General features: G+C 36.6%; 4 protein-coding genes and 2 non-coding genes across 13 annotated transcripts; 3 read left to right on the top strand and 3 right to left on the bottom strand.

The window, feature by feature from the left end:
• The first annotated feature begins 2326 nt into the window (after window positions 1-2326).
• LOC112758694 (arachin Ahy-3) lies at window positions 2327-6177 on the top strand. Its single transcript, NM_001376213.1, has 4 exons — window positions 2327-2664; window positions 3315-3601; window positions 4110-4595; window positions 5495-6177. Exons 1-4 carry the CDS (start codon window positions 2376-2378, stop codon window positions 5885-5887), a joined length of 1455 nt encoding a protein of 484 aa, NP_001363142.1. The 5' UTR covers window positions 2327-2375; the 3' UTR covers window positions 5888-6177.
• Window positions 6178-7005: 828 nt separating this feature from the next.
• On the top strand, window positions 7006-14321 carry LOC112758692 (arachin Ahy-3-like). Of its 8 annotated transcripts, none has more exons than XR_011874122.1 (9): window positions 7006-7319; window positions 7641-7870; window positions 7950-8414; window positions 8500-8915; window positions 11649-11725; window positions 11808-12075; window positions 12203-12348; window positions 12621-12739; window positions 14071-14321. XR_011874122.1 is itself a non-coding variant. In XM_072220135.1 (5 exons), exons 1-4 carry the CDS (start codon window positions 7031-7033, stop codon window positions 8896-8898), a joined length of 1383 nt encoding a protein of 460 aa, XP_072076236.1. In that variant the 5' UTR covers window positions 7006-7030; the 3' UTR covers window positions 8899-8915; window positions 9511-9796. The 8 variants fall into 8 exon arrangements, 2 of the variants coding, with proteins under 2 accessions (XP_072076236.1, XP_025663195.1); XR_011874120.1 differs by having other exon boundaries at window positions 12203-12510; XR_011874119.1 differs by having other exon boundaries at window positions 12203-12739.
• A 3643-nt stretch (window positions 14322-17964) lies between these two features.
• LOC112758691 (arachin Ahy-3-like) lies at window positions 17965-20461 on the bottom strand. The gene is made up of 4 exons (XM_025807409.2): window positions 20131-20461; window positions 19497-19789; window positions 18771-19409; window positions 17965-18602 (listed from the first exon to the last, which is right to left on the bottom strand). Exons 1-4 carry the CDS (start codon window positions 20417-20419, stop codon window positions 18213-18215), a joined length of 1611 nt encoding a protein of 536 aa, XP_025663194.1. The 5' UTR covers window positions 20420-20461; the 3' UTR covers window positions 17965-18212.
• A 5235-nt stretch (window positions 20462-25696) lies between these two features.
• On the bottom strand, window positions 25697-25804 carry LOC112760292 (small nucleolar RNA R71). The gene has a single exon (XR_003180740.1). It is a non-coding gene; the product is annotated as a small nucleolar RNA R71 (small nucleolar RNA).
• A 19699-nt stretch (window positions 25805-45503) lies between these two features.
• On the top strand, window positions 45504-46817 carry LOC112756899 (uncharacterized). Its single transcript, XM_025805502.1, has one exon. The coding sequence runs from the start codon at window positions 45504-45506 to the stop codon at window positions 46815-46817; it is 1314 nt and encodes a 437-aa protein (XP_025661287.1).
• A 5173-nt stretch (window positions 46818-51990) lies between these two features.
• LOC112760873 (small nucleolar RNA R71) lies at window positions 51991-52098 on the bottom strand. The gene has a single exon (XR_003181290.1). It is a non-coding gene; the product is annotated as a small nucleolar RNA R71 (small nucleolar RNA).
• Between the last annotated feature and the right edge of the window lie 19991 nt (window positions 52099-72089).

The raw sequence follows: 72089 nt of genomic DNA, 5'->3' as shown, positions 1-72089 counted from the left end.
TTGGTATAATTTTTAAAATTAAATTAATGTCTGGTGTAATTTTTAAAATTAAATTGTAGCTTTTTAAAAGGTTATTTAGGAATTTATAGAAAAATTAAAAAAATAATTTTTTTCATAATATTATTATTTTTTATTATATTTTTATAAAATAAATATTTTTAAAATTAAAAATTTAAATATAAAATAATTTATTTATAAATTATTTTTAATATAACTATTTATTATTTAAATTATTTTTTTAAAAAAAGATTAATTAAACAGTCTATCCAAATTGGATGGATCTATTTTGGATCTATACATTTTTCTTATAAAAAGAAGAGAATAGCCTGTGAGAGGAAGGAGAGGAAAGGGATAAGTTAAAACCCACTGTCCACTAATTTTTGTGCTCTTGTCATATTTGTCGTGAAGAAAATGACTCTGACTTGAAAATTCAAGTTTAAGGGGCCTTAAATGGTTCTACCACATAAAAACTTCCAAGTTCTATGAAAGATTTAACCGGAAAGCTTAATGAAAAAACGCAAATGAACAGTGATACGTAACGTATACTTCGACAACCATAATAAACGAATATCTCAGCACAAAACAGATAAAGCTTGGAATCACAACTAACGAGTCAAACGCTATCTTTATGGATAACTTTGGCAAAGACGAAAAATTTCGAAACTATATAACTTTGGAGTAAGACAGGTCACATAACTCGTTCTGATTTATTATTACCACTTTTCTTACTTCATATTCTTATTTGAGTATGGGAATACTTTTTGTAAATGCTTCCGCCGCAGTGTTTCAAGCCCAGCCGTCATATAACTCTTCTATCTAGGCTTGGTCAACAGCAGAGGAAGTCGTCATACCTCAGCATACGCACGGAACAAACATTATCAAGGAATCAATGAATTGCGCAGAAGGCCAGAAGCTACGGATTGGTTTAACTATTTTCATTTACAATTAAAAATTTAAAACTGAAAATACATAGAACCATGTAGTCGTGCTGTATAATAGAAAACGTTTTCAATGAAAAGTAGAGTGTGATTGATTTGTCCATTTTTAATTTTTTTTTCACTTTTGGAAAAATGGAAAAGAAGTTTAAAAGTATGTTTGGTTGTCTATTATTGAAAATATTTTCTCTAAAAATGTTTTAAGGAAGACTAATGAAAATGAAAACAATGTTTTTACGTTTTCAGCATTTTCAGATTTTCCACGTTAAATTATTTGGAAATATTTTCAATTGAAAACAAAATACTTTATTGCTTTGTCCCAAAAGGTAATGAATTTTTTTTCATATTTAAATTACATAAATTTAATATTTATCAAAATATATGATTTATAGAGTGTTTACTAATTTAAATATGTGTTCACATATGAAATACTGAAGCACAAAAAATTAATTTGATGACTCAGTATCCGAGATATGCAACAGTATTTGAAAATAAATAAATCAATTTGTACTGGATATATACAAATTGCACATTTGTTCAAGAAATAGTAAGTATTAGTCAAATTTATTATTTTTATCATTATTTTTAATAATTTAATAATTTATTAACATATTTTTTTTGAAATAAAGAAGTTCAACACGATAAAAATAAAATAAAAAGTATAAAACAACCAATTCAAAAGAACAAGCACAAAAGAAACTTAAAAAGTCAAGATTAAAGCAATTGAATTTATAGTCATCTTCGAAATTGTATCTAACAATTATTAGAATTAACTCCAAGCCATTCTTTATAACTTATAAGTAATCGATTAATAACAACTGCAACACCTGATTCTTGACCCCGTGAATATTTTGTTATTCTTCTTCATTCACGTATTTTAGATGAAAACAAAAAAACCAATCAATCACCTCTTACGCTCTTCTTTCTTTATAGTCACTTCTATTTCACTCTCAAAATATTGTTTGATTGTCTTTGAAATAGCCCATAATCCATTATAGGTATACAACCACACACACCACATACACGTGCTAAGTAAACTCACAGTTAATAAACAATAATTAAATTCTATTCGCCCTGTGGCATTTCTCGGTTGTGATATAGAAGCAAAACGAAAGGAAGAAGGTAGCTAGGAAGAAAAACAGTGGAATACCATTGTGTGGTCCCTGGCTGTTTCCTCCATTATATTGCAATTAAAGATCAATGATTACTGCCTGCATGCAGAGACCAAAACCTTACCTCCATGCCCCAATAATCGTGCTTCATGAGGTGTAAGACAGGAAGGCTACCATAGCCATGCATGCTGAAGAGTGTCCCAAATGCTCAGGGTACCACACCCACCTTCTCCTACGTGTCCCTTCCTTCACCCTCCTCCTGCCCCTATAAATCACCTCGCTTCTCATTCTCCTCTTCACAACCACAACAATAACAATCATAGCAGCCATGGCTAAGCTTCTTGCGCTTTCTGTTTGCTTTTGCTTTCTAGTTCTGGGAGCTAGCAGCGTCACCTTCAGGCAGCAGGGGGAGGAGAATGAGTGCCAGTTCCAGCGCCTCAATGCCCAGAGACCCGACAACTGCATTGAGTCTGAAGGCGGTTACATTGAGACTTGGAACCCAAACAACCAGGAGTTCCAGTGCGCCGGCGTCGCCCTCTCTCGCTTCGTCCTCCGCCGCAACGCCCTTCGAAGGCCTTTCTACTCCAATGCTCCCCAGGAGATCTTCATCTACCAAGGTCCTTACTCTGTCATTTAAATTTAAACTATTTTCTTAAAAGTAATAACAAAAGAAAGTTATAGGTTCACTTTAAAATTATGCTTATGCAAATAACTTTTTAGTCTAATCTATATTAAAGTCTAGAGTTTAAATTTCACATCTTAGATTATAAAAAGTTTAGAGAACCAACTAGTCGCCTAGTCAATTAGAACCAATTAGTTAAAAAAATAGATTTATTACAAAATAATAATAATAATAATAATAATAATAATAATAATAATAATAATAATAATAATTTTTTACTATCTTAAATTTTTGAATTTTAAAATTAAAAATAAAAAAAGATTGATTAAGTTGGCTTATATTCTAGTTGGTTTCTATACTTTTTCATGTAGAATTTAAAAAATATGCATTTTAATAAATGATTTGTTGGATTAGGATAATATATAAAAAAAATATTTAGAAGATAATAAAAATCAGCTAAAATAGTTCAAAATTTTTTTATTCTGCACTTCTTAATTATTGTTAAAGTAAATAAGTAATATTAGATGTATAACAAATGTTACATTATGAATAAAATAGTTTTAGGTTTTTTTTTTCTAGTATTATTCAATGCATATCTAGTGTAGTGTATGTGTAAATTTTGTGTTGGTGTATTATGATAAACAGGGAGTGGTTATTTTGGGTTGATATTCCCTGGTTGTCCTGGCACATTTGAAGAGCCAATTCAGGGATCTGAACAATTCCAAAGACCATCAAGACATTTTCAAGGGCAGGACCAAAGCCAAAGGCCACTGGACACTCACCAAAAGGTTCACGGCTTCAGAGAGGGTGATCTCATCGCTGTTCCCCACGGTGTTGCTTTCTGGATCTACAACGACCAAGACACTGATGTTGTTGCCATTTCTGTTTTACACACCAACAGCCTCCACAACCAACTTGACCAGTTCCCCAGGGTATGTATTCAGATAAGTGACATGTCAAGATATTAGTTGAAAATTGATTTAACATGTTTAATTAAACTGCATGACATAATGCGTACTATTATTTCACACGAAGAAAACTTCATATAACTTAATGTGTATATAGCACAAGAAATCTTCATATATATATATATATATTCATGTATATATGCTATATTATCACCAAAAATACCGAATTGAACTCCAAACTAGACCTATGATTATAGCAGTGCTAGTCACAATTCTAATTATTGAATTTTTATTTGATAAACAAGTGGTATCACATTCTTTTAATATGTTCTACATCAATGGTATATAAAAAGCTTTTAAACTTATTATGACCACAAGTATACAGCGTTCAAGTTTGCTTTAATCATGTTCTGCAAATGTTGTGAATCCTGTTATCACTCTTTTTCTGTGATAAATCATACCATGATAACATTCATGCACGTTACTTTATAAATAGATATACTAATTCACAACAACTAACAATACATAACAGAGGTTCAATTTAGCTGGAAAGCAAGAGCAAGAATTCCTAAGATACCAGCAACGAAGTGGTCGTCAAAGCCCAAAAGGAGAAGAACAAGAACAAGAACAAGAAAACGAAGGCGGCAACGTCTTTAGCGGCTTCTCAACAGAATTCCTCTCACATGGCTTCCAAGTGAACGAGGACATAGTGAGGAACCTAAGAGGAGAAAACGAACGCGAGGAGCAAGGAGCCATTGTCACAGTAAAGGGAGGACTTAGCATCTTAGTTCCACCAGAGTGGAGGCAGAGCTACCAACAACCTGGAAGAGGCGACAAAGACTTCAACAACGGCATTGAAGAAACCATTTGCACTGCAACTGTTAAGATGAACATTGGCAAATCCACATCTGCTGATATCTACAACCCTCAAGCTGGTAGCGTCAGAACTGTAAACGAACTTGACCTCCCAATCCTCAATCGACTCGGACTCAGTGCCGAGTATGGATCCATTCATCGGGTACGTAGTATGTACTCTCTTTCTTCTAAGTTCTGCATTTTACTTCTGTCCTTCTAAGACAGAGACAAAAATATTATCTATATGTTAAAATTAATTATTATATATTTATGTAAAAATATATACACAGTTTAATTCATTTTTAATATAAAATAATTAATTTTGATATATATATATCTATTATGATTGAAAGATATAAGAAGAGATCTATTTTCATTTTTGAAGATTAGAGTATAGAAAAACTACAAATATTTATTTAATATATAGTTTACAAAAAACAAAGTTAATTTGATCCTTAAAATAATTATGCTAGTTGTATACTAAAATCATAAATTAAAATAAATCATTATGCTAGAATACACATTCAAATACAAAATAAAAATAAATTAAATTATATATATTTATAGAATTATATTAAGTGGATACTAAAATCAGTTACCAATAGTATAAAATATATGTTAAAATATAAATACATATTGAAAATAAATTAAACTACACATATATCTATACACAAATAATACATTAATGGCTGATTTTAGTAGCTGATTTTAGTATATAAATAACACTTTTAATATTTATACATAAATACACAATGATTAATTTTAGTGTACAACAAACATTTTTGTTGTCGAAAATGTTTTAAATTGAGCTGAGTTATGAATTATATAATCGTGAGTGAGATGAATCCTTTTGTAACACAGTCATCATTTAACAACTACCAATTGATTCAATTTATTGTTATATTTTGCACATGTATTTTTTTTAAGACCATTTTGATTATTAATCATACAAATATTTGTTTATCATATGCATTTTTAATTATATAAACATTCTTAAGATTAAAATGGTGTAAAATTGGAAATAATTAATTTTAATATTTTATTTATGTGTGGTGAACGCAGGATGCAATGTTTGTTCCTCACTACAACATGAACGCAAACAGCATGATATATGCATTGCACGGAGGAGCTCATGTCCAAGTGGTGGACTGCAATGGCAATAGAGTGTTCGACGAGGAGCTTCAAGAGGGTCAATCGCTGGTGGTGCCACAAAACTTCGCCGTGGCTGCAAAGTCACAGAGCGAGCACTTCTTGTACGTGGCATTCAAGACAAACTCAAGGGCCAGCATATCCAACCTTGCTGGCAAAAATTCCTACATGTGGAACTTGCCGGAAGATGTGGTTGCAAATTCATATGGCCTACAATATGAGCAAGCAAGGCAACTCAAGAACAATAACCCCTTCACGTTCTTGGTTCCACCTCAAGACTCTCAGATGATCAGGACTGTGGCTTAGGGTTGCTCTTCATGCATGCATCACATGCATGTATGTATGTATGTGTGTGTTATATGTCCACCCACTTTTTGCCACAACTGAATAAATAACGTAGTTTTGTAGTAATGAATAAGATATGAGAGAATATATATACACAAAGGGGCTTGGATGGCCTTTTTGTTTAACATGTGAAATTGAGATGTAACATAAAATGAGTAGTGCACCTTTTTTAATCCCGAGTTAACCTTGTGCAGCAAGTGCTTGAATAATAGAGAAGTTTTGGTGCAGTAATTTAAGATTCTCTTTCCAAATTTCAGTGTTGAATTTCTTTTACAGATAATTGTGTATATATATAGAAGACATCCTATATATATGTGGAAAATCATATTCTGGGCAATTTGTGAATAGGAATTGGAGAAATAGATTGAAAAGAAGAGAAGAGAAGAGTTGAGAATTTTTTTTATTAAATAACAGAGTGGTGAAATCTTACTAGTGAATAGTGTGGTTGAACTTTAATTTACATACTACCCTCGTAATTTATCTCAATCACCTGCTTAAATAACAAACTGCAACTAACTATCGCTCACTTCATGACATCTAACAACTTTCTCTAACCAACTCTCGGCTAACTTAATTGACTTGTGGTGTAAGTTAGCTATACTAAGTTGATGAATTATTAATCAACTAAATTACAAAGCCTGTTAATATTATACACAGCTAGAATCCAAGTTTAGCCACAACATATAACTAGAAGAATAAACACATAATTATTGGTCTCTAAAAGATTTTAAATTGAACACTTTAATAATAAATTTTTATCGATTTAGAAATCCTCTAAAATTTATTTTATGAAACGGATTTGTCTTTTTATTATTTTAAAAGGAATTAATTTATCTTATAAGAATATTTTTTAGGAGTTAATTTTTATCAAACGAGTAATATTAAGAAATCAACACTACAGTAATCAATTTCATCTAATATTATAATAGATTATCAAATATATCCAGTATAAAAGCCTACTAAAAATAAATTTTTGTTGATGAGGTGTAACACAGAAAGGCTTCCATAGCCATGCGAGGTCAAGAGTGTCCCTTACGTGTCCTTCCTCTCTCACCTATAAATTACTCATTCGTCATGCTCTCCTCTCCACAACTAACAACCACCATGGCTAAGCTTCTGGCTCTCTCTCTTTGCTTTTGCTTGCTGCTTCTGCGAGTTAGCAGCTCTGCTTTCAGGCAGCAGGCGGAGGAGAATGTGTGCCAGTTCCAACGCCTCAATGCTCTGAGACCTGACAACCGCATTGACTCGGAAGGCGGTTTCATTGAGACTTGGAACCCCAAGAGTCAGGAATTCCGGTGTGCCGGAGCCACCCTCTCTCGCTGCACTCTCCGCCGCAATGCCCTTCGCCGCCCTTACTACTCCAATGCTCCCCAGCAGATCTTCATCCAGCAAGGTCACTACTCTATCTATGCCTTTTTTTTCTTTCTTTCTCTATTTTAGTAAATAGTAAAGGTTTTTCATTTGGAAAAGTATATGGAACCAAAAGGTGATAAGCCAAAAAGTAAACAAAACCGTTTAATTAGAATCACTTTTTGAATAATATGTTTGAAAACTGCTCCTGGAATAACAGAGCACAAACCAAAACCTGTTTTTTCATGGAGTCCAAACACATTTTGACTGATTTTTGGCTGATATGCTTTTGGTTCCCTAGTTGTTCTCTTTTCATTTAAATAATAATGTTGCCTTTGTGCTTGCATTGTTATATATGTATCAGGAAGCGGGTACTTTGGGTTGATATTCCCCGGTTGTCCTGCGACATTTGAAGAGCCAAATCATCGGGGATCCCAAAGGCACCAAAAGGTGCAGCGCTTCAAAGAGGGTGATCTCATCGCGGTGCCCCATGGTGTTGCTTTCTGGATGTACAATGACCAAGACACCGATCTTGTTACCCTTTGTTTTATGCACACCGACAGCTTCCACAACCAACTTGACTACTTCCCCAGGGTATTTATATATATGTTGTGCTTGCAAAATTATGTACTAGTCATGATCTATCTATTAAACTAACAATAATACGTGACAGAAATTCAATTTGGCTGGGAAACAAGAGCAAGAATTCCTACAGTACCAACATCAACACGGTGGTCCCCGTAGCCAGGAATTTAGCCCACGTGACCACCACGAAGGCGAAGGTGGAAACATCTTCAGCGGCTTCACTCCGGAGTTCCTCTCACATGCCTTCCAAGTTGACAGGGAGATAGTGCAAAATCTAAGGGGGGAGAACGAACGCGAGGAACAGGGACCCATTGTGACAGTCAGGGGAGCCCTCAGAATCTTAAGCCCTGAAAGAGAGGAATTTGATGGAAGAGGAATGGGCAATGGGATTCAGGAGACTATTTGCACTGCAACTGTTAAGAAGAACCTTCAAGGATTGACAACCGAATTCAGCTACAATCCTCAAGCTGGTATCCTTAGAAATGTGAACGATCTCAGACTCCCAATCCTCAACTGGCTTGGACTCAGTGCTGAATATGGAAAGCTTTACAGAGTACGTGTTCGATAATTCATCACATATCACAAATATTCTTCATTTTAATTTATTTACACCTTTAATTTTGGATTTTTTAATGCAGAATGCAATGATTGTTCCTCACTACAATCTCAACGCAAACAGCATCATATATGGATTGAACGGACGGGCACACGTACAAGTAGTGGACTGCAATGGCAACAGAGTGTTCGACGAGGAGCTTCAAGAGGGTCACGTGCTGGTGCTGCCGCAGAACTTCGCAGTAGCTGTGAGGTCGCAGAGCGAGAATTTCGAATACGTGGCATTCAAGACAAACTCAAGGCCCAGCATGGCCAACCTCGCCGGTGAAAACTCCATCGTATGGAACTTGCCGGAGGAGGTGGTTGCGAATTCATATGGCCTCCCAAGGGAGCAAGCAAGGCAACTCAAGAACAATAACCCCTTCAAGTTCTTGGTTCCGCCTCAAGACTCTCACATGATGATCAAGACTGATGTGGCTTAGAAATAGCAACTGTGTAGGTGCGTACACTTCTTGCCACAATTGAGTAATTTAGTTTCCTAATAATTAATAAGGAATAAGAATACAAAATGGCATTCCTTTTAAAATAAAGAGAAATGCTATTTGTATATCAAAATTAATCATTAAAATTAATTATCAATGTATTTACGTATAAATATATGTGTGATTTAATTTATTTTCAATATGTATTTATATTACAGTATGTATTTTATATTTATGACTGATTTTGATGGTTAATTTTAGTATTCATTTAGCATAACTCTAACCCTAAAATAAAAAGGAAAAAGGTTTGGTGCCGTTTTGTTTAAAATGTACCATTTAGATGGAATGTGCAACGAGCAACAATGCACATTTCTTTCTGCCTGGAGTTTTAACCTTTCTATGGGAAGAGTTCGAATAAGGACAAAAAAGAGGTAAGTTTTGACGCACTAATTTGGTGAGCAATTCCACTATGTTACCAATAGGGTGTTGCCAACTTTTGCCCAATTTTCATTAGGCTCGATCCTAAAGTCTATTTCATCCAAAAAAAACTACATTCCCAATGTCTCTTATTTATTATTGTAAACCTAAATTATCCACACTTTTACCGTGCAGTTACATCCCTCCAACTCCTCCCTTTCAATACCGCGCAACCGTTCTTTCGAATAGTCTTTGACGGCCAAATGATACCCAAGCAAGAATGATACATATTTAGTTAGGGTGGCTATTCCAATGAAGATTTTATGATTGTCATCATATAAGATATTTCATTTTGACCAGATGATAGATTGTAGGGCTGGATTTTTATTTGAAGTAAAAGTGTTATCTTTATTCAAAGTGTTGCTAAACAAATAAGTTACACTTTTAAAACAAAGATCATCATGAGAAGATGTTTTTGGCATCTTCATAAGAGTAGTTGCCTTTAGTTTTAGTACATATTATGAGCTCATGTGTCGATTAGCACCCGTATTCTTGACATTTATTCGATCACAAGTCCACAATTTTTTCAATACGATTTTTCGTTTAATAAATGCGTAAATAATTATTAGCAGCTCTATTGAGGCGGTCTTTTTTTCTACTTGCAAAAAAATATATACTCTTGACAACCCGCTGTCAACCGTAATCAATGCCGTCGGAACGCCGGTCAGGACCCTCGTGAGTTGCTCCTCGCAACCACCCCAGTGCTGCCGCTTCTATTGCATGTCGCCATCAGCCCTCTTTTGAAGGCACATCCACCCGTTCGACGTCCCACTCGATGGCGCCTCCCATTACTCCACCTCAACACACGCCGCGACTGAAGTCTCCCTACGTCTCCGAGGAACTATCAAGCGCAATTGCTGCCAATCCTGTACAGCCCTTGCCAGCACCTCTCCCAGCCTCGTGTCCGAGACGAGATGCGTCGCGCAGCGTGTCTTTCCTCCGGTGCCAGCGCTGCGATAAGAGGTTAATGGTAATTCACGATTTTTATAAACATAGTTTGTTGCGCGGGTTTGTTTTGTGAGCACGTCATAGGATTTGACACATGCAAGATGGTTCTTTTAATTTGTGGATTCTCTTAATAAAATGGAGAATTAATTCGTATGTGTTTATATGTCCGAGTTGAAAATGATTTTGAATGTAGTCAACGTATAATTGGGTTTTGAAAATATCTAGTAGTTATCACTATAAATTTGGAGTGATGTTTTGTACTGCTGAATTAAAAGGCAAAGGAAAAGTTTTAGTTGTAATCGCAGCAATTGAATTTTACTTCAGATGTGTCTTCAGAGTGATGTGTTGCGGTGATTTGTACTGCCGAGTAAAAATTAATTTTTATTGGCCATTCCTTGGTTCACCTAATATGTATGATTTTCACTAATTGGTTTTTGTTTTGTTACGTCAGTTGTTTTTTGATGTGAATATGGTTAATGGATGTTGCTTTCAAATGACTGTATGTGAAAAATCAATTTATTCTTTGAATTTTTTTTAAGCTAAAACAAGTAATTGGATGTTGGAATTTGTTATTGTTTAGTTGTTTTTTCTTTGAATATCGAAGTTATTCTGATTTTTTTTTTATTTTTTCTCTTTGTGATGAATTTGTTCTCCACTCCAATATTGCTGTGTTGATAGAGGTTCCCTCTCTAACTATGACATTGAAGTTCTTGGGAAGGTGCTTGATGTAAAGTTTGATCAATACTAAATCAATCTTTTTTTGACCATGTGTTGTGTGATGATACTTTAAGTGCATAGTAAAATCCTTTTTTTAGAGACAGACATTTCGAACATCATAGAACGTGAAATTGATACTGTGTAAAAAGACTCACAAATGATTTGTATGTGTTGTAATATTCATTAAGTTTGGATTGAATAAATTATATATAGGGTTGAGCTAAACCTTTTTATATATGTAGGGATCCATCAGCCTATTGTTCTACAAGCAGCTTTCAAACTTTCTTTCCCAAAACTTTAGGGTGATTCCATAGGGGTTAAATTGCTTGGAACATATGATCAATTAAATATGCAATTTAATACAAACATATTTTACTTTCATCTAATAAATGCTAACTTGAAAAATGAGATTCGAAGCTGCTTTGTTGCATGATGTCCATGTCCATATTGTCGTTGATTTGATAAGTCATAATCATCTTATTAAAAAATGTTTACTTGGTTTACTTCAATGTTCTTTATTCTCCATTTCAATAATAGAGGTTGACAGGTTGATGTATAATGACTTTATTTCTTTCTATTCTTGTACCTCTGACTTAGTTGAGTTTCAGGAATAAAAGACAAGTTCGTACTTGGAATTAATTTTTGGTCTATTGTCGAAAACCACGTTGAAGACATGGAAAAGCCGGTATTACATCATTCACAAATTTGTGTTCTTCTTTTAGTTTGTCAGTTTATTTGCTTCTAATAGTCGTGTCGTATGTTGACAGAAATTATTGGAGACAAGGTGTTCACCATGCTACATTGCGGATATGTTCAAAGATTTGAAAACAAACCAAACCCAAGCAAAGCTAGAGGAGATAGAAGCAATGAGTTTTGGTTTCCTAAATCTAGTCCTGAGGCGTCCTGTGAAACAAGATATAATGGATTCGTTGGCTAAAGCCTACAACACTGAAACAAGCACGCTGCTTGTAGATCATGGAAACATCTGCATTAAACCCGAGCTATTTTAGCGTGTTTTCGGAATCCCGCCCGGTGGTGAGTATAACTTTCCGTGTTAAACAACATTTAATCGGCTAAAATGGTTTCGGTCTCCATGGTTTTTTCTTTGTTGTACCTATTCCACCGCTCATCTTACACTAACTAATAAACCTACATGTTGTAGTGGACGACTTCCCATCGATCGACTGCGGGAATGCTGCTCATGTTGCACTACAAAGAAGATTTCACCGGTTGAAAATCATTGCAACTTAGGCATTTTGTCGACCACTGTGCTATGGATACTGCAGACAACAGGATGGAGTTCAGAAGGTATTTCATCCTGCTCGTGCTGAAAATGTTCTTGGGTCCGACCGTGGCACATCGATACAATACTTGATGTTTCTGATCTGGGGAGATACCGTTGGCTTTTGTATATTTTTAACTGGTTAGAACAGACGATCAAGAAGTATCAACTTAAAAACAACAAGTCCTGTGAGAGTTGCATGTTTGCTTTGCCAGTAACCTTTTTAATTCAAAATGCTATTTTTAATCTGACTTACCCTTGCATCCCAACACTTAAATTGTGTCTGTGATTGCTCCAGGTATTGTACTTCCAGAAATTAAACCATGGTAAACTTGAGAATTGTCAAGAATCGGAGTCTGGCTTTCTACATGGACTGCGACGGAGCTTAGCACTATGGCATCAACTGTTTAATCAGAGGTATTCATTGAAGCGATGCTAAAGGTTTCCTGTAGCACATAGAATTCATTTGCTTTTTTAGGTTTTATTCCTGTGTGCTTATGAGATATTTATAACGCGACTGTTGATTTCTCTTGTAATTAGTTGCATGTGCCTTTCCATAGACCTGACATTTATGGTTGTGACATTTATGGTTGCACGTGCCCTTCCATAGACCTATCGATTCCTTCACCTTGGCTGCGTATGCGACCTTGAGTTCGTGCGCCCTTGCGTACGCGAGCATCCTTGCCGCGTATGCAAGCTGATGAAAACGTGCCTCATTAATGAGAACATGTGAGTCACAACTTCAGAGGGGTTTGGACCCCATTCCAAGCCCAGTTTGATGCCAATTGAAGGGAAAATGATAGGGGGTCAACCAAGAGACAACACACAACAATCATAATAGGGAATTAGATAGTTTTCGGCCTAGTTTTATTCTTTGTTTTCTAGAGAGAGAAAATCTCACTTCTTTCTAAGTTTTAGTTTCTTTTGATCATCTTTTATTTGAATTTCTGAATTCGAGCTTGTTACTTCTAGTTTTATTGTCTTAATTTTAGTTTCTTTAGCTCTAATTTTGCTTAATTCCTTTGTTAGTGTTGTGATCTTATCTTCTCCTTAGTTTTCTCTTATTTCTCATTTTGTGAACCTTGTTAATCTTGAATTCTCATTAATGCATTGATATTTTTCATGTTTTATGGTTTTACTTGAGTTGACATTATTGATAATTATTAGTTGGTAGCCTTAATTTCTAGTTAATTTTGTAATATAGCTATGTCTTTAACCATTATACACCAAGTGTTTGACAACATATTTTCACTAGTTATGGAGTAGTTTTCTATACTCTTGGCCTAGGTAAAAGAGATCGAGTGATCTTGAGTCATTGGGTCTAATTGGATTGATAAATTCTAGACCGACGATCACCCTCTGTCAAGTTTTTGGCGCTGTTGACGGGAAATGATTGCAATGTGTGTCTTAGTGTTGGTTATGTGAATATGTAGATAATGTACATAGTTTACTTGCTCTATTTTGATTTTATTTTAAGTCTTCATAATGCATGAGCTTAAGGTTTTCAAGTTGAATGACTCGGTCACAACTGGATCCTAGTTTAGATGAATTTGATTCTGAACTTGAAAGAACTTTACTATACATTCGGTAAGCTAGACGTCGGTTGAATTATACGGCTAATACATCGGCCTCTTTTGAGGAACCTTCCGAGACACTAGTTAAATCTGAGAACGATTTAGAATTCTCATTCAATGAAAAAATTTCTTACTCTTTCGTTGGAACTATTGACATACCTCTAAGTATTGCAGGTGATAATCATATGGCGGAACCTCAAAGGATCACCTTACATGAGCAAGAAGCACCGGATCTTGTTCTTCAACCACTACAAGCATAGTATTCGAATTTAGATGCTAATTTTGAATTGAAGAATAGCTTGATTAATTTGTTGCCTAAGTATCATGGATTGCCAGGCCAAGATCCTATTAGACACTTGAGGGATTTTCAAGTGGCTTGTTCTACTGTTAGGAGACATAGCTCTGATGAAGTTGTTGTTATGGTCTTTGATTTTCTCTTCTCTCTTGAGGGGCAAGCAAATGAGTGATTTTATTCTCAACCTAACGAAGTGGTAACCAATTGGGATTCATTGAGAAGGAATTTCTTGGACAAATTCTTCCCTCTGGAAAGAACCAATTACATTCGGAAGAAAATCACTGGTATTATGCAAAGGGACCAAGAGTCACTCCATGATTATTGGACTAGATTCAAGAGATTGTTGGAGTCTTGTCCTCATCATAAGATAGATGATCATTTGCTCATTAGCTACTTTTGTGAAGGCCTTTGTGCACAAGACAAGAGGCTCCTTGATGCATTTAGTGGTGGCTCTCTTGTTAAATACAAAACAGCGGATGAAGCATGGAGATTGATTAATGATGTTGCCAAAGCTACTCAACATGCTAGAGTAAGAAATAATCCTGCAAAGAGTGTGGCAAAAGTGTCTTCTTCCGATTCGACTTTGACCAAGGTACTTGGGGAGATGACTACTCTTCTTAAGAAAATTCATCAAGGACAAAAATCATCTGCATCCATTCAAGCAGTTCAAGCTCCACCTCAAATCCTACAAATTGAGGGACCTCCAAGGATGTGTGGTGTGTGTTCTTGCACTTCACACTACACCGATCAATGCACCATAATGAATATCTGTCATACATAATAAATGATAAAGAAAAATAAGAAGAATAAACATATATTTCAAATACTTATGCAGAACTCGTATATACATTAAGAAAGTACAGAAACGCTAGTCGTACACACGAAAAAAATATGTCAGACTTAGACTCATTTAATATTTTGCATTAGATATATATGCATAGTGCAGACTCTTATAAACATGCGACAACATGAATCCTGCCCCATCTAAAAAGCCGCTAGTCTGAAACCCAGGTTACAAAGACCTATCCCTCTAGGGGAGAGAGAGAGAGAGAGAGAGAGAGAGAGAGAGAGAGAGAGAGAGAGAGAGAGAGAGAGAGAGAGAGAGACACTCTAAGCTTCATAGCTTTATATAGCGTTGAATGTCTCAAAACATAAACACACTTCAAGTTTAGGACTTAATTAAAAGGACAGTGTCATCATCTCCCCAACAAGCATTGTCGTTCATTCTACCTGTAGGAACAGAGAAGGGAAGGGGGTAAGAGCCTACATTTCCCAGCAAGGTACTAACAAAGGAAAACAAATCATTTATCGGTCTTAGGGCAAAGCTAGTGTAGACATAATCGTACGCGTTATCTTTCTAGATCTAAGTTATACAATCTTAACTTTCCTTCATTCTGTGCCCAGATCAGTTTTTTTACCAGTTATGCCAATCTTAAATCCTGTTTCTTTAACTTATATAGTCTCTTATAATTTCTTAAAGTTTTTCCTTTATGTTTAGCATCTAGGGTTAACCTTTCAACCAGTCAGTATAAGCAAACAACCATAGATTAATCACAATCACAAATACAAACAAGTCACACAACACAATTAGCAAAGAATCAAGCACAATATAAAATCGCAAAGATTATGTTGCAGATAAGTATGATGCACGTCTAGTTCTAAGCAGGCTATGAGCTCATGTGTTAGTTGACTACCCGCAATCTGTCATTATTCGAGCTCAAGTCTCATATATAGCTTTCTAGATGTTCAATCTACATAAGTCTTATGGCTGAAGCCATTTAGTTCGACTTTCAGGTTGCATTAAGTCATTATGGCATAGCCATTCAATTTGACTTTTAATTTGCACTAAGTATGCTTACATATGAAAAATAATGTATCAGTTGGTGGGTATCCCACCGCACATTTGGCACTGGATAAATAGAATGAGAAACTCCAGCTGGCCAAGGCCAAACAAGTATTCAGTTCTCATTTACTATTCTTTTATCCTTCTCAATTCTCGGTTGTTGTAAGTTGCAAGGATCCTGTTTTCAGTAAACTAAATTTTTAGGCTATTTTGCAACTTATGCCACAAAACCAAGGACCACAATTTATTAAGGACCAGTGAAGTAGGTTCAATGGTTAAAAAACAAAAATAAATTGAAAAATAATAATTAATAGGACAAACTTGACTTTATGAAGGTAATTAATCTCTCCAAGTCAAATTTGACTAATAAAAAATAAATACTCACTTGCCATTGGTTTATTTTTTTCATTAGAGACTTTTTGAGTCAAGATTCACTTTTAGTGATGGTGTTACGCGTGCCAGAAAAAAGTTAGCACCCGAAAATCTCAGAGTCAGTGGTAAAAAGTAATTTTTGCCTTAGTAATTGTGTCCTAAGATTAATCTTATCCATTCATTCTTGATTTATTCCTTTAAGTTCTGTATAATTCAAAACTCTTCCTCTTTCTCCTCCTCATCTTCTGCTACTTCTTTTCTTTCATCATCATCACCATCTTTTTCTTTTTTTTTTCTTATTCATCTTTTTCTTTTTGTTTTACCTTCTCAAGTTTCTTCTTGTTTTGCTCTCTTAACAAGAATAAAAACAAAAAAAATAAACAAAGAAGAAGCACATAATACTACAAAATTACTTAGAAGAGAATGAACTTACATTCATTCAACTAAAAGAAATAAGAAAAAAAAGAAGAAAAAAATACAGCATTAAAAAAAATATTTTTTTGTAATTGCAGCAAATTTTGGTATAAAAGTAAGACATTTATGTGTATTGTTTATGAATTTTTGGTGTATTTGTACTGATAAGTTCTGCATAATTCAAAACTCTTCCTCTTTCTCCTCCTCATCTTCTGCTACTTCTTCTTCTTCTTCATCTTCTTATTTCATTTTCTCATAATTCTTTTCGATTCAGCTTTGAAACTTCTTTCACTTTTCGCGACAATTTTGAGATATTTTGATCCTTGTTTGAATTTTGAGCGTTGCGATTTTGATTGAGAGAAAAAAATCGTTTACGCAGTGCATGTTTACATGTAATCTAAACTGAGGGATATATGTTTTTGTTAGGTTTAAACCAACTTGTATGAACTTTTTGCTTGTATATATAATACTACTCATCAACTTCACACTTAAGAATGCTTTTTTGTCTTGAAATTGGACCATTGTATTCATTTTTCAGGCCATTAATGAATGGATTGGATATTTTTCTTTTTGAAGAGAGAAAGTACCAACATTGCAGCAAACATTAATATAAGAAAAAAAAAGATAAAAACTGTTAAAAATAAAAATATTTAAAATTTAATTAAAAGAATCTTTCAAATCAAATTCATAAAAAATTATTTTTATTAGATTTTATATTTGATTTATTTGACAACTTGTTATAATATTCGCGGAAGGTTGACCGTTTGATTCTTTAGGATTACTCTTTTAACCCAAAAAAAAAAAAAAAAAAAAAGACCCACCTGAAATCTTTTATTCAGGCGATGCGAGAATCGATCTCTACACCCAAAACTTGACATCTTAAATGTAAAAATTGGATTTATGTTGGTAAGTCATCAATGACCATAAGCAAGGCTATATGTACCATGCATGCATGTTAAAATTGAATTGTCGCGATTTTATAGTGCGTGCTTGACTAGAAATCCTAGCAAATGGACTTTCGGAGTTTCCTAAATGAAAATGTGAGCATATTGTGTTGTTGATATTCTTTTCAAGTTTGTTTTATCAAAAAAAGAAAAAAGAAAAAAGAAAAAAGAAAGAAGGAGGAAACAAAGACAAATCTGGCTGCGTTAAACCATCCCTTCTTTTATTCAAGTTTTTCCCGCAAAAGGTTTTCTCCAGATCGATGCTGCTCATTGCACATACATTACATTCCGATCTTATAGCTTAAACAAAAAGGCATCAATGCCCCTTTGTATTCTTATTCACACTACAAAAATAAAACTACATTATTCTCGTTATTATTATGTATTATTCAGTTGTGGCAAAAAGTATGTATGTAGTGGATAACACACATACATGTCACGCTTGTTTTTAAGCCACAGCCCTCAGAGACTGTTCAGACGGTGGAACGAAGAACTTGAAGGGGTTGTTGTTCTTAAGCTGCCTTGCCTGCTCCCTTGGGAGGCCATATGAATTTGCAACCACCTCCTCCGGCAAGTTATCTATGAAGGAGTTTTCACCGGCTAGGTTGGCTATGCTGGGCCTTGAGTCTGTCTTGAATGCCACGTATTCAAAGTTCTCGCTCTGGGACTTTCCAGCCACGGCGAAGTTCTGTGGCACCACAAGCACGTGACCTTCTTGAAGCTCCTCGTCGAACACTCTGTCGCCGTTGCTGTCCACCACTTGCACGTGAGCCCGTCCCCTCAATGCATATATGATGCTGTGTGCGTTCGTGTTGTAGTGAGGGACAAACAATGCATTCTGCAATCACATTTCAATATGTAAATAAATGTCTAATGTAATCCTTTTTATCGATATTAATCAACAGTAGTTAACATTTTATTCTTATAGCATTAGTATTTAAAATTTAATACTTAAAAATGATAGTATATATTGCTAAAAAAACATAGAAAAAGAGAAAGTACAAACCCTGTAGAGATTTCCATATTCAGCACTAAGTCCAAGCCACCTAAGGATTAGAAGGTTGAGCTCGTTGGCAGTTTTGAGTGAACCAGCTTGAGGGTTGTAGATGTCAGGGGATCTGTTTCTACCAATGTTCTTTTTAAAACTTGCGGTGCAGATGGTCTCCTCAATGCCATTGCCGCTGCCTCTGCTTCCCCTGCCACGCCTTCTATCTTGTTGCCTCTCCTCTTCATCATATTCATATTCATCTTCATCGTATTCCTCTTCTTCGTCGGGACGTTCATACTGCTGCCTTCTCTTTCTATCTGGGCTCAAGATTCTGAGGCCTCCCCTCACTGTCACAATGGCTCCCTGTTCGTCACTCTCGTTCTCGCCTCTTAGGTTTTGCAATATCTGTCTGTCGTCAACCTGGAAGGCTTGTGCCAGGAACTCCGGCGTGAAGCCGCTGAAGATGTTTCCACCTTCGTTTTCTTGTTCTTGTCCTGCTCGTTCTCTGCGGCCGTGCTGTCCTCGAGGGCTAAATTCACGGTCTTCTTGTTTAGGCTGAGTTTGCGGGCTGTATGGGCTATATGGTAAGCTTCTTCGTCTGCTTTGTTGCTGGTATCTTAAGAACTCTTGCTCGTGGTTCCCAGCCAAATTGAATCTCTGTTATGTATTATTAATTGTCACCATTCCTTCATGATATATATGCACATGCCAAAAATAACGAATGAGATTGAAACATATATATACCCTGGGGAACTGATCAAGCTGGTTGTCGTTGTTGTTGGTGTCAGTAAGAGAAACAGCAACAACATCAGTGTCATGGTCGTTGTACATCCAGAAAGCAACACCGGTGGGAACTGCAATGAGATCACCCTCATCGAAACGGTGCACCTTCTGGTGACTATCCTGTTGCTGTTGGCTTTGGTCTTGTCCTTGAAAACGTCTTGGTGGTCTTTGGGACTGATGTCGGCGTCCTTGTTGTGCAGGCTCTTCATATGTGCTAGGACAACCAGGGAATATCAAACCAAAGTATCCCCTTCCTGTATGTCATCATATATATTTTATATGTATAAATTAAATTCACCAAATTAGCTATAATATTATTTTTGTACGAATGCATGTGTTATTTAACATATTTTTGATATAATATTATTTTTATATCATATTATTTTTGTACAAATGCACGTGTTATTTTACTCATTTTCGATAATTTTGATATATAAAAATACATGACTTAACATAGTTGTTTTTTTCATGTCAAACGGAAATTCTTATAAAATCTTAGTAAGTTTAGTGAGTGTACAAATTAATAATTAAATTCAATCATTTGAGGGAGAATAAAGAATAATTGACAATAATAATACGAAAAAGTAGTAATAACCTTGCTGGATGAAGATCTCCTGGGGAGCATTGGAGTAGAAAGGCCTCCGAAGGGCGTTGCGGCGGAGGACTAAGCGCGAGAGGGCGACGCCGGCGCATTCGAACTCCTGGTTGTTTGGGTTCCAAGTCTCAATGTAACCGCCCTCCGATTCAATGCGGTTGTCAGGCCTTTGCGCATTGAGGCGCTGGAACTGGCACGCATTTTCCTCCGGCTGCTGCCTGAAGGAGATGCTGCTAGCTCCCAGGACTAGAAAGCAAAAGCAAACAGAAAGCGCAAGCAGCTTACCCATGGCTGCTATTATTGTTATTGCTGTGGTTGTGATGAAGAGAAGAATGAGAAGCAAGTGATTTATAGGGGCGAGAGGGGGTGAAGGAAGGGACACGTAGGAGAGCATTTGTGACACTCTTCAGCATGCATGGCTATGGCACCCTTCCTGCGTTACACCTCACAAAGCATCTCTATAAGATCATCATAAGCATGCATCTGAGGATTTCTGCACAAAGGGGACCACGCATGCACGGCTTCAGTTCTTTTCTTTTCTTGCTGATGCCTAATTTTCCGGTTAGATGCATTGTTTAATGCAATGGAATACTCTGTTTTTCTGCAGCACCTGATGGGGCGCGTTACTAATAGTTTGAGTAGAAAGAATGCAAATTGAATTTGGGAACACCACACAACGATATGAATCATTAGAGTACTAGAATAGTTGAGTAATTTAAACATGAATAATGTTAGATAATTAATTTTTTTAATTAATATTAATTAATTTTTTAAAATTATTTTATTTATTTTAGATTTTATAAATTTTTAATCTTATAAATATTAGAGACCTGCTACACATACAAGTTTTTTTGGCATACAAGTTTATATAAGTTAATTATAACTCAATAAAATTTACTTTTATAATGCAAGAAAGAAAAGAAAGAGTTTGAATTATACAAAATTTATTAATATATATACCAAAAATTTTTAAACAATACAATATAAATGACTTGTATGAACTTGTATATATAAATAACTTGTATGTGAAGAATAATTCTAAATATTAAATCTTAAAATTAATTAATGCTAGCTAGTTAATTAAAAAGTTAATTATTTATACTTTTTCTCAGTAGAATCACATAATTATTGTGCCTATCTATTTAGCTACCAATTCCACTATTATTAATTAGGTCTAGTGTTAAATAATGCTTCTGATTTTTCATTTATCTATTTTCTCTTATTTTATCATGTTTAATTGAATAAATAAACCATACACAAAATATGAGATATTTGGTATAAAAATGGATAAAAAATATTAAGTATGCACTAAAATTAGTTATTAAAATTAATTATATATATATATTATTTAATTTATTTTTAATATATATTTTATATTAATAATTTATTTTCATGTACATCTAATATATTAAAAAAAATTATCGTAAATTTAGTTAAAAGTGTTTATTATTGTAAATTTATAAATCTTGATAATTGATATTACTATTGAAAGATTAAATTTTGACCAAAACAGTAGATTTGAAAAGATCTTCATTCTTTCTTTTCAATAGTTGAAGTTTTTTTTTTTTAATGAATGGAGATTTGTTGTTGGACTGTCCTTCTGTCAGACTATAAGCCATTGTGTTTGAACCCATGTAGTTCGCCATCAGGATCTTTTTTTCTAAGCTGTTGATGAGCGGATAATTTATACATTTTTTGGCATTGTTTTTACATAGTTTTTAGTATGATTTAGTTAGTTTTTTGTATATTTTTATTAGTTTTTAAATAAAATTCACATTTCTGGACTTTACTATGAGTTTGTGTGTTTTTCTGTGATTTCAGGTATTTTATGGCTGAAATTGAGGGACTTGAGTAAAAATCAGATTCAGAGGTTGAAGAAGGACGGCAGATGCTGTTGGATTCTGACCCCCCTGCACTCAAAGTGGATTTTCTGGAGCTACAAAACTCCAAATGGCGCAATCTCAATTGCGTTGAAAAGTATACATCCAGGGCTTTCCAGCAATATATAATAGTCCATACTTTGATTAAGGACAGACGACGTAAACTGGCGTTCAACGCCAGCTCCATGCTGCATTCTGGAGTCAAACGCCAGAAACAGGTTACAAAGTGGAGTTAAACGCCAGAAACAGGTTACAAACTGGCGTTCAACTCCAAGAAAGACCTCTACACGTGTAAATCTCAATGCTCAGTCCAAGCACATACCAAGTGGGCCCCAGAAGTGGATTTCTGCATCATTTACTCATTTCTGTAAACCCAAGTAACTAGTTTAGTATAAATAGAACTTCTTACTATTGTATTGGGAGATCTTTGATCAGTTTTTATGCTATCTTAGACCTTTATGGGGGCTGGCCATTCGGCCATGCCTGAACCTTCATCACTTATGTATTTTCAACGGTAGAGTTTCTACACACCATAGATTAAGGTGTGGAGCTCTGCTTCTCCTCAAAGATTAATGCAAAGTACTACTGTTCTTCTATTCAATTCAACTTATTCAGCTTCTAAGATATTCATTCGCACTTCAATATGAAGGATGTGATGATCGTGACAGTCATCATCATTCTCAACTTATGAACGCGTGCCTGACAACCACTTCTGTTCTACCTTAGATTGAATGGATATCTCTTGGATATCTAATACATGGGACCGAGTCCGAGTTATTAATGTCTTCGTGGTATAAGTTAGAACCCATGGATGGCCATTCTTGAGGATCCGGAAAGTCTAAACCTTGTCTGTGGTATTCCGAGTAGGATTCAGGGATTGAATGAATGTGACGAGCTTTAAACTCGCGAGTGCTGGGCGTAGTGACAGACGCAAAAGGATCAATGGATCCTATTCCAGTATGATCGAGAACCGACAGTTGATTAGCCATGCAGTGACAGCGCATTGGACCATTTTCACTAAGAGGACAGGTGACCATTGACAACGGTGATGTCTAACATACAACTTGCCATGGAAAGGAGTAGGAATGATTGGATGAAGACAGCAGGAGAGCAGAGGTTCAGAGGGATGAAAGCATCTCCATACGCTTATCTGAAAATTCTCACCAATGAATTACATAAGTATCTCTATCTTCATTTTACATTTTATTTATCTTTTAATTATTAAATCACCATAACCATTTGAATCCGCCTGACTGAGATTTATAAGGTTACCATAGCTTGCTTCAAGCCGACAATCTCCGTGGGATCAACCCTTACTCACGTAAGGTTTATTACTTGGACGACCCAGTGCACTTGCTGGTTAGTTGTGCGAAGTTGTGAAGAAAGTGCTAAAGTTTATAAACGCGCGTACCAAGTTGAGCGCCATTGTTAGAGATTACAAATTCGTGCACCAAGTTTTTGGCGCCGTTGTCGGGGATTGTTCGAGTTTGGACAACTGACGGTTCATCTTGTTGCTCAGATTAGGTAACTTTATTTTAATTTTAACCTTTTTGTTTTTATTATTCTTATTTTCGAAAAAAAAAATATATTTTTTTATTCAAAATTTTTAAGAATGAATTCTAGAGTTTCATGAAGCACGTTGAAGCCTGGCTGGCTGTAAAGCCATGTCTAATTCATTTGGACCGAGGCTTCCACTTATCAGCATATGAAGTTGGATGAAGTATCAGCTGTTGTATGTCTAATTTGTATCTGCTGAAGCTTGGCTGGCCATTGGCCATGTCTAGTGTTTTGGACCAGAGCTTTCACTGGAAGCTTGGCTGGCTAGTAAGCCATGTCTAATTCTTGGACTGGAGCTTTAGACTAACATTGCAAGATTCCTGGAATTCCTATTAAAAATTTTGAAATCTTTATTTTCTTTTTCAAAATAATTTTCGAAAAATACCAAAAATTTTTTTAATAAGATCATAAAACCAAAAATAATTTTGTGTTTCTTATTTGAGTCTTGAGTCAAATTTTAAGTTTGGTGTCTTGCATGTGTTTCTTTTCTTAAAAATTTTCAAAAATAAGTTCTTGGTGTTCATCTTGACATTCAAAGTGTTCTTGGTGTTCATCTTGACATTCATAGTGTTCTTGCATACATCACATGTTTTGATCCAAAATTTTCATGCATTGAGTCTTTTTGATGTTTTTCTCTTTCATCATTAAAAATTCAAAAATAAAAAATATCTTTCCCTTTTCCATTCATAAAATTCGAAAATTTGAGTTGACCTTTTCAAAAATTTTTAAAATCTACTTGTTTCTTATGAGTCAAATCAAATTTTCAATTTCAAAAATTCTATTTTTTTCAAATCTTTTTCAAAAAAATTCAAATCTTTTTCATTTTTCTTTCATAATTCACGAAAATTTCAAATTGATTTTAAAAAATCTTTTTCTTATTTCTATTCCATATTTTCGAATTCAATGCTAACAATTAATGTGATTGATTCAAAAATTTTTAAGTTTGTTACTTGCCTAGTAAGAAAGGTTCAATCTTTAAACTCTAGAATCATATCTTTTTAATTTCTTGTTAGTCAAGTAATCAACTTTAATTTTAAAATCAAATCTTTTTAAATTTCTTTTTCAAATCTTTTTCAATTTAAGTTTCAATCACATCTTTTTCAAAATCAATTTCAAAATCTTTTCTAACTTCTTTTCTAACTTCTTATCTTTTCAAATTTGATTTTCAAATCTTTTTCAATCAATCTTATCTTTTTGTTTCAATCATATCTTTTTCAAAACTACCTAACTAACTCTCTCTTTCTAATTTTCGAAAATTCCTTCCCTCTTTTTCAAAATTTCTCTTTAATTAACTAATTGTTTTAAACTTTAATTTAATTTAATTTAATTTTTCTTTTTTTTAATTTTCGAATTTCAATTTTAATTTTAAATTAAAACCAAAACTATTTTTTTATTATTTTCGAATTCTTCTCCTTCATCTCCTTCTATTTATTTATTCATCTACTAACACTTCTCTTCCACCCAAAATTTGAACACCATCTTCCTCTATTTGTTCGAGTTTTTCTCTTCTCCTTCTTACATTCTTCTCTTCTTATATTCACATAAAGGAATCTCTATACTGTGACATAGAGGATTCCATATTTTCTTTTGTGTTCTCTTCTTTTTCATATGAGCAGAAACAAGGATAAGAACATTCTTGTTGAAGCTGATCCTGAACCCGAAAGGACTCTGAAGAGGAAGCTAAGGGAAGCTAAAGCACAACTCTCTGGAGAAAATCTGACAGAAATTTTCGAAAAAGAAGACAACATGGCCGAAAATAATAACAATGCAAGGAAGATGCTTGGTGACTTTATGCACCAAATTCCAATTTACATGGAAAAAGCATCTCAATTCCTGCCATTGGAGCAAACAACTTTGAGCTTAAACCCCAATTAGTTTCTCTGATGCAGCAGAATTGCAAGTTTTATGGACTTCCATTAGAAGATCCTTTTCAGTTCTTAACTGAATTCTTGCAAATCTGTGATACTGTTAAGACCAATGGGGTTGATCCTGAGGTCTACAGGCTTATGCTTTTCCCGTTTGCTGTAAGAGACAGAGCTAGAGTATGGTTGGACTCTCAACCTAAAGATAGCCTGAACTCTTGGGATAAGCTGGTCAAGGCTTTCTTAGCCAACTTCTTTCCTCCTCAAAAGCTTAGAGTGAATTTTCAAACCTTCAGACAGAAGGAAGGTGAATTCCTCTATGAAGCTTGGAAGAGATACAAGGAACTGACCAAAAAGTGTCCTTCTGACATGCTTTTAGAATGGACCATCCTGGATATATTCTATGATGGTCTGTCTGAGCTATCAAAGATGTCACTGGACCATTCTACAGGTGGATCTATTCACCTAAAGAAAATGCCTGCAGAAGCTCAAGAACTCATTGACATGGTTGCAAATAACCAGTTTATGTACACTTCTGAAAGGAATCCTGTGAATAATGGGACGCCTATGAGGAAAGGAGTTCTTGAAGTTGATACTCTGAATGCCATATTGGCTCAGAATAAAATATTGACTCAGCAAGTCAATATGATCTCTCAGAGTCTAAATGGATTGAAGGAATCATCCAACAGTACTAAAGAGGCATCTTCTGAAGAAGAAGCTTATGATCCTGAGAACCCTGCAATAGCAGAGGTGAATTACATGGGTGAACCCTATGGAAACACCTATAATCCCTCATGGAGAAATCATCCAAACTTCTCATGGAAGGATCAACAAAAGCCTCAACAAGGCTTTAATAATGGTGGAAGAAACAGGTTTAGCAATAGCGAGCCTTTTCCATCATCCACTCAGCAACAGACAGAGAATTCTGAGCAGAATCCATCTAGCTTAGCAAATATAGTCTCTGATCTATCTAAGGCCACTTTAAGTTTCATGAATGAAACAATATCCTCCATTAGAAATTTGGAGGCACAAGTGGGCCAACTGAGTAAAAGAGTCACTGAAATCCCTCCTAGTACTCTCCCAAGCAATACAGAAGAGAATCCAAAAAGAGAGTGCAAGGCCATTGATTTAACCATCATGGCCGAACCCAAAGAGGAGGGAGAGGACGTGAATCCCAGTGAGGAAGACCTCCTGGGACGTCCAGTGACCAATAAGGAGTTTCTCTCTGAGGAACCAAAGGAATCTGAGGCTCACCTAGAGACCATAGAGATTCCATTGAACCTCTTTATGCCCTTCATGAGCTCTGATGAGTATTCTTCTTCTGAAGAGAATGAGGATGTTACTGAAGAGCAAGTTGCCAAGTACCTTGGTGCAATCATGAAGCTGAATGCCAAATTAATTGGTAATGAGACTTGGGAAGATGAACCTCCCTTGCTCATCAATGAACTGAGTGATCTGGATCAACTGGCATTGCCTCAGAAGAAACAGGATCCTGGAAAGTTCTTAATACCTTGTACCATAGGCACCATGACCTTTGAGAAGGCTCTATGTGACCTTGGATCAGGAATAAACCTCATGCCACTCTCTGTAATGGAGAAACTGGGAATCTTTGAGGTGCAAACTGCTAAAATCTCATTAGAGATGGCAGACAACTCAAGAAAATAGGCTTATGGACAAGTAGAGGACATGCTAGTAAAGGTTGAAGGCCTTTACATCCCTGCTGATTTCATAATCCTGGATACTGGGAAGGATGAGGATGAATCCATCATCCTTGGAAGACCCTTCCTAGCCATAGCAAGAGCTGTGATTGATGTAGACAGAGGAGAACTGATCCTTCAACTGAATGAGGACAATCTTGTGTTTAAAACTCAAACTCAAGGATCTCCTTCTATAACCATGGAGAGGAAGCATGAAAAGCTTCTCTCACTGCAGAGTCAACCAAAGCCCCCACAGTCAAACTCTAAGTTTGGTGTTGGGAGGTTCCAACCTTGCTCTGATTATCTGTGAGGCTCTATGAGAGCTCACTGTCAAGCTATTGACATTAAAGAAGTGCTTGTTGGGAGGCAACCCAATGTTATTTAATTTTATTTTTATTATTATTTCGTGTTTTATTAGGTTGATGTTCATGTAAAGTCACAAAAACTACTGAAAAATAAAAAAAATAGAATAAAAAACAGCATTAAAAACAGCACACCCTGGAGGAAGGGCTTACTGGCGTTTAAACGCCAGTAAGGAGCATCTGGCTGGCGTTTAACGCCAGAACAGAGCATGAAACTGGCATTAAACACCAGAAACAAGCAGTAGTTTGACGTTTAAATGCCAGGATTTCACCCAGAGGAAAGCTGGCGTTAAACGCCAGAAACAAGCATCAAACTGGCGTTTAACGCCAGAAATATGCACCACACTGGCGTTCAACGCCAGAAACATGCTATAGACTGGCGTTGAACGCCCAAAACAAGCATGGAAGTGGCGTTTAACGCCAGAAATATGCTGCAGTCTGGCGTTAAATGCCAGAATTGCACAGCAAGGGCGTTTTACACGCCTAATTGGAGCAGGGACGTTAAGTCCTTGGCCCCACTGGATCTGTGGACCCCACAGGATCCCTACCACTTCTTCTCTTATCTTCACACCTTTTCATAACATTCTTCCTCAATTAACCTCCACCAATCACCTCCATTACTCCTCCAAAACCATCATACAACCCACCTACACCCACCTACTTAAATTCAAACCATCACTCCTTCATTTTCACACATCATAACCACCTAAACCCTCTTGACCGAACCATTCACACACCTCCATCTCCTCCATTTTCTTCTTTTTCTACTCACTTATTTCTTCTTTTGCTCGGGGACGAGCAAACCTTCTAAGTTTGGTGTGGTAAAAGCATTGCTTTTTGTTTTTCCATAACCATCTAGGGCACCTAAGGCCAGAGACATTCTCATTGAAGAGAACAAGCCCATCACTAAGAAAAGGATGGAGCAAAAAAGAGATCATGGACCTCAATAAGAGCATGAGGAAATCCCCCACCATGAAATCCCTGAGATGCCTCAAGGGATGCACTTTCCTCCACAAAACTATTGGGAGCAAATCAACATCTCCCTAGGAGAATTAAGTTCCAATATGGGACAATTAAGGGTGGAGCACCAAGAGCACTCCATAATCCTCCATGAAATTAGAGAAGATTAAAGAGCTATGAGGGAGGAACAAGAAAGACAAGGAAGAGACATAGAGGAGCTCAAGAGCACCATTGGTTCTTCAAGAAGAGGAATACACCACCCTCACTAAGGTGGACTCATTCCTTAATCTCCTTGTCTATTTATTTTACTATTTTTTGGTTTTTGAGCTTTATGTTTATTTATATTTGTGTCTTATTACATGATCATTAGTGTCTAAGTGTCTATGCCTTAAAGTTATGAATATGAATCCATCACCTCTCTTGAATGAAAAATGTTTTAATTACAAAAGAACAAGAAGTACATGGTTTTGAATTCATCCTTGAAACTAGTTTAATTATTTTGATGTGGTGACAATACTTTTTGTTTTCTGAATGAATGCTTGAACAGTGCATATGTCTTTTGAAGTTGTTGTTTATGAATGTTAAATATGTTGGCTCTTGAAAGAATGATGAAAAGGAGAAATGTTATCTGATAATCTGAAAAATCATAAAAATGATTCTTGAAGCAAAAAAAAGCAGTGAATACAAAAGCTTGCCAAAAAAAAAAAAAAGAAAAAAAATGCGAAAAAAAGAAAAAAAGAAAAAGAAAAAGCAAGCAGAAAAAGCCAAAAGCCCTTAAAACCAAAAGGCAAGGGTAAATAAAAAGGATCCAAGGCTTTGAGCATCAGTGGATAGGAGGGCCTAAAGGAATAAAATCCTGGCCTAAGCGGCTAAACCAAGCTGTCCCTAACCATGTGCTTGTGGCGTGAAGGTGTCAAGTGAAAACTTGAGACTGAGCGGTTAAAGTCAAGGTCCAAAGCAAAAACAGAGTGTGCTTAAGAACCCTGGACACCTCTAATTGGGGACTTTAGCAAAGCTGAGTCACAATCTGAAAAGGTTCACCCAGTTATGTGTCTGTGGCATTTATGTATCCGGTGGTAATATTGGAAAACAAAGTGCTTAGGGCCACGGTCAAGACTCATAAAGTAGCTGTGTTCAAGAATCAACATACTGAACTAGGAAAATCAATAACACTATCTGTACTCTGAGTTCCTATAGATGCCAATCATTCTGAACTTCAATGGATAAAGTGAGATGCCAAAACTATTCAAGAGGCAAAAAGCTACAAGTCCCGCTCATCTGATTGGAGCTAAGTTTCATTGATATTTTGGAATTTATAGTATATTCTCTTCTTTTTATCCTATTTGATTTTCAGTTGCTTGGGGACAAGCAACAATTTAAGTTTGGTGTTGTGATGAGCGGATAATTTATACGCTTTTTGGCATTGTTTTTACATAGTTTTTAGTATGATTTAGTTAGTTTTTAGTATATTTTTATTAGTTTTTAAATAAAATTCACATTTCTGGACTTTACTATGAGTTTGTGTGTTTTTCTGTGATTTCAGGTATTTTCTGGCTGAAATTGAGGGACTTGAGCAAAAATAAGATTCAGAGGTTGAAGAAGGACTACAGATGCTGTTGGATTCTGACCCCCCTGCACTCAAAGTGGATTTTCTGGAGCTACATAACTCCAAATGGCACGCTCTCAATTGCGTTGTAAAGTAGACATCCAGGGCTTTCCAGAAATATATAATAGTTCATACTTTGATTAAGTATAGATGACGTAAACTGGCGTTCAACGTCAGCTCCATGCTGCATTCTGGAGTCAAACGCCAGAAACAGGTTACAAAGTGGAGTTAAACGTTAGAAACAGGTTACAAACTGGCGTTCAACTCCAAGAAAGACCTCTACACATGTAAAGCTCAATGCTCAGTCCAAGCACACACCAAGTAGGCCTCAGAAGTGGATTTCTGCATCATTTACTCATTTCTGTAAACCCTAGTAACTAGTTTAGTATAAATAGAACTTCTTACTATTGTATTGGGAGATCTTTGATCAGTTTTTATGCTATCTTAGACCTTTATGGGGGCTGGCCATTCGGCCATGCCTGAACCTTCATCACTTATGTATTTTCAACGGTAGAGTTTCTACACACCATAGATTAAGGTGTGGAGCTCTGCTGCTCCTCAAAGATTAATGCAAACTACTACTATTCTTCTATTCAATTCAACTTATTCAGCTTCTAAGATATTCATTCGCACTTCAATATGAAGGATGTGATGATCGTGACAGTCATCATCATTCTCAACTTATGAACGCGTGCCTGACAACCACTTCCGTTCTACCTTAGATTGAATGGATATCTCTTGGATATCTAATATAGGGGACCGAGTCCGAGTTATTAATGTCTTCGTGGTATAAGTTAGAACCCATGGACGGCCATTCTTGAGGGTCCGGAAAGTCTAAACCTTGTATGTGGTATTCCGAGTAGGATTCAGGGATTGAATGACTGTGACGAGCTTCAAACTCGCGAGTGCTGGGCGTAGTGACAGACGCAAAAGGATCAATGGATCCTATTCCAATATGATCGAGAACCGACAGATGATTAGCCATGCAGTGACAGCGCATTGGACCATTTTCACTGAGAGGACAGGTGGCCATTGACAACGGAGATGCCTAACATACAGCTTTCCATGGAAAGGAGTAGGAATGATTGGATGAAGACAGCAGGAGAGCAGAGGTTCAGAGGGATGAAAGCATCTCCATACGCTTATCTGAAATTCTCACCAATGAATTACATAAGTATCTCTATCTTCATTTTACGTTTTATTTATCTTTTAATTATTAAATCACCATAACCATTTGAATCCGCTTGACTGATATTTACAAGGTGACCATAGCTTGCTTCAAGCTGACAATCTCTGTGGGATCGACCATTACTCACGTAAGGTTTATTACTTGGACGACCCAGTGCACTTGCTGGTTAGTTGTGCGAAGTTGTGAAGAAAGTGCTAAAGTTTATAACGCGCATACCAAGTTGAGTGCCATTGTTAGAGATCACAAATTCGTGCACCAGCTGTGAAGCTTGATCTCTTTAAGACCAAACTCTGATACCAATTGATGGTAATCAGTGGCTAAGAGAAAGGGGGGGTTGAATCTTAGCCCCTCTTTTTGCTGAATATTACTTTCTGCCTTTTAAGATAGCTTCAGGAGATATTTCTGCTTTTTGTCTCATAACAAGTCAAGAGATATTTTCTTTTTGTCTCGTAACCGGTTATGAGATATTTTTCAATTTTGTCTCCTACGCAACAGAATCAGAAATGGAGTAGATGAGAAAGAGAGAATCACACCCAGAAGTATCCTGGTTCAGCTGCTAAGTGCAATGCAGCCTACATCCAGTCTCCATCACAGACAGAATTTCACTATAATCAACAGATTACATACACCAATTCTTCGCTAGGAACTACCCATTCCTATCTGAGACAAGTCCAGAATCTATCCCCAAAACTAAACTTGACTCGTACAACTGCCAAGCTTTCAACCACAAAGTGCTAACCCAACTTGCAAGGGAACAAGTTCAAATTCTACCCCAACCTAAACTTGACTAGACCTCAATCTAGCTTTCAACCGCAAAGTGCTAACCCAACTTGCAAGAGAATCTCCTCAGGATCATGACAACAAAATAGAAATATATACAAAGAATTTCTGAGATAATAATGGCTTTTTCTTTAACTCTCTGCCTTTTTTCACTCGTTGGCTTTTTCTTACAAAATCTCATATTTTGCCTTTTACCAATGAAACACAGACAGACTCACTGAGAAAAAGAAATATTCAATGAAAGCCATGAAGGAGAAGAATAAACATCTCAAAGAGCTATGGAAACCCAAACGTGTGCTCTCACTCCTTATCTCAACCCTTAGCCGTTCTCCCTTATTATAGAAGGGGAAGCTTCCAAGGTTGAAACCGGTTCAACCAAGCCACCAGCATCTTCTCCATCACATAAGGCCGGTTCGGACAGAGAAAAGAGAGAGGAAAAACCGAAAGTAAATCAACATGCATGTGCCTATCTCTCATCCCTTCTTATCAAGCTACATCAATCTGAACCCTCCATCTTGACTTTGTCCCCAAGAAATAATTCTGACCCTTGATGAACTCTTGATCTTTGACAGCTCCATCTGTTTTATTTTCGCTTCTTCCTGCACGTAGCTATAGTAGCTACCTTCTGTGATGGATGAACAAAAGTGGAGACGAGCTTCACCTCAGAGATCTTCTTCTCTGACCGAAACGGATTGCTTCTACTTTAGGCATGGAGATCTTGAAGCTTCTTCTCCACATCTTGCCTTTAGTGGAAAAGATCTCAACCATGCCATGCTTCGGATCTTCTTTTTTCAAAAGCCATCACCCTAGCCTTTTCTTCTTCCGTTAGCCTTACTGTTGCTTTTCTCTGATAACTTGTATTTTCTTCTTCTTCCTCTGATGGATGTGACAGAATGCAAAGAGAGAGGAGAAAGAAGACACAAAGTTTTTCAAAGAACAATTAAATGAATTGAAATTCTATTCACATTACTCAAGGAGTGGAGTAACGTGTGGAACCATCAATGCAATTAACTCAATTTAATTTTCTTTTCAGTTACCAAGGCAAGTAATTAAATCAATTGAATTTTGAGTTTGGTTACCAATGCTTGCAATTAACCAAGTTGAATTTTAAGTTCCAGTAACAAGTGGAGTTGGTAACCGAAGCATGCCTTTAATGAAATTAAACTCAATTGGATTTTTACTTCCAGTAACCAAGAATGATAACTTTGACAATTTGAGTTCCCTTTGGTTTGTGACCACTGAACGGGTTCCTCTCTCAATCTTGGGTCAATTGTTTTATTTCATCATGGGCTTGTGATATGGGCCTCTTTGGATTCTTCTTTTAATATTCAGCCACTAGAAGTGGACAATTATTATTGGGCTGAAATATGTTTAGTAACAAAACTGGGCTTTTATCACTTGAGCCAAGAAACAATTTTATTTTTCACTTACACACTAAACCAAATCCATCATACAACCAATTGGAAGCAATTAACAAATTAATGATTTTTTAATTAATATTTTAATAATGTTTGATCATCATAATAATTCAAGTTTTCCAAATTCAACAATCTCCCCCTTGATGACAAACATTATTAAAACTGAATTGAAATGATTAGGATTAGATAACTTTCCTTTGAAGATTTGCCAAAATCTGCCCCTTTCTTTTGTTCAATGTGCTCCCCCTTAATGTGTGCCTGATTAACAAAATATTCAAGAAAGCCATCACCTGTATACAAGCTCTAAAGAGTTCCAAGAAGATAAAGATTTCAAAACATGGAACCTTTAAGACCGAACCATTATTTTCACAACATGATCCAGACAGCACATATATGTATACTTGAGCAAATAAATTTTTCAAAATATAATTAGAGCTCAAGTTGAAATTCTCTGACACAGAGTGCTCAAAATAATGAGCCAAAATAGAGCACAAATATGAAACAGAATGCTCATGTTCAAACAGAATGCTCATGTCGAAACAGGACAGCAAATAAACAGTTTCAATTTAGCAATTCAGCCCTTCTTTCATTTTTCTCCTCCTTTTGTCATCAAGGAGGGACACATCATATGTCAAAAGTTTGCAAAGATCTTATCAATTCATAAAAAATTATCAGCCAGCCTTGAAACAAGCATGAATCAGAGCTAAACCAAAAGTTAATTAAATACTATTTATTCACAAGCTCAGATGCTAAGCTATAAACAATATTCACAACCAAATCAAACTACAGATTTTTAAACACAAATTTAAATAATAAATAGCAGTAAATTAAAATTATAAACAGCAGGTTCAAGCATCATTATCATAGATCAAGATAAAAACAAACAACAGCCTTTCAATTCATTTTTCTTTCTCCACCTTTTCTCATTAAGGAGGGACACCTACATGGAAAAACAGTTCACCATATATGCAAAAAAAAATTAGAGCAGATAAAAGTGTAAAAGCCAAGCTACAATCACCAAATCAAAGTTCAACAACTAAAATCCAAAAATAGAGCAAAAATAATAATAAACCAATGTTTCAGAAATAGTTTTTCAGCAGCAACATCATGGAGCAGTCTTAAAAAAGAAGACTCAGATACCAAAACAAAACAAAAACTATAATAAGTATAAGCAATATTCACAATCAAACCAATATGCATACTCATAGCTGCGTGAAATAATAGTGTAAAACCAAGAAAATTGCAGCCAGTCTCAAGCATCATAAGTTCAACTGTTTCACTATAGCTGTTTAAATTTATTTTCACACAATACTTACTCCCCCTATTGTTATCAAGAATAATAAACCTGCACACAAAAACAGTTCAATATGTAATCCACAAGTGCAAAACAGGTATGAGTGTAAGTGTCAACAGAAGCTGTAAAATGTATCATAAAAAAATAGATTATAAGAAATCAGCTGCATTAAATTGGGCTAGACATCAGATCCCTCATCCTTGGTTGTAGGAGGATTTTCCTCTTCTTTCAAAATCGTGTCCTTGGCTGCCTTTGTGCCCTTTTTCTTAGATTTCTTTACAGCACCACTACCCTTAAGATATAAAATTCTGTCTTGGGTTTCATAACTCAGATTGACACCAAAATACTCAAAAAATGCAAGTTAAAAACATTCTATATGTAAGGAAAAATGGGAGTAGTGGAGAAGATGAGAAGTCATCATAATAACTGCTTTAAATGTTCCACAAACCAATTTAATAAAATGGGATTAAAATAATTTTGAATTTTAAAAATAATACGGGCAGTTTTAAACTAACAAATCAAATAAAAATTGAAAAGAATTTGAAACTTATTTGACTTGAAAAAAGATGAATGCAAATACTCTTTTTTTTTGTGTGTATGTGATCAAAATAAGCAATGAGATCCACTTCATAAAACAAAACAACTTTCTCTTGGTTTAGTGGTGGTTTTAAAGAAACACATTTGACCACCAAGGATTTAGTTCAGATCCAAATTCATTTAAAATTATCAACACATAGTCTGAACATCATGGAACCTAGAGGGAGTCATCATCTGCCCAGTTTTGTCTCCTTGTAACCTGTGAGACAAAAACAACCAGAAAAATCTTTGAGCATATTTAATTCAAAAAAAAAAAACTTAACAATCAAAAGTCCCTATAGTAGTTCTCAATTTCACAAATTAAATGTCATTTGTTCCCTTTTGCACATGTTCTTTTATGGAATGAAATCTTACTTCAGTGTGCTTAGTTCTTGAGTGTAAAATAGGATTTTGAAAAAAGATTTATTGCACTCAAGTTGTCACAAAACATAGGAATACTATTGACTTGCAATTTGTAATGTGTAAGTTGTGCTTTGAACCAAGTCAATTGAGAACAAGAGGAAGTTAAGATATATTCTGCCTCAGCTGTTGACAGAGGTAGCTTGCTTCTTGCTTGACCACACATGGATTGTCCAAGATAACAACAAATCTCTGAAATGCTGCTTCTATTCACACGATCTCAGCAAAATCTGCATCACAATATCTATCTTATTTTTTTTTTCAAATTGGACCAGCTCTTTCTCCATTGCTTTCACCCATGAGGGATCTTCAAGAGCTTGCTTCAAATTGAGAGGTTCTAATTGGGACAAGAAAGCAACATTATTTGCCTCCACTTGCTTCTTGCTTGAGGATCTAGTTGTCATGCCTTGTGAAGAGTCTCTAATGAGGAATTCATGAGGGTAATTCTTTAAGAACTTCCATTCACGTTACTTTTGAGTTGAGGCTTCAGCTTGACCTTGGCAAGGTTCTGATGAGTCCATTGTTCTGGATTTTCTGGCTTGGTCAGGAGACAAAATGAAAATGTCTCCTTTATTCACAGGAGCCATTTTTGGACTGACGATATCCACAGCTGGAACATATTTGGGATTCGCTTGGTTTACTTGAGGATTTGCTTCTGTTTTACTTTCTGCATCAATTTTCTAGGCAACACTTGAAATGGAGTTAGACTCACAAAAAATAATATGTATGGACTCCTCAATTTATTCTATGTTCCTTGATGTAAACTCTATAAGCTTTACTAGTGGTTGACTATTCAACAAAGATACCTTTATAAGATTTTGGATCAAATTTTCTAAGATTATCTTTAGTGTTTAACACAAAATATTTGCATCCAAAAGTATGAAAGTACTTAAGATTGGGTGGTATTCCTTTTCAAAGCTCATATGGTGTTTTCTTTAAAACTTTTCTAATGATGATTTGGTTCAAAATATAGCTTCAGTCCAAAAAAAATTTTGGAATTTCATTTTTACTAAAACATAGCCCTAGTTATTTCTTGAAGGCCTCTATTTCTCCTTTCAACAACTCTATTTTATTGAGGTATTCTAGAACATAAAAAATTATATGAAATACCAAATTCATCAAAGTGTTGTTTTCCAAACTCATTTCCATGATCACTTCTTAAGAAAAATAATTTTCAAAAAATTCATTTTGAATCTTTTTGTATAGAGTTAAAAAATCAAGAAAGACATCATTCTTATGAGCTAAGAAAAGAATCCATCCAAACTTAGTATAGTCATCAAACACCACTAAGCTATAGTGCTTACCACCAAGACTTTGAATCCTTATAGGACCAAAAAGATCAATATGTAGAATTTTCACTGTTCTTTTGGTTGAGATGTCATCCTTGGGTTTGAAAGAATTTTTTTTTGCTTGTTTACCCAATTGACAATCATCACAAGTGATGTCTTTGTCAAATTTTATTTTAGGAAGACCTCTAACCACATTCTTTTTCACAAGCTTAGAAATTTAAAACATGTTTGCATGTCCCAATTTCTTGTACCATTACCTTTTTTTTATTCCAAAGAAGTAAAACAAGCTACATTTTGTTCTTTTTAGTTCCTCTAAGGTTAGTCCATACACATTCTTGCATATTTTAACTTCAAATAAAATTTCACCAGATTTTTCACACACAACCAAGCATTCCAATTTTTTGAGAATAGCCAAACAATATAAATCACACAATTGGCTAATGCCTAGCAGATTGTGTTTCAACCCATCAACTCAAAATACAACATCAATGAAAGTTGAGAAATTCTCACGGACCTTACATATGGCCACAATTTTTCATTTACCATTGTCGTCGAAAGTCACAAAACTTCCATCGAATTTATCAAGCTTGATGAAGAAAGTGGACTTCTTGGTCATGTGCCTAGAGCATCCCCTATTCAAGTATCACATGTCTTTCTTCTTCTTGGATGCTAAGTAAAACTGCACAAATCTTTTAGGTATCCAAACTAATTTGGATCCTTTGAAGTTAGTCCTTCTTAGTTTTCCAAGAGCATTAAAATCACAAACAACTTTGTATGTTTTTTTTTCTACTCTTCTTTTATCAATAAAGCATTAAGAAGAAGAGTGACCAGATTTATTGCAATTAAAACAGTGATTTGTATGAGCATGTTGCTGAAAACACTTTAAGATATGATGCTGATCAAAAGATTTGAATTTTCTGGTATTTGAAAGGGTGCATTTCTTTTGAAAGATCCATCTCTAACATTAGTACCTCCTTTTGTCAGAAACCTTAAACCAGAATTTCTTGACACAAATGGGTATCTAGAACGTGAGGCTCTTTTGTGAAAGAGAAATTTTCTAAAAACGTCTTCATTGTTAGAGATGTAACCCATACCAGAGTTTATTTGAAGCAGGTTCAGGTTTTGAATAAGATGCATTTTTATAAAAATATATGGCTTTTCAAAATCAGCATCAATGTTAGATGAGTATTCAAGGACAGATTTATCAAATGATGATTTTATTTTTGAAGATGATGTTGTGAATTTGCAAGTGATTTTTTATTTAAAAAAATACATCATTTTTCATTACATACCCTAAACCTAATTTTTCAAACAAAGTTCTTTGATTAGCAAGTAATTTGTCTAAGTTGCTTGAGTTATGTGCAAATTTTGCTAAATCATGATTCAAACTTTTGATCATTTCATTTAATCTTTTATTTTTAGCAATAGATTTTTGAGAGAGATCAATAATGTGCTTTCCATTGAACATTTTAATTTCAGATTTTAAAAAATCTATTTTCTTTATTGAAATTAAAAGCACATTTGGTCTCCTTCACCCTTTTCTTTCAAAAACTCATTTTCAGCATTCAAAAGTTCATTTTCAGATTTATATTTGTTGTATTTATTCAGCAATATTTCAGAAAGGTGAGAGAGATCATTAATAGTCACATGCAAATCATCAAGAGATAAGTCATAGAAATTTACCTCTTCTTGTTGATCTTCTTTAGTCATGAAACAGATTTGTGCTCTATCTTCGGAGTCTTCTTCCTTATCTGAGTCAATCTTGAGATCCTCCCAAGAAGCCATTAGTCCTTTCCTTTTTTGGTTTCTTTGAGTTGCCACCTCTGCTTCTTCCTTTGAGTTTCATCATCCTTCTAAGTTTCCTAGCAAAACATGCAAACTTGTAATCTTATAAACAGTCACTGGATTCATCATCTAATGATTCTGTGCAAGATTTAAGAGCCACTCTCCCTTTTTTTTGTGTCATCATTATTTTTTTTCATATTCTAGTAACTTTTATCTTAACTCATTACAGGTTATATCACTTTCCACTCTCTTGTCAAGCTTCTCAAGATTTTCCTCACTAGCATCTGTTCGGAATGAGTAATCCCCATAGCTTCCAAGCTATTACTGATGATAAAGAATGTCATCAATTGATTCTCCTTTCTTCATAGAGAACATCTCATACTATTTGCTCAACATGTTAATGTTGGTTTCTTTTACTTGTGTGGTGCCTTTATTTGTGACTTGAAACTTTATCCCAGATTTTCTTTGCTGTTTTGCATCTTGAATCCTTCTGGTATTCCTTGAAGCTGATTACACAGTTCAGCATGTTGACAGCATTGCCATTTAGTTTTTCTTTCCTTTTGTCATCTTCATTCCATTCTGCTTCGACTTTGGGAGAGACAACACTACCAGCGCCATCCTTTGTAGGACTTGAAGACCATTTATGATTATCTTCCACATGTTGTAATCCACTGACTGAGAAAAGATCTTCATTCTTTCTTTTCAATAGTTAAAGTTTTTTTTCAAGAATGGAGATCTGTTGTTGGACTGTCCTTCTGTCAGAATATAAGCCATTGTGTTTGAACCCATGTAGTTTGCTATTAGGATCTTTTCCTCCAAGCTGTGAAGCTTGATCTCTTTGAGACCAAGCTCTAATACCAATTGATGGTAATCAGTGACTAAATGAAGGGGGGGTTTGAATTTTAGCCCCTCTTTTTACTGAATATTACTTTCTACCTTTTAAGATAGCTTCAGGAGATATTTCTGCTTTTTGTCTCATAAAAAGTCAAGAGACATTTTCTTTTTGTCTCGTAACCGGTTAGGAGATATTTTTTAATTTTGTCTCCTACGCAACAGAATCAGAAATGGAGTAGATGAGAAAGAGAGAATCACACCCAGAAGTATCCTGGTTCAGCTGCTAAGTGCAATACAGCCTACATCCAGTCTCCATCACAGTAGTGACAGAATTTCACTATAATCAACAGATTACACACACCAATTCTTCCCTAGGAACTACCCATTCCTATCTGAGACAAGTCCAGAATCTATCCCTAAAACTGAACTTGACTTGGACAACTGCCAAGCTTTCAACCGCAAAGTGCTAACCCAACTTGCAAGGGAACAAGTCCAGATTCTACCCCAACATGAACTTGACTAGACCTCAATCCAGTTTTTAACTGCAAAGTGCTAACCTAATTTGCAAGAGAATTCCCTCAGGATCATGACAACAAAATAGAAATACATATAAAGAATTTCTGAGATAATAATGGCTTTTTCTTTAACTCTCTACCTTTTTTCACTCGTTGGCTTTTTTTTTTTACAAAATCTCACATTTTGCCTTTTACTAATGAAACACATACAGACTCACTGACAAAAAGAAATATTCAATGTAAGCCATGAAGGAGGAGAATAAACATCTCAAAGAGCTATGGGAACCCAAACATATGCTCTCACTCCTTGTCTAAACCCTTGGCTGTTCTCCCTTATTATAGAAGGGGAAGCTTCCAAGGTTGAAACCGGTTTAACCAAGCCACCAACATCTTCTCCATCACATAAGGCCGTTTCGAACAGAGAGAAGAGATAGGGAAAACCGAAAGTAAATTAACATGCATATACCTCTCTCTCATCCCTTCTCATCAAGCTTCATCAATCTGAGCCCTCCATCTTGACTTTGTCCCCAAGAAAGAATTCTGACCCTTGATGAACTATTGATCCTTGACAGCTCCATCTATTCAATTTTTGCTTCTTCCTCCATGTAGCTACAGTAGCTACCTTCTGTGATGGATGAACAAAAGTGAAAACGAGCTTCACCTCAGAGATCTTCTTCTCTAACCAAAATGGATTGCTTCTACTTTAGGCATGGAGATCTTGAAGCTTCTTCTCCACATCTTACCTTTAGTGAAAAAGATCTCAACCATGCCATGCTTTGGATCTTCTTTTCTCAAAGGCCATCATCCTAGCCTTTTCTTCTTCCGTTAGCCTTACTGTTGCTTTTCTCTGATAACTTGTACTTTTTTCTTCTTCCTCTGATGGATGTGACAGAATGCAAAGAGAGAAAGGAGAGAGAAAACACAAAGTTTTTCAAAGAACAATTAAATGAATTGAAATTCCATTCACATTACTCAAGGAGTGGAGTAACGTGTGGAACCATCAATGCAATTAACTCAATTTAATTTTCTTTTTCAGTTATCAAGGCAAGTAATTAAATCAATTGAATTTTGAGTTTGGTTACCAATGCTTGCAATTAACCAAGTTGAATTTTAAGTTCCAGTAACAAGTGGAGTTGGTAACCAAAGCATGCCTTTAATGAAATTAAACTCAATTAGATTTTTACTTCAAGTAACCAACAATGATAACTTTGACAATTTGAGTTCCCTTTGGTTTGTGACCGCTGAACGGGTTCTTCTCTCAACCTTGGGTCAATTGTTTCATTTCATCATGGGCTTGTGATATGGGCCTCTTTGGATCTTTCTTCTTTTAATATTCAGCCACTAGAAGTGGACAATTATTATTGGGCTGAAATATGTTTAGTAACAAAGCTGGGTTTTTATCACTTGAGCCAAGAAACAATTTTATTTTTCACCTACACACTAAACCAAATCTATCGTACAACCAATTGGAAGCAATTAACAAATTAATGATTTTTTAATTAATATTTTAATAATATTTGATCATCATAATAATTCAAGTTTTCCAAACTCAACAGATGGCTTTATGGCCAATGGCCGAATGAGCACATTATAAACTAGCAAATCAAAGAGGACAAATGTGTGAAGAGTATTATAAGAAAATAAGAGTTTTATCTTTTTGAGGATAATTATTAGTATTACATGCATCACCAAAGCATTGTGTAAATTGATCCAGAAAGCTACATTTTGTTCATGTTTCAAAAATTAATATTAATTTTTTAATTAATATTAATTAATTTTTTTAAATTATTTTATTGATTTTTGTACTGTATCGCTAAAACATCGGATGAATCGAGTTATACCTCGGCACATTAAACTATATTCAAAAATTAAAATGACTCTTTCCTAACAAACCACTCCCCCATGATCTCACTTCAAAGTCGGTCACGAAGATCTCGGCTCGAGCGATGACTCATTCAGTACCAACTACTCTATAAATCAGGAACAAGGCGGACGACGGGCACCAGATCATTCAACAACACAACCTCACTGATTATATACCCATTTTTTCTCAAGTGATTCTTTACTGACTTGAGCGTCGGAGTCCTTTTTATAGGTACAAGGCTTGGGTTTGAGTTCACGAGGATATTCCGAGTCTAGATTAAACTATCAGACGTTTTGGACCATCACAAGACTAACGTATAACTCAGAAGGAGTATCCTTTCCAAAATATTTGGCGCCTACCGTGGGGCCCCGCCTCGCTTTTAGTTTCAATCTAACACTATTATATTCGACTTGTATCTTCTTTTCTTTTCAGAAGTCGAAGCATGACGGATCATTCGGTGACTCCTCAGGCCAACCCCACCAACACTGAGCTCTTAGCTTCTAACGCTGCTCTACAGGCAGAAAACCAACGAATGGTCAAACTGTTAGCAACAATGCAGAACAATGGCGAAGCAAAGAATGATAAGAAGACCAATGCCGATCTCCACGAGGAATGCCAGTCAAAATCAAATGCGAAGACAGGAGAAGCAACCCCTCAAAACAGAAAGACGACAGATTGGCCCTTTTTCTGAAGAAATAATGAATTTTAAAATGCCTAAAAATTTTCAATTCCAATGACTTTGACGCTGTACAAGGAGATCAGAAATCCTAAAGTTCATGTAACAAAATTCGAATCTATGATGTTTCTTAACAATGACTCCGATCCCATCTTATGCTGATCCTTTCCAATTTTTCTAGATGGAGCTGCTTTATTATGGTTTTCTAACTTACCTGTAGGTTTGATATCAAGCTTCGACGAATTTGCCAAATTATTCATAAACCACTTCGCAGCGTCCAAAATTTATATGCGAGATTTAGACTATCTCAGTACAATCAAACAAGGATAACATGAGAGTTTGAAGGACTACATGACACGCTTCACAATAGCAGCCATGGAAATCCCAGACCTCAATCCAAAAGTACAACTGCACACGATAAAGAGTGGCCTCTGACCTGGGAAATTCTTGAAAGCAATAGCAGTCGCAAAGCCGAAGATATTGGAGGATTTTAGAGACAAAGCAACCAGACAAATTAAAATTGAAGAATTACATGAAGCTCGGAGAAATGAAAGACCATTGTCTTGGAAAGAAGAGGAAAAACCTCCCAAATCTCAAAGCAAGGAGCCCAAAAAACCTTTCAAATTAACACTAAAGTTAGACTCATACACCAAGTTCAATACCAAAAGAGAAAACATCATCAAGGAGATACTACACAACAAATTAATAAAACCGCCGAGCAAGGTAGGGACATATCACGATCAAAAGTATGTAGACAGAAGCAAGCATTGTGCATTTCACCAGAAGTATGGCCATACCATTGATGAATGCGTAGTGGCTAAAGACCTGTTGTAAAGGGTAGCAAGACAAGGCCTACTGGATAAATATGTCACTTTCAGAAGCCAGAAAGAAACAAAGGACACTGACAAACCGAGCTATAGCTCCGACCACAAAGAAAAAGGAACTTGGTATGGACCAGTCGAAACTCCTGCATCCAAAGGAGTAATAAACTACATTTCAGGTGGCTTCGCAGGAGGAGGAGCAACCAATACAGCTACAAAAAGAAGTTACAGAGCCATGATGACAATGGAAGGGTCACAGAAAATAACCCAAACCTCGGCCCTAGCTGCTGATGAGCGGATAATTTATATGCTTTTTGGCATTGTTTTTAGTATGTTTTTAGTAGGATCTAGTTACTTTTAGGGATGTTTTCATTAGTTTTTATGTTAAATTCACATTTCTGGACTTTACTATGAGTTTGTGTGTTTTTCTGTGATTTCAGGTATTTTCTGGCTGAAATTGAGGGACTTGAGCAGAAATCAGATTCAGAGGTTGAAAAAGGACTGCTGATGCTGTTGGATTCTGACCTCCCTGCACTCAAAGTGGATTTTCTGGAGCTACAGAACTCGAAATGGCGCGCTTCCAATTGAGTTGAAAAGTAGACATCCAGGGCTTTTCAGCAATATATAATAGTCCATACTTTGGCCAAGAATTGACGACGTAAACTGGCGTTCAACGCCAGCCTTCTGCCCAAATCTGGCGTCCAGCGCCAGAAAAGGATCCAAAACCAGAGTTGAACGCCCAAACTGGCACAGAAATTGGCGTTCAACTCCACAAATGGCCTCTGCACGTGCAACACTTAAGCTCAGCCCAAACACACACCAAGTGGGCCCCGGAAGTGGATTTATGCATCAAATACTTACTCATGTAAACCCTAGTGACTAGTTTATTATAAATAGGACCTCTTACTATTGTATTAGACCATCTTTTTGACCATCTTTGGATTACCTTATGATCCTTTGATCACGTTTTAGGGGGCTGGCCATCTCGGCCATGCCTGGACCTTCACTTATGTATTTTTAACGGTAGAGTTTCTACACTCCATAGATTAAGGTGTGGAGCTCTGCTATTCCTCAAAGATTAATGCAAGTACTACTGTTTTCTATTCAATTCATCTTATTTCACTTCTAAGATATCCATTCGCACCCAAGAACGTGATGAAGGTGATGATTATGTGTGACGCTCATCATCCTTCTCCCTTATGAACGCGTGCCTGACAAACACTTCTGTTCTACATGAAATAAGCTAGAATGAGTATCTCTTAGATCTCCTAACCAGAATCTTCGTGGCGTAAGCTAGAATGATGGCGGCATTCAAGAGAATCCGGAAGGTCTAAACCTTGTCTGTGGTATTCCAAGTAGGATTCAATGATTGAATGACTGTGACGAGCTCCTAACTCGCGATTGCAGGGCGTTAGTGACAGACGCAAAAGGATAGTAAATCCTATTCCAGCATGATCGAGAACCGACAGATGAATAGCCGTGCCGTGACAGGGTGCGTGAGCATATTATTCACTGAGAGGAGGGGATGTAGCCACTGACAACGGTGATGCCCTTGCATACAGCCAGCCATGGAAAGGAGTAAGACTGATTGGATGAAGATAGCAGGAAAGCAGAGGTTCAGAGGAACGAAAAGCATCTCCATTCGCTTGTCTGAAATTCCTACCAATGATTTACATAAGTATCTCTATCCCTATTTTATTATATTAAATTCGAAAACACCATTATCCATTTATATCTGCCTAACTGAGATTTACAAGGTGACTATAGCTTGCTTCATACCAACAATCTCCGTGGGATTCGACCCTTACTCACGTAAGGTATTACTTGGACGACCCAGTGCACTTGCTGGTTAGTTGTATCGAAGTTGTGACAATTATGAATTAAGATCAAAGCACCAAGCTTTGGAGCCATTACCAGGGATTGTTCGAGCCTGGACATCACAATTTCGTGCACCAGCTGCCCAGGTCACTTTTGGCGAGTCTGACTTCATGTCGCAATACCCGAACTTGGACGATCCGGTGGTAATCTCGATACACATGGGAGAACTAACAGTCAGAAAGGTTCTACTCGACCTTGGGAGTAGTACCGACATCCTGTTTTACTCCACATTTAAGAAGATGCAACTCAAGGACAAAGCACTACAACCATCACCTGGAGAATTCGTAGGGTTCTCCAGAGAAAGAGTTCCTGTATCAGGTTATGTATGGCTGAGAACAACGGTAGGAGAGTCTCCAAACTTAAAAACCCTAGATATCCAATTTTTTGTAGTTGATTGTGCAGGCCCTTATAATGTTATTTTGGGGCGTCCTTACCTGAACTCCTTTGGAGACATTATCTCTATAATTCACCTTTGTGTTAAGTTCCCTGTGCAGGATAACATAGTAGTGATGGTGCATGCCGACCAAAAAGAGGCTAGGCAATGCTACAATGTAGGCTTGAAAGTCACTCCAAAAGAGACTATCATAAGAGTACATTCTGTCTATAACTCAGAAAGCATTCCGACCTTGGCCGAACTAGATCCGAGGAATAGCAACAGTCGTCCCGCCCCAACGGACGACCTAGAAAAGGTACAACTCAGAAAAGCAGACCAGATTACTAACATCGGTTCTGTTTTCTCTGTAGGAACAAAACAAAATCTGATTGAAACACTAAAGTCCAACTCCGACCTATTAGCATGGACACCTGCTGACATGCCAAGGATCGATCCAAACTTTATATGTCATAAGTTAGCAGTCAATCCTAACGCCCGACCTGTAAGACAAAAGAAACGAAATCTGGGTATAGAAAGAAAAAATGCAGCAATAGTAGAAACACATAAATTACTTGATGCAGGTTTCATCCGAGAACTTAGTTTCTCATCATGGCTGGCAAATGTGGTAATGGTTAAGAAGAGCTCGGGAAAATGGCGCATTAGCGTGGACTTTACAGATCTAAACAAAGCTTGCCTGAAGGACTCTTATCCACTGTCGAACATCGACAGACTGGTGGACGACACCTCAGGGTATCAATTGCTAAGTTTCATGGATGTCTACTCTGGCTACAATCAAATACAAATGCACCTTGATGATGAAGACAAAACAACGTTTGTGACTGACCAAGGTAATTTTTGTTATAAGGCCATGCCTTTTGGACTGAAAAATGCAGGAGCAACCTATCAAAGATTAATGGACAAGGTCTTCAAAGATCATATTGGCCGAAACATTAAGATATATGTCAAGGACAAGGTGGTCAAATCAAGCTCGGAACAACAACATGAAGTTGATCTTAATAAATCTTTCAGCAACTACAAAGGAACAATATGAGACTAAACCCAGAGAAATGTGCATTTGGAGTACATGGAGGTAAATTCCTCGGATTCCTACTAACAAATAGGGGGATAGAAGCCAACCCCGACAAGTGTCAGGCCGTGATAAACATGCAATCACCATGGTCAATCAAAGAGGTGCAACAGCTTACAGGTCGCCTAGCAGCCCTATCCTGATTCTTGCCTATAGCAACTGCCAAGTCACATCATTTCTTCAACACCCTAAAGAAGGCGAGAAGTTCAGCTGGACAAACGAATGTGAAATCCTTTGTTGAATTAAAAAATCTTCTAGGCTCACCACCTATACTAAAGAAACCACAACCAGGTAAACCCATTTTCGTATTTCTTTCAATTTCAACTAACACGGTTAGCTCCGTGCTTTTAATAAAAACAAAGAAAGAACAACACCGAGTATATTTTGTGAGCAAAGTCCTACAAAATGCCAAAACAAGAGACCCGACGATAGAAAAATTAGCATTTGGCTTAGTCATCACAGCTCGGCGTCTACGACATTATTTTCAGACACATCAGATAATAGTTTGGACTGGCCATCCCTTACGTCAAATATTATCAAAACCATACCTAGCAGGACGACTCACAAAATGGGCAATAGAGCTCTCCAAATTCGATATCTCCTACAAATCACGAGGATCTCCTAAAGCCCAAGCATTGGCCAATTTCATCTCAGAATTTACAAACACAGAAGAAACAGTCAAGACATGGCAACTGTATGTAGATGGAGCATTGAATGAAAGCGGATGTGGAGCAAGGATCCTATTAAAAGATGACACTGGCTCACAAGCCGAATAATTAATCAAATTCCTCTTCCAAGCCACCAATAGCCAAGCCAAATATGAGGCACTTCTAGCAGGCCTCAGGTTAGCAGAGGAAATAGAAGTAAAGAATTGATGAGCGGATAATTTATACGCTTTTTGACATTGTTTTTAGTATGTTTTTAGTAGAATCTAGTTACTTTTAGGGATGTTTTTAATAGATTTTGTGTTAAATTCACATTTCTGGACTTTACTATGAGTTTGTGTGTTTTTCTGTGATTTCAGGTATTTTCTGGCTGAAATCGAGGGACTTGAGCAGAAATCAGATTCAGAGGTTGAAAAAGGACTGCTAATGCTGTTGGATTTTGACCTCCCTGCATTCAAAGTGGATTTTCTGGAGCTACAGAACTCGAAATGGCGGGCTTCCAATTGCGTTGAAAAGTAGACATCCAGGGCTTTCCAGCAATATATAATAGTCCATACTTTGGCCAAGAATTGATGACGTAAACTGGCGTTCAACGCCAGCTTTCTACCCAAATCTGGCGTCCAGCGCCAGAAAAGGAGCCAAAACCAGAGTTGAACGCCCAAACTGGCACAAAAGCTGGCGTTCAACTCCAAGAGGGACCTCTACACGTGAAACACTCAGGCTCAGCCCAAGCACACACCAAGTGGGCCCAGGAAGTGGATTTATGCATCAATTACTTACCCATGTAAACCCTAGTAGCTAGTTTATTATAAATAGGACCTTTTACTACTGTATTAGGCATCTTTGGATTACCTTATGATCCTTTGATCACGTTTTGGGGGCTGGCCATCTCGGCCATGCCTGGACCTTCACTTATGTATTTTCATATGGTAGAGTTTCTACACTCCATAGATTAAGGTGTGGAGCTCTGCTGTTCCTCAAAGATTAATGCAAAGTACTACTGTTTTCTATTCAATTCTTCTTATTTCGCTTCTAAGATATCCATTCGCACCCAAGAACGTGATGAAGGTGATGATTATGTGTGACGCTCATCATCCTTCTCCCTTATGAACGCGTGCCTGACAAACACTTCTGTTCTACATGAAATAAGCTAGAATGAATATCTCTTAGATCTCCTAACCAGAATCTTCGTGGCGTAAGCTAGAATGATGGCGGCATTCAAGAGAATCCGGAAGGTCTAAACCTTGTCTGTGGTATTCCGAGTAGGATTCAATGATTGAATGACTGTGACGAGCTCCTAACTCGCGATTGCAGGGCGTTAGTGACAGACGCAAAAGGATAGTAAATCCTATTCCAGCATGATCGAGAACCGACAGATGAATAGCCGTGCCGTGACAGGGTGCATGAGCATATTATTCACTGAGAGGATAAGATGAAGCCATTGACAAGGGTGATGCCTCCAGACGATTAGCAGTGCCGTGACAGGGCATTGGATCATTTTCCCGTGAGATGACCGAAAGTAGCCATTGACAGTGGTGATGTATCACATAAAGCCAGCCATGGAAAGGAGTAAGACTGATTGGATGATGATAGAAGGAAAGCAGAGGTTCAGAGGAACGAAAAGCATCTCCATTCGCTTATCTGAAATTCCTACCAATGATTTACATAAGTATCTCTATCCCTATTTTATTATATAATATTCGAAAACACCATTATCACTTTATATCTGCCTGACTGAGATTTACAAGGTGACCATAGCTTGCTTCATACCAACAATCTCCGTGGGATTTGACCCTTACTCACGTAAGGTATTACTTGGACGACCCAGTGCACTTGTTGGTTAGTTGTATCGAAGTTGTGACAATTATGAATTAAGATCAGAGCACCAAGCTTTGGAGCCATTACCAGGATTTGTTCGAGCCTGGAGATCACAATTTCGTGCACCAAGTTTTTGGCGCCGTTGCCGGGGACTTAATTGTTCCTGTTTGGCGCCAAGAATCGTCTGAGATCCCAATCCCGGCAATGCACCAAGTTTTTGGCGCCGTTGCCGGGGATTGTTCGAGTTTGGACAACTGACGGTTCATCTTGTTGCTCAGATTAGGTAATTTTCTTTTTGTTTTCTTTTCAAAAATTTTTTCAAAAATCTTTCAAAATTTTCTCACCTGTTTTCGAAAAAAAAAATTTACTAAAAATAATGTTTTCAAAAATAAATTATTCTATGGCTTCAAGAATTTTTAAGAATGAATTCTAGTGTTTCATGAAGCATGTTGAAGCCTATCTGGCTGTAAAGCCATACCCAAACTGCTTTGGGATTGGCTAATCACCTCAGTGGAGTCATGTCCAATTCTTTTGGATAAGGCATGTTAGGCTTGTCATGTCTGAATTACACTCATATTTTGATTAAAGCTTGGCTGGCTATTAAGCCATGCCTGACCCTTTGATTGGAGCTTTAAGACTAACATGGCAAGATTCCTGGATTTCATATTAAAAATTTTGGAATCCTTATTTTTATTTTTCACAATAATTTTCGAAAAAAAAAATAAATAAAAATACAAAAAAAATTAGAAGATCATAAAAATAAAAAATATTTTTGTGTTTCTTGTTTGAGTCTTGAGTCATGTTATAAGTTTGGTGTCAATAGCATATGCATCTTGCATTTTTTCGAAAATATCATGCATTAATAGTGTTCTTCATGATCTTCAAGTTGTTCTTGGTAAGTCTTCTTGTTTGATCTTGATGATTTTTTGTTTTGTGTCTTTTATTGTTTTTCATATGCATTCTTGAATTCTTAGTGTCTAAGCATTAAAGAATTCTAAGTTTGGTGTCTTGCATGTTTTCTTTGCATTAAAATTTTTCAAAATTATGTTCTTGATGTTCATCTTGACATTCATAGTGTTCTTGGTGTTCATCTTGACATTCATAGCATTCTTGCATGCATCACATGTTTTGATCTAAAAAAATTTCATGCATTGCATAATTTTCATGTTTTTCATAAAAATTTCAAAAATAAAAAAAATATCTTTCCTTTTTTTTTCTCTCATCAAATTCGAAAATTTGGATTGACTTTTTCAAAAATTTTTAAAATCAAGTTGTTTCTTATGAGTCAAATCAAATTTTCAATTTGAAAATCTTATCTTTTTCAAAATCTTTTTCAAAATTCATGGTTATTTTCGAAAATTCCAAAAAAATAATTTTCAAAAACCTTTTTCTTATTTTATATCATAATTTTCGAAAATAACATAATCAATTAATGTTTTGATTCAAAAATTTGAAGTTTGTTACTTGCTTGTTAAGAAAGATTCAAACTCTAAGTTCTAGAATCATATCTTGTGATTTCTTATGAATCAAGTCATTAATTGAGATTTTAAAAATTAAATCTTTTTCAAAACTAATTTCTATCATATCTTTTCAAAAATATCTTCTTATCTTATCTTTTTCAAAAATATCTTTTCAAAATATCTTTTCTAACTTCCTAACCTCTTATCTTTTAAAAATTTGTTTCAACTAACTAACTAACTTTTTGTTTGTTTCTTAACTTTTTCAAAACTACCTAACTAACTCTCTCTCTCTAATTTTCGAAAATATCTTCCCTCTTTTTCAAAAATTTCTTTTTAATTAACTAATTAATTTTATTTTTTATTTTTGATTTCAAAAATTTTCGAAAATTACTAACATTTTTCAAAAACCATTTTCGAAAATCACTGACTCTTTTTCAAAAATATTTTCGAAAATTCTCTCTCTCCCATCTTATTCTATTTATTCATTCATATCCTAACATCTCATCTCACATCTCTAGCCTCCTCACAGTTGTGTTTCTTCCATTATATTACATTCTTTATCTCCCCCTTTTCTTCCACTTACAAAGGGATCCCTATACTGTGGTATAAAGGATCTCCGTTATTATTATTATTTTTCTGTGCCTTCTTCTTTGTCATATGAGCAGGAGCAAGGATAAGAACATTCTTGTGGAAGCAGATCCAGAACCTGAAAGGACTCTGAAAAGGAAACTAAGAGAAGCTAAAATACAACAATCCAAAGATAACCTTTCAGAAATTTTCGAACAGGAAGAGGAAATGGCAGCCGAAAATAATAATAATAATATAAGGAAGATGCTTGGTGACTTTACTGCACCTAATTCCAATTTACATGGAAGAAGCATCTCCATTCCTGCCATTGGAGCAAACAACTTTGAGCTGAAACCTCAATTAGTTTCTCTGATGCAGCAGAACTGCAAGTTTCATGGACTTCCATCTGAAGATCCTTTTCAGTTCTTAACTGAGTTCTTGCAGATATGTGATACTGTTAAGACTAATGGAGTAGATCCTGAAGTCTACAGGCTCATGCTTTTCCCTTTTGCTGTAAGAGACAGAGCTAGATTATGGTTGGATTCTCAACCCAAAGACAGCCTGAACTCTTGGGATAAGCTGGTCACGGCTTTCTTAGCCAAGTACTTTCCTCCTCAAAAGCTGAGCAAGCTTAGAGCTGATGTTCAAACCTTCAGACAGAAAGAAGGTGAATCCCTCTATGAAGCTTGGGAAAGATACAAACAGTTGACCAAAAAGTGTCCTTCTGACATGCTTTCAGAATGGACCATCCTGGATATATTCTATGATGGTTTATCTGAGCTATCAAAGATGTCACTGGACACTTCTGCAGGTAGATCCATTCACCTAAAGAAAACACCTGCAGAAGCTCAAGAACTCATTGACATGGTTGCTAATAACCAGTTCATGTACACTTCTGAAAGGAATCCTGTGAGTAATGGGACGCCTATGAAGAAGGGAGTTCTTGAAGTTGATACTCTGAATGCCATATTGGCTCAGAATAAAATATTGACTCAGCAAGTCAATATGATCTCTCAGAGTCTGCATGGAATGCAAGCTGCATCCAACAGTACTCAAGAGGCTTCTTATGCAGAAGAAGCTTATGATCCTGAGAACCCTGCAATAGCAGAGGTAAATTACTTAGGTGAACCTTATGGAAACACCTATAACTCATCATGGAGAAATCATCCAAATTTCTCATGGAAGGATCAAAAGCCTCAACAAGGCTTTAATAATGGTGGAAGAAACAGGTTTAACAATAATAAACCTTTTCCATCATCCACTTAGCAACAGACAGAGAACTCTGAACAAAATGCTTCTAATTTAGCAAATCTAGTCTCTGATCTATCCAAGGCCACTGTGAGTTTCATGAATGAAACGAGGTCTTTGACAAACCCCAATTTGACGGTTTGTTTTGTATTGATTTTTGGGGATTTTATCACCTTTTACCCATATTTATTCAAGAAATAGCATGGTTTTGTATATTCTCCTTTAATTGTGCTTGAATGTGAAAACATGCTTTTTAGGACTCAAAATAGCTAAATTTAATTCACCTTGATTCTATTAAATGCCTTGATATGTTTGTTAAGTGATTTAAGGTTTAGGAGGCAAAGATTGGATCAAGGGAATGAAGAAAGAAAGCATGAAAAGTTGGAGAACTCATGAAGAAATGGAAGAACCGGAAAGCTGTCAAGCCGACCTCTTCGCACTTAATCGGCCATAACTTGAGCTACAGAGGTCCAAATGATGCGGTTCCAGTTGGGTTGGAAAGATAACATCCGGGGCTTCGAAACGATATAAGATTTGCTATGGTTGAACCGCGCATGGTGACGCGTACGCGCATAGTACGCGCACGCGCCGTTGCTGCCACCTAGTTCACTTAAAACAAAACGTGGCCAGCGAATTCTAAAGCCTTGTGGGCCCAATCCAACTCATTTCTGATGCTATTTAAGCCAAGGATTGAAGGGGGAATGGGGAGACTTTTAGATGCTTTTTATACTTTAGAAGTTAGTTACCATTAGTTTAGTTTTAGCTTAGCTTAGTAGTGAGAGTTAGTTTCTAGAGAGAGAAGCTCTCACTTCTCTCTAGAATTAGGATTAGGTTTAGTTCAATAATTTTAGATCTAGGTTTTAATCTTTGCTTTCTTCCACTTCTATCTCTCAATTCTTTGTTGCTACATTCAATCTTCTTCTATTCTTTTATTGTAATTTCCTTTATGTTGCTCTTATACTTTGTTGTAGATCTAGTATTGTTCCTTCTACATTCTTCCAATTCAATAAGAGGTAATTCATGTAGATCTTGTTTCCTTTAATTGTTGTTGTTAATTCTTTACATTTGATTGTAGTTAGAATTAATTCTTGTTGTTGATTTACTATGTTTTTCTTTTGTGCCTTCCAAGTGTTTGATGAAATGCTTGGTTGGATTTTAGAGTAGAGTTTTATGTTCTTGGCTTGGAAAGGTAACTTAGGAACTCTTGAGTTACTAATGTCCAAGTAATTGATGATTGGGATTCATTGACTCTAGTTCTCACTAATTGAATTAGTGGAGAGTTAGGACTTATGGACTAGGATTGATATAGCTCATTTGACTTTCCTTTACTACTAGTTAGAGGATGATGTAATGAGATTAATCCTTGCCAATTCTCATATTGTGGTTAGTGATTAGGATAGAGATCTTTGACCACCAACCCTTGCCAAGACCTTTTTAGCCATTAGTTTACTTTCTTACCATTTATCTTTCATGCTTCATATCAAAACCCCAAATATAACTCACAACCGATAACAAGACACTTCATTACAATTCCTAGGGAGAACGACCCGAGGTTTAAATACTTCGGTTTATAGAATTTAGGGGCTTGTTACTTGTGACAAACAAATTTTTGTATGAAAGGATTATTGTTGGTTTAGAAGCTATACTTTACAACGAGAATTCATTTGTGAAATTCTATACCATCAAAAATCCAATCGTCAGTCTTCCATTAGAAATCTGGAAGCACAAGTGGGCCAGCTGAGTAAAAGGATCACTGAAATCCCTCCTAGTACTCTCCCAAGCAATACAGAAGAGAACCCAAAAGGAGAGTGCAAGGCCATTGACATAAGCACCATGGTCGAACCTACAAGGGGAGTGGAGGACGTGAATCCCAAGGAGGAAGACCTCCTGGGACGTCCAGTGATCAATAAGGAGCTTCCCTCTGAGGAACCAAAGGACTCTGAGGCTCATCTAGAGACCATAGAGATTCCATTGAACCTTCTTATGCCCTTCATGAGCTCTGATAAGTATTCCTCTTCTGAAGAGAATGAGGATGTTACTGAAGAGCAAACTGCCAAGTTTCTTGGTGCAATCATGAAGCTGAATGCTAAATTATTTGGCATTGATACTTGGGAAGTTGAACTTCCCTTGTTCATCAATGAACTAAGTGATCTGGATCAACTGACATTGCCTCAGAAGAAACAGGATCCTGGAAAGTTCATAATACCCTGTACCATAGGCACCATGATCTTTAAGGCTCTATGTGACCTTGGTTCAGGAATAAACCTCATGCCCCTCTCTGTAATAGAGAAACTGGGAATCTATGGGGTGCAAGCTGCTAAAATCTCATTAGAGATGGCAGACAGCTCAAGAAAACAGGCTTATGGACAAGTAGAGGACGTGTTAGTAAAGGTTGAAGGCCTTTACATCCCTGCTGATTTCATAGTCCTGGATACTGGAAAGGAAGAGGATGAATCCATCATCCTAGGAAGACCTTTCCTGGCCACAGCAAGAGCTGTGATTGATGTTGACAGAGGTGAAATAGTCCTCCAATGGAATGAGGACTCCCTTGTGTTTAAAACTCAAGGATCTCCCTCTGCAACCATGGAGAGGAAGCAGAAAAAGCTTCTCTCAAAGCAGAGTCAACCAGAGCCCCCACAGTCAAACTCTAAGTTTGGTGTTGGGAGGCCACAACCAAACTCTAAGTTTGGTGTTGAACTCCCATATCCAAACTCTAAGTTTGGTGTTGGAGAGTTTCAACAATGCTCTGAACATCTGTGAGGCTCCATGAGAGCCCACTATCAAGCTATTGACATTAAAGAAGCGCTTATTGGGAGGCAACCCAATGTTTATCTAATTCTTATTTTTATTGTTTTTCATGTTTTCTTAGGTTCATGATCATGTGGAGTCACAAAATAAATATAAAAATTGAAAACGGAATCAAAAATAGCAGAAGAAAAATCACACCCTGGAGGAGCATCTGTCTGGCGTTCAAACGCCAGAACAGAGCATAGTTCTGGCGCTGAACGCCCAGAATGGGAGCATCCTGGCGCTGAACGCCCAGAACAAGCATGGTTCTGGCGTTCAACGCCAGAAATGGCAGCAAATGGGCGTTGAACGCCCAAAATGGGCACCAACCTGGCGCTGAACGCCCAGAGTTGTGTGCAAGGGCATTTTGCATGCCTAAATTGGTGCAGGGATGTAAATGCCTTGACACCTCAGGATCTGTGGACACCACAGGATCACCTCAAGATCTGTGGACACCACAGGATCATCTCAGGATCTGTGAATCCCTCACCCACCTCATCCTCTCTCTCTCTCCATTCACCACTCACATCCATACACAGATCCCTCCATCTCCTCCATATCTTCTTATTCTTCTATTCTTTCTTCTTTTGCTCGAGGGCGAGCAACATTCTAAGTTTGGTGTGGTAAAAGCATAGCTTTTTTGTTTTTTCCATAACCATTGATGGCACCTAAGGCCAGAGAAACCTCTAAGAAAGAGGAAAGGGAAGACAAAAGCTTCCATCAAGGGTCTATAGCTCAGTGGTAGAACATTTGACTGCAAATCAAGAGATCCCTGAGATACCTCAGGGGATTCATTTTCTTCCACACAATTATTGGAAGCAACTAAGGGTGGAACATCAAGAGCACTCCATCATCCTTCATGAAATTAGAGAAGATCTAAAAGCAATGAAGGAGGAGCAGCAAAGACAAGGAAGAGACATAGAAGAGCTCAAAGACATCACTAAGGTGGACTCATTCCTTGTTCTTACTTTCTCTGTTTTTCGTTTTCTATGTTATGTGCTTATCTATGTTTGTGTCTTCATTACATGATCATTAGTAGTAGTAACTATGTCTTAAAGTTATAAATGTCCTATGAATCCATCACCTCTCTTAAATAAAAAAATGTTTTAAATCTAAAGAACAAGAAGTACATGAGTTCCGAATTTATCCTTGAACTTAGTTTAATTATATTGATGTGGTGACAATGCTTCTTGTTTTCTGAATGTATGCTTGAACAGTGCATATGTCTTTTGAAGTTGTTGTTTAAGAATGTTAAATATGTTGGCTCTTGAAAGAATGATGACTAGGAGACATGTTATTTGATAATCTGAAAAATCATAAAAATGATTCTTGAAGCAAGAAAAAGCAGCAAAGAACAAAGCTTGCAGAAAAAAAAATAGGCAAAAAAAAAATATAGAAAGAAAAAGAAAAAGCAAGCAGAAAAAGCCAAAGCTCTTAAAACCAAGAGGCAAGAGCAAAAAGCCAATAACCCTTAAAACCAAAAGGCAAGGGAAATAAAAAGGATCCCAAGGCTTTGAGCATCAGTGGATAGGAGGGCCTAAAGGAATAAAATCCTGGTCTAAGCGGCTAAACCAAGCTGTCCCTAACCATGTGCTTGTGGCGTGTAGGTGTCAAGTGAAAACTTGAGACTGAGCGGTTAAAGTCAAGGTCCAAAGCAAAAAAAGAGTGTGCTTAAGAACCCTGGACACCTCTAATTGGGGACTTTAGCAAAGCTGAGTCACAATCTGAAAGGGTTCACCCAATTATGTGTCTGTGGCATTTATGTATCCGGTGGTAATACTGGAAAACAAAGTGCTTAGGGCCACGGCCAAGACTCATAAAGAAGCTGTGTTCAAGAATCATCATACTGAACTAAGAGAGTCAATAACACTATTCGAAATCTGAAGTTCCTATAGATGCCAATCATTCTGAACCTCAATGGATAAAGTGAGATGCCAAAACTATTCAAGAGGCAAAAAGCTATAAGTCCCGCTCATATGATTGAAGCTCTGTTTCATTGATAGTTTGGAATTTCTAGTATATTCTATTCTTTTTATCCTATTTTGATTTTCAGTTGCTTGGGGACAAGCAACAATTTAAGTTTGGTGTTGTGATGAGCGGATAATTTATACGCTTTTTGACATTGTTTTTAGTATGTTTTTAGTAGGATCTAGTTACTTTTAGGGATGTTTTTAATAGATTTTGTGTTAAATTCACATTTCTGGACTTTACTATGAGTTTGTGTGTTTTTCTGTGATTTCAGGTATTTTCTGGCTGAAATCGAGGGACTTGAGCAGAAATCAGATTCAGAGGTTGAAAAAGGACTGCTGATGCTGTTGGATTCTGACCTCCCTGCACTCAAAGTGGATTTTCTGGAGCTATAGAACTCGAAATGGCGCGCTTCCAATTGCGTTGGAAAGTAGACATCCAGGACTTTCCAGAAATATATAATAGTCCATACTTTGGCCAAGAATTGATGACGTAAACTGGCGTTCAACGCCAGCTTTCTACCCAAATCTGGCGTCCAGCGCCAGAAAAGGAGCCAAAACCAGAGTTGAACGCCCAAACTGGCACAAAAGCTGGCGTTCAACTCCAAGAGGGACCTCTACACGTGCAACACTCAGGCTCAGCCCAAGCACACACCAAGTGGGCCCAGGAAGTGGATTTATGCATCAATTACTTACCCATGTAAACCCTAGTAGCTAGTTTATTATAAATAGGACCTTTTACTACTGTATTAGGCATCTTTGGATTACCTTATGATCCTTTGATCACGTTTTGGGGGCTGGCCATCTCGGCCATGCCTGGACCTTCACTTATGTATTTTCATACGGTAGAGTTTCTACACTCCATAGATTAAGGTGTGGAGCTCTGCTGTTCCTCAAAGATTAATGCAAAGTACTACTGTTTTCTATTCAATTCTTCTTATTTCGCTTCTAAGATATCCATTCGCACCCAAGAACGTGATGAAGGTGATGATTATGTGTGACGCTCATCATCCTTCTCCCTTATGAACGCGTGCCTGACAAACACTTTTGTTCTACATGAAATAAGCTAGAATGAATATCTCTTAGATCTCCTAACCAGAATCTTCGTGGCGTAAGCTAGAATGATGGCGGCATTCAAGAGAATCCAGAAGGTCTAAACCTTGTCTGTGGTATTCCGAGTAGGATTCAATGATTGAATGACTGTGACGAGCTCCTAACTCGCGATTGCAGGGCGTTAGTGACAGACGCAAAAGGATAGTAAATCCTATTCCAGCATGATCGAGAACCGACAGATGAATAGCCGTGCCGTGACAGGGTGCGTGAGCATATTATTCACTGAGAGGATAAGATGAAGCCATTGACAAGGGTGATGCCTCCAGACGATTAGCCGTGCCGTGATAGGGCATTGGATCATTTTCCCGTGAGATGACCAAAAGTAGCCATTGACAGTGGTGATGTATCACATAAAGCCAGCCATGGAAAGGAGTAAGACTGATTGGATGAAGATAGAAGGAAAGCAGAGGTTCAAAGGAACTAAAAGCATCTCCATTCGCTTATCTGAAATTCCTACCAATGATTTACATAAGTATCTCTATCCCTATTTTATTATATAATATTCGAAAACACCATTATCACTTTATATCTGCCTGACTGAGATTTACAAGGTGACCATAGCTTGCTTCATACCAACAATCTCCGTGGGATTCGACCTTTACTCACGTAAGGTATTACTTGGACGACCCAGTGCACTTGCTGGTTAGTTGTATCGAAGTTGTGACAATTATGAATTAAGATCAGAGCACCAAGCTTTGGAGCCATTACCAGGATTTGTTCGAGCCTGGAGATCACAATTTCGTGCACCAAGAATCTACAGGTATATTGTGATTCTCTCCTCGTAGTACAACAGGTAACTGGTCATTTTCAAGTACTAGATCCACTCCTAGAAAAATATTTCACTTCAGCAAAAACATAATACCGCACTTTCAAAATTTTGAAATATCACATATACCTAGGGAACATAACTGTAGGGCCGATATTTTATCCAAATTAGCCACACACAGGGTAACCAATTCGTTAGATAAATTATATCATCTCACACTAACAGAACCAAGTTTAGATATTAAATCTGTTCTAAGTGTGTTATAGGAAGAAGATTGGCAGAGCCCATTCATTCGCTACTTAAGAACCGGAGCAATACCAGAAGATGAAAATCCGAGAACATTTAGACATAAAGCGAGCCATTACACCATGATGGGAGCCAATCTATACAAGTGGGGTATCTCTAGGCCATTACTAAAATGCCTTGGCCGAGAAGATGCGGCAAACGCCATTGCCGAAGTCCATGAAGGTATCTGTGGACACCACACTAGAAGCAGAAGCTTAGCCACAAAAATTCTAAGAGCAGGATACTACTTGCCTACGTTACGAGAAGATTGCAGAAAGAAGGTACAAAGGTGTGATGCATGCCAAAAATGTGCACCCCGCATTCATAGCCTGGCCGAACTATTACACACTTTGGACGTCAGTTGGCCTTTTCACAAATGGGAGATTGATATACTCGGCTCATTCCCAATAGCGCCAAGACAGGTAAAATTCTTATTAGTAGCTATTGATTACTTTACAAAATGGATAGAAGCATAGCCACTTGCGAAAATAACGTCGGACAAGGTACAAAACTTTATTTGGAAATCCATTATATGTAGATTTGGTTTACCTAGATCAATTATTTCAGATAATGGCAGACAATTTACAGATAAAAAATTGGTTCATTTTTAATCGATCTTCATATCAAACATCATTTTTCCTCCATCGAGCACCCGTAAAGTAACGGGCTCGCAAAGGTAGCTAACAAAGTTATTTTGCTGGCCTTAAAGAAAAAAAACTAACAGATGCTAAAGGACGATGGGCCGAACTCATACCAGAAATATTGTGGAGCTATAATACAACACCATAATCCACAACAAAAGAAAGCCTGTTCCGATTAGTATACGGCATGGACTGTGTGATTCCCACAGAAGACGGGGTCAACTAGAACTGAATACTTTGACGAAAGCACCAACATAGAAGCCAGATCAACTGAACTTGATACAATAAGCGAAGACCAATGTCTAACTCAGATCAGACAAAGATCTATGCAATTAGCTTTGCAAAGGCAATATAACAAGAAAGTACGACCGAGAACTCTAAAAGAAGGAGACTTGGTACTAAGAAAAATAGAAGAAGTTTGGAAACCCCCAGGATATGAAAAATTAGCAGCTAATTGGGAAGGCCCCTTCTGAATTTCCAAACTCATTGGAAAAGGGGCGTATTGTCTTGAAACGTTGGAAGGAACAACCCTCCCTAACACTTGGAACATCTTATCTCTGAAGATCTATTACAGTTAATCTCTTCTTATAAAAGTGGAGTGGCTAGGTACTCTTTTTCCTTATCATGAGGTTTTATTCCTAAGAAGGGTTTTACTCGGACAGGGTTTAATGAGGCCGACCACCCCACACCTTTCAAAAACTGAGAGGTCTTTTTCACATATAAATAAATCTAATCCTCTTTCTCTATCCGATCATTATAACAAACTATACTTTGTCAGTCATTAACACCAAACCAACAGAACAAAAGTTAGAAACAGCATTCATATATATGCAACAAACTTAAAAAAACATTCATAAAGTCAAAACCAATACCATATGTCGGACAAAACATTCAAAGTTAAAACCAATTCAAAGATCAGTACCCAAACTATAATACCAAACAAAGATAGTCATATGTTTCATATTACAATTATCAACAATTTTTTCAAGAGGGGGGAGGAACATTCTGAGCATGGCCCTCGCCCGCCTCATCTTCCACAAGCTGTCCATCAATCACGATCTTCGTCACATCAAGTCTCCCAACATCAAACTCGGGAGAAAACAGAAGAACTTGGCTAACAGCACAGTCAAACCCCGCAGCAAACATTTCAATCCCCTCTTCCTCTAGTTCATGAATTCGGGATGTCATCTCACCCTTGGTCTTGTCATTTTCCTTAATTTCAGCTTGGAGAAGACGGATTTGATTCTGAAGCTTTGCAATTTCCTCCTCCCCACTCTTCATCTTAGCAGTTACGTCAACAATGACGTCATCCCTCTCCTTCATTGATTGCTCTAAGCTAACCACTTTGTCCATAGAAACCTGCTGTTCAGCTCCCAACAACTCGGTCGCACGACCAATACATAACAAACGCGAAGCCACAATCTACATAACAGCTAGTCAGTAAGGAATACATATCAAAAGCAACTTTATAATACCAAAAACTCACTAACCTGGATGAATTTTTCCATTCCTTCTACACCAGTCCGCTGAGTCAGCCGCATATCCCCAGGATAATGGGAAACTCGGTCAGCAAGCTCACCAATAGGAAATTGGTCGCTCCAAAGGGACTGGGGATTCAACCCCTCAATGAACTTGTGAAATCTTTCTGCCTCTCAATTACCGATTTATCACCAACTATGGCATCCATACCTTCTTCGGATATGACTTCCAAAGACTTATCCGACTCATCTCTCTTCCTCTTTAAAGATACAGAATGTTGAGCAGCAGAATGAGCAGCATCTCCACCAGTTTCCTTCACCACTCTAGAACCACTACCAACTTTTTTCTTCTTCCGACTCAAATTGGATTGGAGCCGAGAAGTGTTCAGATGGGGAACACGTCCACCTACAAGAAACAGCAACAAGACATCAGCAATCAGAAATCATTAAAAACAAAAACACAGGTTCATGATTACCTATATATGCTTTCAACCCTATTTAATCATTTTCCCTCTCGAAATGTAACAAATCAGGAATAGACAAGCATTCACCAGCAGCAAAATTTTCTATTAGAAAATCTAGAAAGAGGTCTTCTTCCTTGCTCCTCTTAGCAGCCTCAAGAATCTACATTGGCTCTAAACACCAATACAGAGGATACTTCTCTATCAGTTCACTATCTAAATAAAAAGGGTACTCGGTCTCTAAAGATCGAAACTTTACAAACAAGGACTTAAAGTTTTTAAACGAAGACTTGTACAAAAGGAAAATGGAGTGTCCGGGAAAACTACTAAGAAAAACCCAAAGGCCCTTCCCCACCCCCTTCAATTGAAATAAAGAAAAGAAAACATTCAGAGAAGATGGAAACTCCAGAAAATCCATCAAACATTCATACACACGTAGAAACACCCAGGAATTAGGGTGCAACTGCGAAGGAGCACAATTAAGCTAAGTCAAGACTATGCATTCAAAATCAGAAAAGGGAAATTTCACATGCAACTCAGTAAAGCAAGGAGTATACATGTATAAATACTCCCAATCCCCCCTCCTTTCACAGACTCTCTCCTCACTAGTACAAGGAAGAAGTTCTACGCAAACCCCTGACCATTCCCTAGCAAGCTTCAGAGCCTTTAGCTCATGAAGCGACTCAGCATCACAGTATGATGACACGCGAGTCTTCACATCAACGTGAACCTAATGGTAAGGATTCTCCTTATTCACTTCAACTACTTTGACTTTATTTTTTTCATTTTCTCTAACCATTTCTTTTTTACAAAACTAAGACAAAGAAAGGGACAAGAAGGGAGAAGATAAACCTTTCGAAAACATGTCCTTTTCCCCACTTAAGCAAAAGCAATTTGACTCGTGCGTTGTGTTTCTTCCCAATGAGAAAATGCCAATAGAGTTTAATTGCAATTAACTAATTTAGTGGGAAGTTAAAAAATAAAACCGTCTACATATCCAATACAAATGATTCATATTCCAATTGGCCAAACAATTTATTGCAGCCCAGTTAACAAGGTAAACCATTATTAAATTTTATTTTTTCCATTTTAAAACCGTTACATATGAATAAAATTATGAACAAACAAAAAAAAACCCAAGCTTGAAAAAGTCAGCAAAGCACATTGAGCTTGGGGGCTACGATACTTGCCATTAAGCACAGAGGTATAACTGCACAGAGTAAGCTCAACTTGCTAAACTATGTTTTCTAAGTCAAGCTTGGAGGCTATGTACTGTATCCCTAAATCATCGGATGAACCAAGTTATACCTCGGCACATTAAACTATATTCAAAAATTAAAACAATTCTATCCTAACAAACCATTCCCCCATGATCTCACCTCAAAGTCGGTCACGAAGATCTTGGCTCGAGTCGATAACTCATTCAATACCAACTATTCTATAAATAAGGAACAAGGCCGACGATGGACACCAGATCATTCAACAACACAACCTCACTGATTATACACCCATTTTTTCTCAAGTGATTCTTTACTGATTTGAGCATCGGAGTCCTTTTTGTAGGAACCACGCTTGAGTCTGAGTTCACGAGGATATTCCGAGTCCAAATTAAACTATCATACGTTTTGGACCATCGCAAGACTGAGGTATAGCTCAGAAGGAGTATCCTTTTCAAAAAAATTTTAAATTTTAAATTATAAATTTTTAATCTTATATCTTAAGTTATAAATATTAAATCTTAAAATAATTAATGCTAGTTAATTAAAAAGTTAATTATTTATAATTTTTCTCATTAGAATTACATAATTATTGTGCCTATCTATTTAGCTACCAATTCCACTATTATTAATTAGGTCTAGTGTTAAATGCTTCTGATTTTTCATTTATCTATTTTCTCTTATTTTATCATGTTTAATTGAATAAATAAACCATACACAAAACATGAGATATTTGGTATAAAAAAAGATAAAAAATATTAAGCATACACTAAAATTAGTTATTAAAATCAATTATTATATATTTATATATAAATATATATTATTTAACTTATTTTTAATGTATATTTTATATTTTAATATATATTTTATGTTAATAATTTATTTTAATATATATCTAATATGATTAAAAAAATAAAAATTATCATAAATTTAGTTAAAAGTGTTTATTATTGTAAATTTACAAATCTTGATGGTTGATACTACTATTGAAAGATTAAAATTTTGACTAAAACAATAAACTTGAAATTTTATTTGAATTAATGAAGTTTATTATTCTACTTTAGTATTATTCATATCAAAAATATTATTTGTATATTAAAATCAGTCATCATATAGTTTTATATAAATATATATGTAGTTTAATTTATTTTTAATATGTATTTTTTGTATATATATATATATATATATATATATATATATATATATTACACTAATTATTACAAGAAAGTTTTAGAATAGTGACCGATTTTAGTAACCGAAAAAATTGGTTGCTAATAGCAACTAATTTAGCAACCAATATAGCATTTCAAGGAGCAGAAAAAATGTTGGTCGCTAAATTACAATTAGCGACCAATTTTAGTGACCAAAGAAATTGGTCACTAATAGTGACAAATTTAACGACCGATAAGGTTTTTATACGAGTCACATAAAGTTGGTCGCTAAAATCGGTCGCTGTTTTTTAACTTAGCGACCGAATTAGCAACCGAAATGAGAAAGTAATGCTTGTGATTGTTGGTCACAAAATCGGTCGCTATTTTTTAATTTAGCGACCGATTTTGCAACTAATAGAGAAATAAGCTAAAAAAGATTGGTTGCTAACTCGGTCGCTAAGCTAATGGTTGCTAAATCGGTTGCTAATGATTAAGATAGCGACCGTGATATAATAACGTTATAACTAATCAGTCGCTAAATCGGCTGTTAATTTAAAATATTTACTGAATTACTCTACTCACCCTTACCAGTCACCATTCTCATCTTCTCAAATAGTTACAGAGCTACACTTCTCCCCTTCAAACATTCGTCGTCTTCTCCAATCTCGATGTTGTCGCCATCGTCTTCTGGACTCGCAGTCGTCATAGTCATCTTCTCTATCCTCGATGCCATTGTCTTTTGGACTCAACATCTCGTGGTGCTTTCTCTCGCTTCTACAGCGACAAAGGTAGGGTTCTCAGCGAAGAGGAGTAGGCCAAAGAGAACGTCTACATCAAGGTATCTCTCCCATTTCCTTTCCCTTTCTCTTTCTCCTTCTCATTCTTCGAAGCCCGATTCCGATGATTTTTTTTTGGTGCAGAAATAGGAGAGAGAGAGAGAGAGAGAGAGAGAGAGAGAGAGAGAGAGAAGCAGCAAGCTAAGAAGGAAAAGGCAGAGATGGACAAAAACGATTCTGACAAAGTATTTGATTTTTATTCTTGTCATCAGTGTTTTAGAGTTTCAATTTCGCTATTCTAATGTCTAAACATCAACTCTGTGTTTTCATGATTTGATAAATTTCTTCTCACTGAATTAATAATTTAGGTTTTAAATCTATTAATTAAGACATTGGTTTCTGAAAAATATTTTAGATCTTAGAATTAAATCAAGCATTGTATGGTTTGCATTCCAATTCGTGAATCTTCGGTCGAAAAGTTCAACGATTGTTGGTATATTTAAACTAAGCTTATTGTAACACCCCGTTACCCTAAGGCCTAAGCCTTACCTCTAGCCGTAACGCGAAGGATAACAAGGCGTCACAATAGTTCTAAAGCTCATACATTAATAAATATATGAAGAAATAATAATACTAGGAGCCCGATGAAGGAATAAGGTTCAAAATCACATAAAGCGGATTTACAAAAGGGGAAGCGTTTACACACGATAACCAGAATCGTAAGACACAAGATACAACATGAGACTTACTAATAATAGTCAAGATAGATATATATAAGTAAGATAAACAAGGAATTCCAGTCATAGCCCGTGGAGTTTAGGCCAACTAGTTACATACAAAAAGTACAGAGTTTTCAAATTAAAACAACTTATACAACTTATCTCTCAAAGTAAGCCTCTAAGGCAATAGAGTATAATAACCAAAAGTGAGAGAACTACAACATTTGAACCAAAATACAAACATAACAAAAGATCCTCCGCTCTGTCACCATCCGCAAACTCACCGAGGTGGGTTGCGACCTGTATCTGAAAACAACAACAACATATGGTATGAGAACCGAAAGTTTTCAGTATGGTAACGATGCCCAATATATAATATATAAAATTCCAACATGCCAAAGGGAAACTTAGAACTTCGCATCACAGATATTCAAACTTAACAAAAATAAATAATGTAAACCAAGCACCATAAACAGGGTTACTAAACTTAGTGGGATTTCTAGCTAATACTAATCGCACCGCTGTATCCCACAGCCTTCACCAACCTAACCTCCGTGCGATCCCATTACCACCGCCTACCTAACCTCTTCAGCACCAGACAAAAACAGATAATGCAAGAACACTTGTTTGCAATTCCTAGGGAGAACGACCCGAGGTTCAATACTTCGGTTTATAAATTTAGGGGTTTGTTACTTGTGATAACCAAATTTTTGCATGAAAGGATTATTGTTGGTTTAGAAGCTATACTTTACAACGAGACTTCAATTGTGAATTCTAGACCACACAAAAATCTAATCATCAAAATGGCGCCGTTGCCGGGGAATTGCAATGATGTTATGTTATTGGTTATTGTACATATGTGAATATTGTGAATAGTTTGCTTGTTTGATTTAGTAGCTAGATTTTATTTCCTTGTTTTTTGTGCCTTTTATTTTTTGTCTTTGCTATCATGAATTCTCACTTTGGCTATGAGTTTGGTTCTAATTGTGTTGTAGGAAATGTGAACTTCAATGACCACATGTATCAAGGATGGAACACTTCAAGATGGGAGGAGCCTCAAGGAATTGATCACTCCTATTGGCAACAACCTCTGGATACTTATAGGTATAACCACCATCCTAATGCATGTCAATTTGATGGCTATGGTGACTCTTTTTGTGATAATCAAGTACCACCACCATATGCCTATGAACCTTATCCTCAACATGACTACCAACCATACTCACAAGCCTTTCCATACCAAACATCTTCCTATGATCCATATCCATCATATAACCAATAACCCATACCACATCCTTATGACCATTATGAGCAAGAACCTTTGAAACCACCACAACCTTATCATGACTACTATGAAGAACCACCTCAATACTCACCATCTTCATATTCCTACCAAGAAGAACCACCTTCCTACTATGACCCCTTTCTCCAAAATAATGAACCTTCCTACCCACCCCAAGCCACAATAGATGATTCTCTTACCTTGCTACTTCAAGGCCAAGCGAATATGCAAAGGAACACCCTAGAGTTTGTGACTAACTTGACCAAGGTAGTGCATACTTTAGCCTTCCAATGCTTGAATACTCAAGGTGCTTCCGTGGCCACATATGAAAAAGCAAAAGAAGAGCAAAGTATGAAGGAGAAATTGGAAAATCCAGTGGAGAAGAAGGAAGAGTCAAATTTTATGTTGGAACAATTGGAGAAGCCTATGGATATTGAAGAAAAGGAAGAAGTGGTTGAAGATTTAGGAGATGTTGAAAGTCCATGGAAATGTAGCATCATGGAGCACTCTTCCAAGAGGCTTGATATTGATGTTGAGGAGGGTGCGCAACCTCCAAGGCATATCATAGTTGGAGACTTGGAAGAGGTCCATCAAGAGATGGATTCAATCATGGATGAATTTCTATCTACAATTGAATCCTCTCCCATTAGACATGAAGTTGAGATTATAGAAGAATGTGCACAACCTCCCATACCCTTGGTGAGTAATGAGAAAGAGAGTGAATCGGAAGAGAGCTACCAAGAGGAAAAAGTTGGCATGGTGTATATCGAAATTGAAGAATATGAAGAGGTTGATCAAGAGATGGATTCATTCATCAATGAATTCCTATCCAAAATTGAATCACCTCCCATTAGGCAAGAAATCGAAGTTCTTGAAAACAACACCAAGCCAAGTGATAAAAGGGGAAAGGTTGAAATTGAGAAAGCTTGCGAAGAGGCGGAGATAGTCAAGGAAGAGCACAAAGGAGTGGAGCTTGCAAGATCATTAGGACCACCCTTTCCTAAGTCACCATCCAACACAACATTCAAGTGGGTAAAATTCTTATCCCTAAGCTTTACTTTCTCACTTGAATATGGTTTAATTGAAAATGATGGTCAACTTAGAGCTCTTTGTGGAGTTAAAAGTAGAAGAGAGTTGTGTAGTAGTTGGAAACATCACTCTAAGTTCATGATGGTTGCATGCTCAAAGTTGTATAGTAATAATTGGTGGAAAACCAAATTGCATGGGTCTAGGAAGTTGTTTGGAAGCTTCTTTGAGAATTCTCAGGTCATGCCACCCGGATGGAATAATGATGACCAATTTAAGGATGGGTGTCAAAACAAAGTGTGGGATCCCGGATCACACAAGGGAAATCCAATTTGGGAGCTCATGGTTTATGAAGAACTCCATCAAAGCTTGAAGATATTAAAACTTAAGAATGGAGCTTATTGGAGATTCAAGCATTGGTGGATGTTCAAAGATAGCTTCAAGCACAAGCCTCCTTGATAAGAAGCTCCCCATAAGTCCAACTTAAGGACAATAAATAAAAGTACTAGGTGGGAGACACCCCACCATGGTAAACTCTTTCCATTCTCTTGTAGTTTTGATTAATAAGTGATTTGAGTTGCCATTGTAGGTATTTTTCCTCTTCATGTAGTTTTATCTTAATATCTTGGTTGTTAGTTGCTTAAAGTGCAAGTTATGATTGTTTGCACTTGAAACTTTTTGTTAATTTTGCATTTTAGTTGATCTTGAGTTGTAGGTAGTGTCAGGGAGATTTTTAGCTGTTTATAGTATGTTTCATTAAAAAAATAAATAAAAAATAAAAAAAATAAAAAATAAAAGTGTTCAAGGACGCGTACGCACGCTGTGCGCGTGCGCGTCCCTACGTATATGCAGGCCCATACTCTTTCCAGAGAGTTGGGCCAATGTCGCGCAAAAGCTGGGCCAATTGCATAACTGTGTGTACGCGTGTGCGCACTGCGCGCGTACGCGTCGATACACATTTTCCACCCATCCGCGCGCCTGCGCACATGCCGCGTGCGCGCCGATCCGCTGACGTAGTTCCCATACATATGACCCGAGAGTTGTGCTAACTCTAGGCCAGCACTATGCCTTTGGCCCAACCTCACCCACGCGTGCGCGCACCTGGCGTGCACGCGCCTTTAGGCCAAAACTACGCATCGGCGCGTACACGTGAATGACGCGTCCCCACCGGTAAAATAAAAAAAAATAGTTTTTTTCTCCTCTTTCATTTTCTTTTGGTTATCGTATTCGTATACTTCTATTCTTTACATTTCAATTTTGTTTTTATAGCCTGTTTTTACTTTATTTTTTTTCCGAGTTTCTTATTTTAATAATGGTGTTGCATTTTCCTACTCAATTGTTGAGAATTTCTTGCATTATTTTGGTGCCTCTTGACTTGTTTGATATTGTTGGGTGATGAAACTTTTAAATCAATGCTTCATCTTGTATGACTCTTGTGTCTTTGTGCATTGATATGAGCTCATATTGTCTTTCATGACCCACTCTTTCTTATTTGAACTTGATGCTCAATGTGCTCTTCATGCTTTGACTCTACTCTTGCATCAAGTATTAGTTGATATGCCCTTTGCCTATATTGCTTTCTCACTTACATGCGTAGCTAACATGTAGTGAGCACCTTACTCTTATTTGGCATTAGCCCCCGCCTATGTTCTATTTGCTTTGATATCTTTGTTATAGGCTTAATTCTTCTTTCCTTTTCTTTCCTTTTAGGTTGGCCACCAAGAAGGGAGAAAGGAAAAGCTTCGAAGTGGGGCAATGAACAAGTCATCTGCACAACCTTTCGAAGAAGCTCATCAGTTGTTTCAACCCATCCACATTTCTCTTCTTTGCATGCACCGAGGACGGTGCAATCTTCAAGTGTGGGGAGGTCGTCCGACCGATCTCCGTGGGTACCAATTTTCCAACACCAATTCTTAGTTTTCTTTATTAGATTAGTTATTGCATTGCATGTTAGATTGCATGTTAGTTAGAATTTGTACATACTTTGCCATTTCTTTTTATGATTAGGACTACTTGGTTATGGTGATGATTTCTTTTCCAAAAAGATTGTTTTAGGGCACCCTACCAATTTGAAAAATTTTTGTGTTGAACTTGCTTGAAAGAATTTATTTTGGAACATGATTTTTGAGCTAAGAACACAAGCTTGTGAGATTTGATCCTAATAGTGTGGTTACATCTTATAACCACTTATTTTCCCCTTCTTGTGTGCAATTGTTCTCTTTCTATGATTGTGATATTTGATTTGTTTGATTCTTTATGTCTATTATTTTGTGTATTCATGCATTTATATGATTGAGGCCATCATTTCATTAGCTCACTTACCCAAATTGCCTACCTTTTATCTTCCATTGTTAGCCAATTTGAGCCTACGCTTAACCCACTTGTTCTTAATTTTAGCACATTACAAGCCTTAAAGCGGAAAACAATAAATGTCCTTTATTTGGATCTTTGATTAGCTTAGGCTAGTGAATGTGAGTATCATTCAAGTGTGGGAAACTTGGGACATTGTTTGAATAAAAGGGTAGTTTTGTATTTTTTGTTGTAAATATTGGGAAATGGGTACATGCTCATGTGTTAATTAAATGTAAAACCATATGCATTGATACTTTTATATATACTTTATTGCAAAAAGAAAAAAATGAGAAAATAAAAAGAAAAAATATATGTAGATATCAAAAGAAAAAAAAACGAAAAAAAAAATAGAAAGAGAAGAAAAAGAAAAGAAAAGTAATAAAAAGGGGACAAAATGCCCCAAAGGAAGCTCAATAAAATCAATGCATATGTGTTGTGATAAAAAGAAAGAATACATGAGTATGTGAAAAAGTGAATAATGGGTAGTTAGGTTTGTTTAGAATTGTATATGTTGCTATATAGGTTAGGTGGAAAGTTTAAGGTAATCAAAGATTCAAATTTCAAGTCCACTCGACCAAATATGCATCCTACCTTAACCCTAACCCCATTACAACCTAAAGAAAAGACCTCATGATACTTGTATGCATGCATGAAATATATGTTGATTGTTAGATGAAAAATAAATCTTGGAAAGCATGATTAGGGGAGAATTGAGAGAATCAACCCTATACACTTGAGCGACTAGAGTGCAAACACTTCTGGTGAGGGTTCGATGCTCAATTCCGTGATTCCCGGCTTTCATGAGCTTTCTTCTTGCAAGTCTACTTGAACTTCATCTTGATATTTGAATTGGTAGGATTCATGAATCGTTATAGGATCTTAGCCCTACCCGTTTATACATGCTCTTGGAGGATTGATTTATTTTTAACCAAGTAGGTAGACTCATTTTGCATTTAGTTGCATTCATTTAGATAGGTTGCATATAGTTTAGTTTACATTGAATAAATGTTGATACCCTTTGCTTTCTCTTGGTTTAAGCATGAGGACTAGGGGTGGCAACACTACCCGAACCCGCGGGTACCCACCCTGCCCTACCCGCTCGGGGCGGGTAATTACTCGCCCCCACACCAGGGTGGGTTTTAGTGGGGCGGTCGAGTTTAGGTTAAACCCGCCCCTACCCGCCCCGGTATATATAATATATGTAACATATATAAATTTTTACTTTAATTTATGTTATGTATGTAAATGGTGGTTATATAATTTTTAAAATTTAATTTTATTTGTTGGATTTAATAATTATAGGGGCGGGTAGGGGCGGGGCGGGTACCCGCAGGGGCGGGTTAGGGTTTAACATTTTACTACCCGCAGGTAGGGCGGGGCGGGTTTGATGCGAGTTTTTTGTAGGGCGGGGCGGGGTCGGGTAGAGCAAAAACCCACCCCTACCCGCCCCATTGCCA

The sequence above is a fragment of the Arachis hypogaea genome, chromosome 16 (assembly GCF_003086295.3).
Source record: "Arachis hypogaea cultivar Tifrunner chromosome 16, arahy.Tifrunner.gnm2.J5K5, whole genome shotgun sequence".
In the NCBI taxonomy this organism is placed as follows: domain Eukaryota; kingdom Viridiplantae; phylum Streptophyta; class Magnoliopsida; order Fabales; family Fabaceae; genus Arachis; species Arachis hypogaea.
This window is presented reverse-complemented; position numbering and strand designations above follow the sequence as displayed.

Coding starts and splice junctions, on each gene's coding strand:
- LOC112758694 (NM_001376213.1), top strand. CDS start 2,376: ATGGCTAAGCTTCTTGCGCTTTCTGTTTGCTTTTGCTTTCTAGTTCTG. Junction 2,665..3,314: donor GGAGATCTTCATCTACCAAG/GTCCTTACTCTG, acceptor TATGATAAACAG/GGAGTGGTTATTTTGGGTTG. Junction 3,602..4,109: donor AACTTGACCAGTTCCCCAGG/GTATGTATTCAG, acceptor AATACATAACAG/AGGTTCAATTTAGCTGGAAA.
- LOC112758692 (XM_072220135.1), top strand. CDS start 7,031: ATGGCTAAGCTTCTGGCTCTCTCTCTTTGCTTTTGCTTGCTGCTTCTG. Junction 7,871..7,949: donor AACTTGACTACTTCCCCAGG/GTATTTATATAT, acceptor AATACGTGACAG/AAATTCAATTTGGCTGGGAA. Junction 8,415..8,499: donor AATATGGAAAGCTTTACAGA/GTACGTGTTCGA, acceptor TTTTTAATGCAG/AATGCAATGATTGTTCCTCA.
- LOC112758691 (XM_025807409.2), bottom strand. CDS start 20,419: ATGGGTAAGCTGCTTGCGCTTTCTGTTTGCTTTTGCTTTCTAGTCCTG. Junction 19,790..20,130: donor GGAGATCTTCATCCAGCAAG/GTTATTACTACT, acceptor GATGACATACAG/GAAGGGGATACTTTGGTTTG. Junction 19,410..19,496: donor AGCTTGATCAGTTCCCCAGG/GTATATATATGT, acceptor AATACATAACAG/AGATTCAATTTGGCTGGGAA.
- LOC112756899 (XM_025805502.1), top strand. CDS start 45,504: ATGTCGCAATACCCGAACTTGGACGATCCGGTGGTAATCTCGATACAC.